This window comes from Mustelus asterias, chromosome 10 (assembly GCF_964213995.1).
Source record: "Mustelus asterias chromosome 10, sMusAst1.hap1.1, whole genome shotgun sequence".
Taxonomy (NCBI): domain Eukaryota; kingdom Metazoa; phylum Chordata; class Chondrichthyes; order Carcharhiniformes; family Triakidae; genus Mustelus; species Mustelus asterias.
Window position 1 is genome coordinate 45,817,354 of NC_135810.1, and position 72,089 is coordinate 45,889,442.

General features: G+C 42.7%; 1 protein-coding gene across 1 annotated transcript; it reads right to left on the reverse strand.

Moving 5' to 3' along the window:
• Nucleotides 1–3,089: 3,089 nt before the first annotated feature.
• On the reverse strand, nucleotides 3,090–58,690 carry cnmd (chondromodulin). Its single transcript, XM_078222759.1, has 7 exons — nucleotides 58,619–58,690; nucleotides 57,935–58,072; nucleotides 41,187–41,327; nucleotides 39,734–39,847; nucleotides 24,219–24,372; nucleotides 20,321–20,568; nucleotides 3,090–3,314 (listed from the first exon to the last, which is right to left on the reverse strand). The coding sequence occupies exons 1-7, from the start codon at nucleotides 58,688–58,690 to the stop codon at nucleotides 3,090–3,092; spliced, it is 1,092 nt and encodes a 363-aa protein (XP_078078885.1).
• Between the last annotated feature and the right edge of the window lie 13,399 nt (nucleotides 58,691–72,089).

The following is a 72,089-nucleotide window of genomic DNA, read 5'->3' on the forward strand; positions in this document are numbered from 1 at the left end:
GCTTTTAACGATATTCACAATTGTGACCTCTGCATTGCACAGAGTGTGGGAGATTTGTGACTGAACTCCCACTGAAAAAACAATCGTGATTTACACCAGTTTTCCTGCGAATTTAGCACTTCGAACATTTTTTGGAGAATCACCCCCATGGCCATAGTTAGTGTATTCCAGTTACCGTGATTAGATCATGGCTGGGAATCCTTCTCTCAGTCAATGTTCCATTGCCCAAGTGATTATGACTACTTGTTTTTCTCTACCTAGTTCAGCATCAAGGTGAAGCCAAAAAGATTGGTAATGATGTCAAAAAGATTGGTAATTATCTGGATGTTTTACTAATGGAATAGAAGATGGCCCCATTCATGCCTTGCAAGGCAATTGTTCCCCTTGTGGCTTTGGAGACAGATTGTCTGCATTTCAATAGCTTTGGAATGTGGAAGATATAAATATACAGCCATCTTAGACAACAATCCCACATCACCAGAATGTGGCTTTACCTTTAAAAAGAAAACCAGCCAGTTAATTTCAGAAAATAATTTGATTTAAAGCATGGTTTTATATCATACTACAGATATTAGTAGTTATTATTGATAATTATTACTCAAGCTTAATCAAGAAGATAATTAAGGCAATTGAACCAGCAATTGCTCTGTGCTTCTTCTAATTCATTACACTAGCAAGTTTATCTATTTTGTATCTGTATATGCTTGGTGGCTGGTAGATTGCATGGGGCATGGTCTGTGTCCAGTACTCCTAACCTCCACCAGTGGCCATCCTAGTACCACATCCTCAGCTCCACTCCACCTCCCCCATCCCCAGGCCTGCTGCTGGGTGGCTGCTACAATGACCCCGCTACCTTCATGGACCTTTAACCCAGCTGAAAATTCTTAGTTTGTCTTGTTAACAGGCTTGAATAAACCTTTAAGTGGGTCAGTTGGCTACCTGCCTACAGGAGTACTGTCCCTCCCACCTAATCTCTGGATAATAGTCCAAGGGTGATAAGAAGCTGAGGAACTGGCACACAAACCAATGGCACAAACATCTATTCCCACCCGTCTCCATTTCCATATCTGGTGGGGGCTAAAATTCCGCACTATGATTTTAAAAAACATATATAGAATTACTCATTTTATTCATTATTTGTTAATTGGTTTTTATCCCTGTTCCCTTACAGGTAAGTGATCTTTCTGCCTGTCCAACATAACTGGCTCATGCAGTGGAGGAGTTATTAGTTTATTTCTGATCTTTCACTGCACTCTTAATGTACCATAATCCATCATGTAACCTTTTTGGTTTTAGGTATTGTAAGGAATTTGGGAAGTTAATGAGGTTAACAGTTGGGTCGGGGATGAAAGCAAAATAACGAACAAGTAACAAGAATAGCAGGCATCTAAAGGAATAATGAGATGTGAATTGCCCAGTAACAAGCTTAGCAGGTGTCTGGAGAAATTTGTGGTGCGAATTGCCATATCAGGAAAACTGTTTACTCGAGAGCGGTGGGGTTATACAAATAATAACTTTTAAAGGCAAGGAATTTGAGAGATGTCAATAGCTAAATCCACAGAGTGGAATATCAAAAAACTGAATAATGCAACTGTTGGCACCCTCACTGGGGAAAGAGGCTAGTTTTCTATCCAACAGTCAGGCAGCGACCTGTTCGATTTAACACTTAGAGTCATGGCAGATTGCAGATACTCTTCTCCAAAGGATGCAGTATTTTGTCTTTGCTGAACCAGGAAAAACCTTGGTCATCTAAGCTGTGTTATGTGGTAACCAGCAGCTGGATTTGACTTAAAAGTTACTAAATTAGATGTTGTTTCGGAAAAGGGGTGTCTCAGTGAGTTCAGGGAATGTGGGTATATTTTGGAAAGAGGTAATTTCAGATAAAATCGCATGTTTAGTTAGTAATATACTTCAGTGTCAAGGTGTATATTTGTCTTTCTTGTGTGTTTTTATTTCTGTTACTTTAATAAATACTCTTTTCTTTATTAATCGTTTACACAGTGACTGGATTGGTTCTTCATAGGGTTATACACGGTTCCTCACATTATTCCAAACAAATATACACCAGTGTTTCAAGTATCCTTCAGGGTTTTGAGACACTCTCGCAGGTAACATCAGTGGGGTTCTTAACAATATACACTTCTGTTTTAGCTTTTGGAATATTAGGAGTATAAACTAAAAATACTTTACTCCATAACCATAGCTATGCATCCATGCAGCTGAGTAGGCAATAGCTAGATAGCCTGTTCTCCAAACTTCCGCCATTCCCTGCTGGGTGCTGAGAGGAGTTTGAAGGCAGTCCAGTATACCTCCACATTGCCCTCCCTCCTTTATGGACCATTGTTTTTTGTCGATCTACAGCAATACTGCTGACATCAAAAACTCAGCATGCCAGGGAAAATGAAACCAGCATCTTGCCATCATTGCAGATTAGGACAAAAACTTATTTCCTTATCGAAACTCAAGGAGGAAAATTCTTACATGTTGATTTGCTTTATTTACTAAAAACCACAAAATGGTGTTGGTGTCTTTGGATGTCTGTGCTGCACATAGCAGAGAAAGTTGAATTTAACAGGAAAATAACACATGACAATGCATGACATTCTTTAATAACTGGAAAATTAAGCTTAATAACAAAAAGCATTTAACAGTCCTAGTCATCTAGTTCTATTGTATTAATTGGCCTCTTTAATCTTAGAGTTACATATACACCACCAATTATCTGTACAAATAAGGATCTAAGCACACATACATGTTGCTGCATGCTTTATTGCACAATTACAAATGTCTGTACAATTTTCTAAATAAACAGGATCATCTTGTGTCATTCTACATTTGGCTAATATTGTTTAGCTTTTACACAATTTGGAGGGGTTTGGAGGATTTCAATTTTTAAACCAAACTCCAGTAACAGTACATCTGTAGAAAATATGTTGTCATGGACTGAGGTGCTTCAACGGATAGTGTTACAAAGGCACTTTATTTCTTTCTGAAAATTTTTTTCAACAATAACCATTTACTAAATTCGTCGCCAATAGTTATTTGTCATTGGGTGGGACTTCATTTAAAAAAGGGACTTCTTCAGTAAGTTACACCAAACCAAGTATGCGTCCTACCCACCAAGTGCATGGCATAATCAACCTGCAAGCAACACGGCAGCCTCGGTAATTGTAAGGCCAAGGGATGTAGCCACGTAGAGGTTCACATATACGCTGGCAATGTGAATAACTGCGCCTGCACTCAGCACAACAGATTCCATTGTGATCCAGCAAAGGGTCAAAGGTCATGGTGCCACTCTCACCTTCCAAGATTCGCTGGAAAAGTAAGAGAAAGATTTTAGTATTGCATGCTTTCAGATATATTTTCTTTTGCTTTGAAACTCATTCCTTTTCAATTACATTTATAGAAAAGCAACATATTATAGTAATGACCAAATACTTTGATTTCTGAATTGCTAAGGTGAGGAAAGTTGTTGCACCAAGGATAAAAAGCATTGATTTCCTGTAACAAATATACATCTTTCTCTGGCAGAGACAAATCAGCGTATGCAAATTTGCAACAAGTTACTGGCTTGGTAGCCCATGTGTCACGATTAACCGAGTTGACTGTACTTGTTAAATGACAAAATCTGTCAACTATTGTCAGAAAATTGACCACATTTGAAGTACAGTGTACAGTTTTGGTCTCCTTACTTGAAAAAGGATATAATAGCATCACAAGCACTTCAGAGAAGATTCACTTGACTAATCCTTGGCCCTATGCTGAAGGGCTTCTGTTCTATAAGGAAAGGTTGGACAGGTTGGGTCTGTCTCTACCTAATTAGAGGTGGTCTTATCAAATCAAAATTCTGAGGGTCTTGACAGGGTGGATGCTGAGAGAAAGTTTCCCCTTGTGAGAGAGACTAGAACTAGTGGTCACGGTTTAAAAATAAATGGTCTCCTATTTAAGATGGAGATGAGAATTTTGTTCTTTCAGAGGGTTGTTAGTCTGTTAAATTCTCTTCCCCAGAGATCAGAAGAAGATGGGCCATTGAATATTTTTAAGGTTGCATTAGGTAGATTCCTGATTAACAAGGTGATCAAATGGTATAGAGGTAGACAAGAAAGTAAAGTTCAAGCAACAATCAGATCCACCTTGATCCTATCAATTTCTGGAGAAGCTCGAGGGGCAGAGTGGCCTACTCCTGCTCCCAATTTGAATGTTTGAATGCAAAATTCCACAGGTGCTGTACATCACCAATACATCATAAGATTTTTATTGTGATATGGTTTTCTTCTAATGTTTATATTTCAGATATTCAGTCAGCTACAGCTATTTATTCTGCAGCTTTTTAAATCCTGATTCCACCCTCCTCATCCTCAACCTGAAATTGAAGGGATCCAATTGATTGACCTCCAAGTCTTCAACAATGCAAATCTGATCTGGTTAATGAGAGTAGCCCAAAGCTTACTTTAGTTTCTTCTCTTTCTAGCCACCATTAACCCACCCTGATCCATCCCCATCATGAGAACCTGCCTGGATTAGGAGGGACTTCATAGCAGGTGGAAAACCTCTGTGCATGTGACAACATTGACCTGTTCCCTTGAACTAAAGCTGTCTGATTGACAGGTTTGACTTGCAGTCTGCTGGGAAACGCTGCAGAACAGACTTCAGGACTGGGTAGGTCAGAGCCTTAAGCTGGAAGATCCGATATTGGGATCAATCCTATCGTGCTTGGGGGGAGGGGTCGAATGGGGGATGAAGAGGAAAGATTGGGTTCCGAGGCTGGAAGGATTGGAAGTTGGGCTGGAGATCTGGTTGGGGTAGGAGTGGTCTCTGGATCGAGGTCAGAGGTCAAGGCCTGGGGAAGTGTGTGTGCATGGTTGGGGGGAAACTGTTCCTCACTGGTTTGTAAATCTTTCCTCAAATTATACCAAATTGAAAATATACACCATTAAGAATGGGTGTTCCAAGTTACCCTTTTAGGTTTTGGGATATCCTCATATTTAACAACAGTGGGGTTCTTAACAGGAGTCAAAGAGTCAGATGTGGGAAGTTGAAGGCCTTAAGAGTGAGGGGGTGGGGAGATCAGAATGGTCAGAGGGGTGTTGGTTGCATGGAGCTGGATTCAGCAGGCACATAGAACAGCATTCATTTCCTCGACCTAGCAATCCATGACTTCCTGGAACCAGTGGGTTCCCAAAGCTAAGGAAACCCGGTTGACCAAAATTAACTTTAAAAATATGGATAAATATGAGCTTTCAAGCAGAATGCTCTTCCAGTCAGCCTTCAGAACTTTGGGATGGTTTTCTTAGTAACTCCTGCTTCCACCAGTTCTGATGGATGAATTGGAGACAGTTTGTGAAAATTCACCCCCACCGTGTAGCAATTTCTACTGGCGGTGTTCTATCAATTCGTTACGCATTTGTATTAAATTCTTTACTTGGCTATTTAAATGGACGTATTAAGCAATTTAACATCCTAACATCAATATTCCCACAAGTAAATCTGACCCTCATGTTGGAATATCATTTAAAAAGAGGAAAAACCTTTGGAAGCTGGTGATTATCATTTACTCAACTGCTTTTTATAACGTTACTTAAATTTCAAGGAGAAAAGATTTTATTGGAGAGACCGTCTGCTGCATTCTCTTCTGTGGCTAGCCTGCTGTCCTGCTATAGATAGTGTGCTCTTTGTGGCTTCCTCAGCATCGCATGACACTTGCAATTCCAATACTGTTAGCGTCAGAAGGTAAGAATTTACAGTTCTGCCTGCAGAAGCTGCTTTCATTGTGATGGTCCCAAAAGATTCGACTGAAAGGGTTATGAAAAACGTAATCTTTGGCAACTCTTTATAGCGTGTCTCCTGAGATCGAGATTACAGTTCATTCAGCTGAAAACTTGAATCAATCACTGCACCAGCATACTAACATGCACCCCATTAACTCTTCATAAAAGACACACAAATGTCAAGATCAACAAAGTTGAAGGGCATGTTCAGTTATGTTATAATATTCCGATATATAAACTTTCATTGAGACCTTAAATTTCTGCCTGTGCTAAATGGGGATAAAATGGTATCTTTTAAAATTATGAAGGGCTTTGACGAGAGTTGATAGGAGAAAATGCTTTGGCCGACAGGAGAGTCAGTAACCAGGAGGCACAGATTTCAGATAATGGACAAAAGATGCAGAGAGGAGATGCGGAGAAATGCACTGTCTTTTAAAAGAATGGTGGAAGCAGATTCAATAGTGACTTTCAAAAGGAAATTCGATATATAATTGAAAAGAAAGAAAATTGCAGGGCTATGAGGAAAGAGTGGAGAAATGGGACTAAATGGATAGTTCTTTCAAAGATCTGGTCTGGGCACAATGGGCTGAATAAACCCCCTTCTGTGCTGTCATATTCTAAGATCTTGAATCTGTGGCCAATGCACAGTGATTATAAAATTTCTGGGAAGTAACACATGACTACCCTGAAGAAAGCTCTTACTACTTCGATTTCATACCAGTGTAATATAATAATATTATGGTCTCCAATTTTTAAAGCAGAAAATTATAGGTACAGAAACATCTCCTAGGAGCTTAATTCTTATGACATAGTCAATCTGACAGGTGACCTTTTAGCAACATTAAAAATGTCCTTGGTATTTAGAGGGCACTGTGCAGAGTCTCTGACCCAAGCTGTAGTTGGCCTCAGTGGACAGCAGTGCAGTATATGATGCAGCATGCCCTATTTTAAAGCAACTGGTTAAGCTACTATATAGACAAAGGCAGTCTAAAAAGGTTTACTCATGCAGCATTTTCCAAGCAATGGAATATCCAATTTTCTAATGGGCTGGCATTGCTGAAGTTTCATTTTGAAATAGCTTGTAAAATTAATATCTGGTCTCACTGACGTTGACCTCATCTCACAGCCAGTTCCATGGCAGCAGGATGGGCAAGCAACGCAAAACACCATAGACATCAGCGGGATCGGAAGAGTGTGCTGGCAGCCAATGGCAAGCTGCCTCCACCGCCAGAAAGCATGCCGCAGGAGGGCCATAAAACCCCACCCAAAATCTTTCAAAATGATCAGATAATATCATTTATTGGTAAACTTGAGCTGATCCAAACTTCTGCTGTTTGTGTCTCAACTCACAGCATGTCCCATTCCCTTATCACCTCTGTGCTGACTGACTGATGTTGGCTCCTGTAGTAACGAGCTCCTTTTAAAAGGTGATATTTTGAAGGGTCATGTGACGTGTTTATCCAATCAGAAGCAGCGAATCCTGGGGCTGAGCTCAGGCTCTCCCAGGCAGTCTAGAGACTGGAGTTGAAGTAATTGACAGCAGCTTTCTCACTCTCTGTAAATAGTTATTCCCATTAATAAATTGTTCTTTTGTTATTCCACTTGGTGTCGCAACTCTTTCCAAGATGTTACGTTTGGCACCGAGGATCAACGGAGCAATTTCCATTTGCTACGGAGAATAGCAGAGCAGGCCTTGTGTAAAGGTCATTTGAAGCAAGTCTATTCAGCAGTCAGTGTGATCACAATGCCTCTATTTGGAAAGCTTAAGCCATTCTACCCTAATTTGAAGGATTGGGTCCATACATTGAAAATCAGAGATACTTCTTCAAAGCAAATGAAATGCAGGGAAGATGAAGCAGAGGATAATTCGGTTAATAGCCTGTGGTGCCCAGAAATATAAGTTGCTAAGGAGCTTGACTTCCCAGACAACCCTAACACTAAAATCTCACAGAAACTAGGGCCGCGATTCTCCCAAAAGCGCTGAATTAGCAGGAAAACTGTTCTGATCCTGACTGTTTTGTCAATTCAGCTTCTCACCTGAATCTCTGCACTGTGTTCACTGCAGAGGTCCCAGCTGTGAATATCATTAAAAACCCGGGGGGGCGGGGCCTATTTGCGCCAAAGTCTGACAGTTCCGGAACTCTGCGCATACGAGTGGCCCCGATCTGTCAGTCTCCCCTTTTGCTGGCCAGCTCGATCACTGGCCAGCCCGGGACCACCGCAGTGCTGCCCCTCCAATGCCCCCCGGCAGCCCCGGGCCAGCCCTAACCCCACCCCCATCCCGGAGCGCCCCGATTCCCAACTCCTCCCCCCCCCCCCCCCCCCGCAGTGGCAATCCCCCCACCCCCTCACCCTGGCAGCACCCTCCCCCACCACTAACAACCCCCCTGGGGTCAGACCCCCCCCCCCGGGGTCAGAACCTCCCCCTCCCCTCCAGCCCGCTCCATCCCAGACCGATACTGTCTGCAGAGTGGCAGTGGGATCCCCCACCGATTGCCCCTGGGCCCCACCCACAATAGGCCCTACCCCCTTGGCACTGCCCGATGCTCGATGGGGATCCTAGGCATGGGCACTTTGCCCTTTAGGCAGTGCCAGAGGGCACAGGCTGGCACTGCCCGGGTGCCCATGCCCAGGAAGCACCACCCCCTACTGCCCGTCCCCAGGGGGCCCCGATTGCCCCCTTCATTCTGGTGGGATCTCCCACTAGTTCCCCGAATGTGGGGAGCTAGTCTAAACCCCTCCAGAATGAAGTACTCCTTGACGGGTTGGGAGATACAATCGGGACCAGTAAGTTCCCGATAATTACATTGAAAACATATTTAAAATACATTTAAACAGATTCAAATCACTTACCTGCCTTCCCGCCGGTTTCCAGCGTGGTCTGACCTTTGACTGTTCGCCGGCTCTGGGGGATGCGCATGCATTCCCGGTGCATGCGCAAATCCCAGAACAAGGCCGGCGACACGCGTCTCCCACCGCGACCTGCCAGAAAGGTTGCAGGTCGCGATGGAGAATCGCGGCCTAGAACTCATAGAAATAGTAAAAGGGAATTATCACCCCAAGCCCTCGGAAACTATGCAGAGATTTAAATTCAACTCAATGGCAAGAGCCCCTGGGGAGTCGGTAGTAGCTTTCATGGTAAGGTTGAGGCTAAATGGCTGAACGTTGTGAATTTGGGTCTGTCCTTGACATGTTGAGAGAGCGGCTGATTGGAGTGAATCATGCAGCCATTTGGAAGAAGCTGTTAGCAGAAGTAGAAATAACCTTAAAGAAGGCGTTAGAAATTGCCCTTGCTATGGGAAGTGCAGAAAAAGGCACAATGGAACTTAAAAGCCTGCAAGATGGCAAAGTCCACCAAGTTTGGAGGGAAACTGCTAATGGCAGAAGCGCCAGGGATGTGGGCGCAGAGTTCAATAAAGAAGTACAGAACCAGAGTGCAGAGATGTAGGAAATTCGGTCTACAAACCAGGAACTGTGAAGAATCTTATTGGTGTGGGGGACCCCACCCCCTGGAGAAATATAGGCTTAGGAAAGCTATGTGTTATGCCTACAGGAGGAAGGAGCATATAAGAAGCAAGTATAAGGCTAAACAGGACCTGCCCGGTGCTAGAAAAAAACATTCCAGCTCTAATGCAGAACATAGAGAGTAATCCTGAAGAAGGATCAGCTGTATACAGGCTGAATAATATTAAAGTGGGCAAAGTGGCTCCCATCACAATTGTATTGATTGTCATCTGCTCAAGATGGAGGTAGACAAAGGAGTCTCTGCCTCAGTAGTGGGAGAGCAAACTTATCAATACCTACAGGGAGGGTTCCGACCCCTGAGATTCAGAAATACTGCAGGCAGGCTGACAGTGTATATGGGGAAGCTATATGGATCATGGGAACAACAACTGCACCTGTAAGTTACAGACAGCAATCTGTCCAACTGCCTTTAATTGTAATTGAGGGCCAAGGGCCAAGCTTGATGGAACGAGATTGGCTTCAGGAAATAAAATTGAATTGGCTCGAAATTTTCAAAACGATTAAAGGGGAGCTACATGAATTCCTCAGGAGGTATTTCAAGAAGAACGAGGCAAAATACAAGGTTTAAAGCCAAAATCTATATGCATCAAGAGGCTATACCAAAATTTTACAGGGCAAGACACGTGTCCTATTCACTACAAGAGAAGGTGGAAACTGAACTTAGATGGTTAGAAGATTTGGGTCTTAACAAGCTCGTGCAGTTTGCGGAGTAGGCAGCTCCCATTGTGCCAATATTTAAGCCAGATAAGACTGTACGAATATATGGGAACTATGAATTAATAATGAGTCAGACAAAATTGGACACTAAACAATAATATCTAAAATAGAGGGCCTGTGCACCAAACTAGCTGGTCTAACTTACACTAAGTGTATGACATGAGTCATGTGTACCAGCAGTTGGAGCTGGATGATGCACCCAAGGAGTTTATCACTATTAACACACATAAGGGCCTATAGCAGTACACCAGACTATCATAATCCTGATTGACAGGCTGCAGGATGATAGAAATCCCTTATTCTGACAGCTGAATGTTTTACGAGGCACTGCGTATTGAAGTCGTTACAGATCAAAGGCTTCAATTGCAATGGAGAGAACTTCAACAATTGCAATTTCCTGGAGAGCCACATCAACTTCAATTCAAAGCTGTGTGCAAACATTGGGGCTGAGTGCACCACTGGGCAGAATGGAACCCCCCTCCCCATCCCTACCCCCATCTCCAGGTAAAATTAACACCTCCTTTCTGTCAGAGGACTTCGAAGTGGTGTGAGCTCATGTGCAGCTTCTGACAGAGAGAAAGGAAATCTCTGCTGCAGAATGGATTGCTGTAATGATTTAAAATCTTGCCAGGTGACTGGGGGCATTGAGGTTAAAGTGACCACTTTAGAATTTGCACAGCTAGCAGTCAGAAATGCAGATATTGATCACAGGGCTGCCTGAAATCACCATGCTGGGGTGATCTTCAGGTCTGCCAGGGCTAAAAGGGGCAGTCCAGCCACAACACCTCCATCCTGGCGGAGAGTGATGAGGTCAACCCCATGGCCTCTGGCCGGACCCACCCAACCCCCATGATCCTTGAGGGGCCCTTTCTCTGCAGCCTGGCAGCAGTAGGGGAGCAAACAACTGGACCTACCTCCTCGAGCCCTTTCGGGGGCCAAGGCACCAGGCCAGGATTTCTGTGCCAGGATACGACGAGGCAGTGCACTTTTGGCACTGCCAAGATGCTTGGCCTGAAGGGAGGCTAAGTAGGGATTCTGAAATGGGATGGGAGCCTGATTGGGGGAGTCTGAGGAATAAGGGGGCCTGAGTGGGGGGTCTGAGGGAGGCTGAATGGAGCCATTTGGTCGGATAAATGTCATGCCTGTGTGCTGTAGGGGGGTGGATGCCTCTCATTGCTGAGGGATTGATGATGCTTCCTCAACCATCGGGGTTCAACATGTCAGGAGAGGACCTGTACCAAAGACTGCCTGGTGCAGATCCCGCTGGGGAGACGAGTGAATAGAAGCAGCTCTTTGACTCGAGCTGCAAGTCCGGTAATCGTATTTAAATGTGTGTATTTAAATATTAATAAGCTTCCCACCTGTTCTGGCTGGAACCAGATCGCTGCCGGTCGCTGGGAGGGTTGCAGTGGGTTTGGCGACCAGTACAAAATCTACTTTCCTCCAATCTCCAATTCTCCGGGCCATCGTGATTAACGATCAGGCCTTGCTGCCTCAGAGAATCCCCCCCAACCCCCTTAATCTCATAGATTCACCCCCACCTTCTCAGAGCAACTGGGAATGGGTAACACATTAGCCAGTCAGCAATTTCCACAACCTGAGAATAAATATTCAAAACAAAAATCCTTGGCACCAGTAGCTTTCTCTGTGAATGTTCTGTGTGCAAAACTTAAAGAAATATTTGTTTTGGGTGCAAAATATTAGGTTGTCCCTAATTTGCCTGAACTTGTGTCTTGCAAATGGGTCTGTGGTTTATCTTCATTGTTGATGCTTTTCTTCAACTAAATTCAATCGAAATTTCATTCTGCACAAATATTGCAACCAGCTTCTCATTTCCATACCCACCTATAATGTGATCAAAGTCAAAACGCTTGCATATATCTTAGCTTACCCATTATACAATCTTGAGTATTAGCAATGAATGAAATTGTATTACGGTTTAGAGATCATTCAAGCCTTTCTACTAACCCAGGCATGATTATTATACGCTGAAACACTTAGCGTTATGAATTTATTAACAGTCCAAAGTATTAAAAACATCCTCAGCTAAATTGAGTAGCAGGTAAGATATAGATGGAGGCGTTAAAGAGATAAGAATGTATGCAAACTCTATGTAAATGTTCAGCATTTTTGGATCTATATTTTCATTGCAAGTTAACAGTATACTAAGTGTGGATTATTTTACAAAAAGATAATTTTACTGTCATCAGTATTAGCTTTTAATGTTTTGGCCAAATTCTCTGGACCAGCACACTTGCTACTGCTGCCAGCAAGAACGGAAGATTTGGTGCTTAGCCAAATCTCCAGTCACAGCAGCGGGACTGGATAATCCTATCTTGGGGGAGGTCAGTGAATTCTGACCTTAATGTCTAACCCTAGAATTGTCAGATTAAATTATTTACGAGTGAATCAATCATAGTGCATGGCACATTTAACGTCTGTAAGATAGGCATTGGGTGTGGCATAATATGCTATTTTTAAATATGTTGATATTTTTGTCCCATTCTCTGTCACCTTCCTTCGGGTCCACCTTTTCTCAATTCGGAACAAAGAATGGGGTCATTGGTGACCAAACCATCATGGCCATCATTGCCATCGCTTGATTGATTTGACTGGAAATTTTCTGTGTTATGAATAATTATATATGAATCTTTATAAATAGATTTGCAATTTCATTAGATGTACCACTGAGAGAAAATCTTCCTCCACTAGGTGCATACAAACTACGCAAGAAAGCCCAATTTTCCTTTTATTCCTCAGACAACCAGGCAGACAGAAGTTCAAGTCATGCTCTATAAGCAATCTGATTTGGGATTTTAGTCACGGCGTACAAAGTAATATCCAGTTTCTATAAAGAACAATGGATAGGTCAGGATTAATCCCGGATACATAGACATGGTCCTGAGTTATTGTGGACATGCAACGTTACAGTATTTACACCAAATATTCACACTTATTGCTCCTCATTGCCATGCAATACTTTGGGCAGAGTTAGTTCTCCTATTTTGAGACTAAGTTCAGTGGCAGGCGGCTCTGTGATGTGGCACCTTTACCGTCAGCCAGCATGTGGGATCCCACACCAGATTCTGCATTTGGAACCTTATTAATTATGCACAGGCAAGTTCCCCTCTGACTTTACAGCAAGGAAAGGATGACTGTATGTGCCTGTGGCCATCAACTCTCAAGCAGTCTTCATCCTCTGTAGCTGAAGTGGTGCGTGACCTTGCCCTCCAGTCGGGTTGGCACCTGGACTATTACTTTCCCCCTTGCTCTGGCTGCAGGCCACTCATGCCTGGTGTCGCACCATGTGCTGATGCCACCTCTGAACTGTCCTCTAAATGACAGTGTTAGTATCTGAGTTGGTGGCTGCAGTGTGAGAGTGAGTGATACTGTTTCTTCAGCCTCACTGGCTTCCTGCTCTGCCACTTGTCCGGTCAGGTTGTGCCTCTCGCCTTCTGTTCACCTCCCGCACCAGGGCCTCTAGTGCTGTGTTGGAGAACATTGGAGCTTGCTCTAGGCCCTGTTATGCCATTATTCTGTGTTCTTCATGTTTGGACACTGCCACTTATAGCACGTGTTGCAGCCAGACTGCACTCTCTTTTGAGAAGATGCAAGCCTAGCTTTAAATGGTGCTAACCCTGCATGAACTGTGAGGAGTGCAACCACTCAACAGTGATTAGTGTTGGCTGTAAGTTACAATCATGGTGACCAGGATGAAGTGCTAAATTTTTGTCAAACTGCATCGGAAGAATAAGTGCAAGCTAATTATGCATTGTGACCCCGAGCCTGATTTTTTACGAGGGAGGAGGGCATCCAATATTGTCCCTTTAAAAAAATCCTAGCAAAAACCTTTTTGCATATGAATTTTAAAAGTTTTTTAGAAGTGTGTCAGATTCGGTACTGGCGAGCAGAAGCTTGATTATGCTAAGTTGACCTTGTAGGTTGTTCTCTAGGTCCCACACTTCCTGCCATCCCTATGGCTTTTCTCCAATAGTGTGCTGAATCCTGGCCCATTTGGCATTATAAACCAATGCCTGTTCAGAATGAATTGAGTGACCATTAGCTTATTTCATTTTGGGCCTTGTAAAAATTAAATAGAGGAGATTTTCAATCCATGGCCTTGATCAACGGTTAGAGGGTCCACAGCCAGGTCTCAAACGTAAAGAGCACTGTGTTTACCTGATCCACCCAGTGACGGCACGATGGCACAGTGGCTAGCACTGCTGCCTCACAGTGCCGGGATCCAGGTTCACTGGGTTACTGTCTGTGTGGAGTTTGCACATTCTCCCCATGTCTGCGTGGGTTTCCTCCAGGTGCTCCGGTTTCCTCCCACAGTCCAAAGATCATAGAAATCATAGAAACCCTACAGTGCAGAAAGAGGCCATTCGGCCCATCATGTCTGCACAGACCACAATCCCACCCAGGCCCTACCCCCATATCCCTACATATTTTACCTGCTAATCCCTCTAATCTATGCATCCCAGGACACTAAGGGGCAATTTTAGCATGGCCAATCAACCTAACCCGCACATCTTTGAATGTGCGGGTTAGGTGGATTGACCTTGGTCAATTGCCACTTAGTGGCAGGGGGACTAACTAGGGTAAAATGCATAGGGTTATGGGGATAAGGCGTGGGTGGGATTATAGTTGGTGCAGACGTGATGGGCCGAAAGGCCTCCTTCTGCACTGTAGATTCTCTGATATTCTATGATATATACACTTGCTAATGCAACATCACTGACACTAAAAAAATAAGAGTTTTGATAAAAGAAAGTACAATTATTTGTATTTCTTCGCACAGGATGAGAATAACACTTTCAGTGCTATTGTCTGAAGCATTGGAGTCATTACAAATGCTTTCTCTTATACATTGATTCAGAGGCTGGTAGACATAGTGGGATTTTGATGTTTATGAGTGTTGATATTGCCTCTGGAAATGTGACTAAGAATGATTTGCACCGTAGGCTTACTAGCATTGTGTGCATTTAGATTCTGGACAGATTTTTCATATGTTTCTCTAAGTATAATTCTGAACATTACAGATGTCTTTAGTTGTTGATCTTGGTACAGTGGGCGCAATTTTCCTAAAATTGCAGTGCTGAATCAGGCGAGAAAATCAGTGGGAAACACATCGGCTTCACAGATGCCTTGCTTGCCTGATTTCACAGCACTCTGTGCAATTTCAGATTGCCCTCGCTGGGCGTGAACTGATTACGTCATCAGTGGAGGGCAGGGAAGATCCAAAAATCAGATCTCGCTGGCACAAATCCCATTTTTACCCGCTTGCATGATTTACCGGCTATAACGTGATTTGCTTCCGCAACTAACGGGGCTGCTTGATCACGCCCAGTGATTTGTCAGAGTGATCTGTATCATTTGATTGAGGAATAATGTTAACATCAATCCTTTTTTTTGGCAGAATTCTCCCTAGTAGATTGATTAGGCTTCTATTAAACTTTGCAGGCTGGATTTTTGCACTGTTATTTCAATTGTTTCCTGTCTCATATAAATTCACTTGAATGCTACAGATCAGCTTTAGGCTACTGAGGTTATCCCCAAGAGGAAAGAAGTCTTGAATTTTCATCTACGTGCAACATGATATCAGCAGGTACATCACAAAACCTTGCATATAACAAAACTACCTCCTCTTCAAAAGCTTTGCTTTCCGGGAGTCGGAGAAGCCAGATTGTGAGAGAGAAGTGTATTAGCTTCAATTTGTATTTTCAATTTGACAGTTTCCAACTTTAGATCACATCTGCGTGCAACCTCTGAAAAATTCCTCATTAGGGAGTCGCAAGCACACAACGGCAGATTACAAACTGATCCTCATCAGTCATGTTCCATTGCAATTTTTGAAATATTTGTCAGTCAGCTTCTTTTGTTTCTTCTGATCTTTCAATTCTGCTTCAGTAGTCTCTGTCTTCTGCTGTTTCTAAGCTCTATTCATTTGAGGAACTCAGTGGCTCCATGGGAAGCAGGATAGTGCTTTAACAGCATAAAAGATCGGTCCATTTATTATCAGTTCACATTCTTCCCACTTTTTATGCCTCCAGGGAATGTTCTAATGATTTGCTTTAGTTCATCGGGGCAACTGATACTTCGTTTCTTCCTATAGGATGTTGGTCATTAAACCTTTCAATTGAGATGCAACATACTTTATTTTCCTGAGTGTTTGTTTCTGAAAGAAAAATGTCCATTCCCTCATTTGTAAACATTTGATGCTTATTTGTCTTGACAACTGGTTGACTTGATTGCAGCTCCATCATTAACTTTGTAGCCACTCTTTCAGAAAAGGCTTGGAACATTTGCTCTAATTATGTTTTGTGGATCACATTCAAGTAGCTCATTGTCAAGCGTACACATTGTAGTATCAGAATCCGGATCTAATATCTGATACTATGCTGTATGTACGAGAATACAGCTTAGCACTTATTTAGAGCAACATAGTGCCTTGTGAATATTTATAGTGATGGTAAGGTTGGCAGAGAACATGCAGAAGCTGGCTCGTGGGATATAAGCTTAACAAGCATATGAAATTTAGTATCAGAGAATGATGCTGCACAGACGGAGGATATCTAGCCCATCTTACCTTTGAATTAGTCCCACTCTTTCCCCATAGCCCTGCTTCCACCGCCTTTGCCTACAGTGCATTCTAAATAATCAATCTTTGTGTAATTCTTCTTCAGTTCTGGCCTTCAGGGAGAAAAAGCATTAATGAGGCTTTCTATTTTTCCCTGAAGACAAGCCATGATACTGTGAAGCGCCGAGGAATGGGTGGTGATGTTCCCAATCTTTATATCCACACCAAGCAGGAAAGCAATGAGCTGGAGCTGGAGTGCCACTGGCCAGCTCGTTTCTCCAGTCATGGTGAGCCAGGGATCGCGGATGAAGACTGCAGCTGCGAGTGTAGCCGATACTGGAAACATGATAGGGTCTTCTAATCAGAAAGTGAACTGTCACAGTCAGAGTGCCCCTTGAAGCTCTCAGGCAGTAGCTCTCCATTGTCTCCTCAGCCTGCCTAGCATGCATAGTGACCATGTTGATTGAATGTGCCGATATTTTGCCTTTCTTCCACAGATGTGCCATCAGTCGGAGCCACCATCAAACTTGAGGACCTCCCATTAATCTCTGAGGAAGACCTCCCATTAATCTCTGAGGAAAACACTGCACCTGTACTAGCATCACATTGTCTCAGAACCAGGCACTAGCACTGATACTCAAACATCGGTGGAGATAAGGTCGTTGGCTCTGTGGGTAATGCACAGTGCGTGAGGAGTGGGTAGAGTCTGGGCGTTTGCAGGGTGGGAACATTGGAAACACTGCTGGAAACCAAGACTAGGCTGAGTCCGAGGCAGATGATGAGCCTCTGGGGACGTCAATCAGGTGGCAGATGCTGGATGTCCAGCGGGATGCGCAGAAACATCTGGCAGAGATCTATAAGGGTCCGTGTGCCATGGTTTCCAACATGGAGGGGTTCATGCAGAGCATGGGTACTGTATTAACCCTTAACACTGAGAGCACAGCCTCCTCCACGGAGAGAGTGGCGACTCTCATGGAGAGGCATGAGGGGAACAGAATCAGCTTCCCCTCGGATCTGCAATCCAACATACTGACTGTGACCTCAGGAGGTCAATGCCAGTGTGAGAGATGGATGAGGCATCAACGATCTCTATTAGATGCCCATCTATCAATGGTGAACAGGGAAGTGCAAACGTGCCTCACACTGTCTGTCATCTCTGTGAGCTCCTCTCAGGGTGCTCAGGATGAGGGTAGCAGCTTCTTTGCCCAGTGGTTGCTGCATCTGATGATGCTGCAATGACTGAGGAGTGCCTAGCCACGAGTCTAGATGCACCGTCGCAAGTGGGGCATGCTCAGGCTATGCCATGATGTGGAGATGCCGGCGTTGGACTGGGGTAAACACAGTAAGAAGTCTCACAACACCAGGGGGGTTAAAGTCCAACAGATTTATTTGGTAGCAAAAGCCACTAGCTTTCGGAGCGCTGCTTCTTCGTCAGGTAAGTGGGAGTTCTGTTCACAAACAGGGCATATAAAGACACAAACTCAATTTATAAAATAATGGTTGGAATGCGGGTCTTCACAGATAATCAAGTCTTAAAGGTACAGACAATGTGAGTGGAGAGAGCGTTAAGCACAGGTTAAAGAGATGTGTATTGTCTCCAGACAGGACAATTAGTGAGATTTTGCAAGCCCAGGCAAGTCGTGGGGGTTACAGATAGTGTGGCATGTGTCACACTATCTCCACTTACATTGTCTGTAACTTTAAGACTTGATTACCTGTAAAGACTCGCATTCCAACCACTATTTTGTAAATTGAGTTTGTGTCTTTGCCCTGTTTGTGAACAGAACTCCCACTTACCTGACGAAGGAGCAACGCTCCGAAAGCTAGTGGCTTTTGCTACCAAATAAGCCTGTTGGACTTTAACCTGGTGTTGTAAGACTTCTTACAGGCTATGCCAGCCAGAGGATGGCCCCCATGGGCAGGGGGTGGGTGGCACCAAGACGCAGCACCCAGAAGCAAAAGTTTATGGAACCTTAAGCAGACAAGGCATGTTGTGGGTGACATTATTTGTGTTCATTTTTCAGAGTTTGTGTTGGGGATTGTAACTTTAAATGTTTTAGTCTTTTCATGGACAGTAACATAAACATTTATTTATCTTTAATGGGCTGAGTTGGTTGGATGCTTTGAATAGTTGCCAGATGCAGCACAGGTTTGTATCGGTATGGCATTGTGTGATGCTGCCATTTGGTCTTGGGCTCTTTAATGATTTCTTGCAAAAGAGCAGTGCCATTCGCTTGAGGATGCATCAATGCCATGGATGACTAGCTGAAGATTTGCAGGAGCAAAGCATCCCTGGTGTCCCTGCCACTCGAATGTTTCTGTTGTCTGCCTTAATACCCTCACCTGTGCATCACAGGCTGTGCATCAGCCTATGGAGCTGCCTCACTTTTCTCAGCTTCCACTAGGGACCCCCTTGCCAGAGCCAGATTGTGCAGTGTGCAGCATGTTACAACTATGGGAGAAACCCGCTCTGGAGGATACTGCAGTGCTCCTCTGGATCAGTCCAGGCATCTGAAGCAGTCCGATGGTTCTCTCCACCACTGCCCTTGTGGAGGTATGACTGATGCTGTATCTCTCCTCAGCCTTAGTTCTTGGGTGATGGATGGAGGTTATCAGCCACCTCTTCAAGGGACAATCCTTGTCACCCAGGTGCCACAAACAGCTTTGGTACCTGTGAGTGCCGCAAGATGTAAACACCATGTGAGCTCCCAGGGGTAAGGGCACAAACTTGAAGAATCTGTGTCTGCTGACAGTCATTGAGTGGAAGCTCTTTCCGTTAATGACTCACCTGAGTTCCTCTGGCTGGTCTGCCTGCCAGGAGCACGCCGTGGGAGATCAGTTCTAATTCATGTTGGCATGCCCTCATGCCAATGCGAATGGATAATGTAATGAGGAGGTTGGAGGGGGGATTATCAGGCCTGATAATACAGTTCCCAATATTGAATGTCGCGAGTTCTGTTATGTCACTGGCGGGGAGTGGGGACAATTGCATTATGCTATTATGTCGGCCTGAAATGCAATTTGTCCCTCTCACAGGATTTTCCGTTCCCATTGTCATTTGAGCCCAATGAGAATGGGAATGGAAATCCTTGGCCAAGGTTTCTGTGCAAGGTCATTTATAACATTTTATTTTTAGTCACCTGAAAATACAGGATGCCACATTAGGGTTGCATAGTCTGAAATACCTTACAATATTCATGATTTGTGATTGTTTTGTACGTTGTCGGTTCTTTAAGCAATCGAAGGCCACTTGGCACAGTACAGGACGCAAAGTTTAAAAAGAGCTGGAGATAGCACAAGATAAAATCACTTAACAGTGGTTAGGTGACACCATGCTCTGATGTTAAAAACCTGAAGGTTGTAGCAGGAAAAGAAGACTGAGGGTGATAAGCAATTCCAACCACATGGAACTGCATAATCAATTTTACTTAAGAGAACTACATGACTTGGAAATTGTGTCCTGAAAGATGAAACCTGCATGGGCCCAAGCTGGGGAATGTCCTGCATGATTGCAGTCAATGTGTTTGCTATACTGTTAGAAATAATTTGGTCTATAGACTATCATAACTGGTGATTAAAGTAGAATTACATTCATATAAACATGTTTGTTTATGTATTCTTTGACATGTTAACTTTGTTTCTGGCACAGATATCCAGGCTAGGTTCTATTACTAAATGCAAATTCTTTGTAAGCTTGTTTGGAATGCTTTCAAGGCAGTTCAATACTTACATGATAGGGGTTTTCTGCATTGAAAGTAGACGGGCCCCCTTCTTCTTCTGGAACTGTGTCATTTACTCTTTGTTCTGGTCTTGCATCCTGAGCTTGGACATCAGCCGTGTCAATGTCAACCTCAGCAGGTGCTCCCACAATCTGACCATATTCATCTACCACACCGGTGTCATACTCAAACTCATTATAGTAAGGATCAAGTATCCGAGGTCTCTCATTGGCCACTGATCGTTTCTTCCTTTGACCTTCTGTGAACACAGCAATAGTAACAGGGCAAATTGACTAGCCAAAAGGAAGTTTTCTTTTTAAACATTAACATCCATGTTATCCAATAGTGGGACCTGAATCCAGCCCACAGTTAATGGGGCAAACTGTATTTGGTTTCTATTGGCTGAAAATAGCATTAAAAATACCACTAAACTGAGAACAAATTTTACAGGGCTGAAAGGAACCATGCCAGATCTTAGGAAAAAAATATCCATTTAGTCACAACCTCCTTGCACTTTCCCTGTAACCCTGCACATTTTTCCTCCCAGGTATTTATCCAATTCCCTTTTGGAACTTGCAGTTAAGTTTGTTTCTGTCACCCTACTAGGCAGTGCGTTCCAGATCAAAATAACTCATTGATTAAAGAAATGCATCCTGTCTTTCCACTTGGTTCTTTCGTCAATTATCTTCAATCTGTATCCTCTGGCTGCTGATCCCTCTCCCTGTGGAAAGAGTTTCTCCTTATCAACTCACATCAAAGTCTTTCATAATTTTGGGGGGATTAGGGGAAATGAGGAGACTTTTTTAACAGTGAGTCATTTGGATCTGGAATGCACTGCCTGAAAGGATGGTGGCAGCAGATAGTAATTTCCAAAAGGGAATTGGATATATGCTTGAAAAGGAAACATTTGTAGGGTTATAAGGTAGGTGTGCGGGACAGCAGATAGCTAGTACAGGCATAATAAGCTGAGGAAATGAGAGAAAAACTGAACCGTCCAGAAAGATATAATATGCATCTATGAACACAAATCATGTTGTATATAGATAGTTAAGAGTCAGTTTTTGTGAGGGCTCACTCAATGGTGCAAGACCCTGCTTAACGGAAGCATGCATTTAAAAAAAATTCAATTACATAATGTGGGCATTGCTGGCTAGGCCAGCATTTGTTTCCCATCTCTGATTGCCCAAGAGATGGGCAATAAATGTCTAGCCAGCGACAGCCAAATCCTGTAATGATAGAAAAAGAATCAGTGAATTGTCAGTGAATCATTGCAGCTGTATAAGGTGCTGGTGAGGCCACACCTGGAGTACTGTGTACAGTTTTGGTCTCCTTAATTGAGAAAGGATATACTGGCACTGGAGGGGGTGCAGAGGAGATTCACTGGGTTGATTCCGGAGTTGAGAGGGTTGGCATATGAGGAGAGACTGAGTAGACTGGGTCTATACTCATTGGAATTCAGAAGAATGAGGGGAGATCTTATAGAAACATATAAGATTATGAAGGGAATAGACTAGATAGAAGCAGGGAAGTTGTTTCCACAGGCGGGTGAAACTAGAATGAGGGGGCATAGCCTCAAAATAAAGCGAAGCAGATTTAGGACTGAGTTGAGGAGGAACTTCTTCACACAAAGGATTGTCAATCTGTGGAATTCCCTGCCCAGTGAAGCAGTTGAGGCTACCGCATTGAATGTTTTTAAGACAAGGATAGATAAATTTTTGAACAGTAAAGGAATTAAGGATTATGGTGAGCGGACGGGTAAGTGGAGCTGAGTCCACAAAAAGATCAGCCATGATCTTATTGAATGGCGGAGCAGGCTCGAGGGGCCAGATGGCCTACTCCTGCTCCTAGTTCTTATACATTATGACAAAAGGAACCCACTGGAGATTGGAGTTTAGTGCACTTTATATATGTATCCACCATCATTTGCCTAACTTCATTGTTACTTACAATCAACAAAATGAAAGGGGCACATGAGTAATTACTCATTAAGTGTTGTTACAAAATCTCCAAATAACATGATGTACTTATACTGCCCATCTGCAAAGTGGCAGGACTGATGAAGTAGCAGAAATTGAACTCCATCTGAAACTAACTTAGAAATGCAGATAATCAAAATGCCAATGCATGATTCCCCAGCTTCCAGAAATGATAATTGGGGACAAAATATACATTCACTTTGGGAAATGCGGTATAATTAAGGAACCCCAGCATTAAAGGCAAATGTGTTTAATTGAATTGCTTGAGTTTTTTAAGGTAATTGATTGGGTGAATTAGGGTAATGTGGTTGATGTGCTGTACAAGGGCTTCCAAAAAGCATTTGATAATGTGTCACAAAACAGTTTTGTGAGTAGAGTTGTAGCTCACGGAATTAAAGGGACTGTAACTGCATGGATACAAAATTGGCTGAGTGATTGGAAGCAGAAAGTTGTGATTAAAGGATATTTTTCAGCCTGGAGGTTTGTAGTGGAGTTCCCCAGGGTCGGTGTTGGGACTGCTGCTCTTCCTGATATATATTAATGACCCAGACTTGGGTGTATAGGGTACAATTGCAAAATGTGTGGATGACACAAACCTTTGATTTATTGTGAAATGTGAGGAGCGGAGACTTCAGAAAGGCCAAGCAGACAAATTGCAAATTAAATTTAGTTTAAAGTTTGAAGTGATTCATTTCAGTAGGAAAAGTGAAGAGAGGCAATATAAAATAATGGGTACATTTCTAAAGTGGGGGCAGGAGCAGAGGGATCTGGGTGTATATGTGAGCAAGTCATTGAAGGTGCAGGGCAAATTGAGAATGTGGTTAATAAAGCAAACTAGATCCTGGGCTTTATAAATAGAGTAAGAAGTCTCACAACACCAGGTTAAAGTCCAACAGGTTTATTTGGAAGCAAAAGCCACTAGCTTTCGGAGCGCTGCTCCTTCATCAGGTGAGTGGAATTTCAGTTCACAAACAGGGCATATAAAGACACAAACTTAATTTACAAAATAATGGTTGGAATGCGAGTCTTTACAGGTAATCAAGTCTTAAAGGTATAGACAATGTGAGTGGAGGAAGGGTTAAGCACAGGTTAAAGAGATGTGTATTGTCTCCAGCCAGGACAGTTAGTGAGATTTTGCAAGCCCAGGCAAGTCGTGGGGGTTACAGATAGTGTGACATGAACCCAAGAGTTTTTACGAGGCTTAATTTCCTCTTATCTAAACGTAATGTTTACAAAACACTGGAGATGCATTCAAGCATGAAGGGAAAAAAAAACAAACAAGGCTCTTTGTTAGTAGGTATATAATCCACACCTGTCACGTGATGCCATGCTGGCACCTGCTCAATATCCGGTGAGGGAGAAGTCCTGGAGAGAGTGCTTGCTACTGACATGCTAATGTATTAAAATGAGCTCTCTGTGGTTCTGCAGCATGTTTCACGCCACTCCACCAATGAGGAATCAGTAAGGTCGGAACTTGGAAACTCGCCGCCATGAATCGCACTCTCCAGATTTTGAGCATGTTTTGCCATTCCCTCAGACAGAGAGTACGGGCTCAAAATCACCCCCCGATGGACCAAGTGGCCTCCTTCAATGATTCCATGGTTCTACCATTGATTTTATTGATCAATTGACTTATTAAAAGTATAAATTTTAATGGCGGGTATGTGTTTCCAATCAATGTTTTGGTTGAGCCAGACTGTTTTTTTGAGCATTTTGTCACAGCAGTCAGTGCAAGGGTGAGCAAATGAGGCTCAAAGTTAAATTTCAAGTCTGCAGATTGTTTGAAACACAAATTAATTTTTTTTTGTTCTGACGAGGCCTTCATACAGATTCCACAAAAGCATTTTGTCTCATCTGAAGCCATTGCTATGTAACGTTTACAACTGAAACTTCAGTAGTAAATAGTTGTTGCTTCATCATCAGCACAGGTTACCTTTTGTATATGTTGGACGAAGCCAGTATATAGGGAGGTCACTGCACAGCTCCAAAATCTTAGGGCTCAAGAAGGCATGGTCTTTGATTGGTTGTTCTGCAGCAACCCAGATGAGAGATTCTTCTTCAAACTTTGCAGGCATGATTTCATCTTCCTTAAATAAAAGAACAGTGGGTAAGGCATTGCAGATTAGTTATTAACTATTAAAAAAATAACAATGTAGTCACGAACCATCAGTTATATCATTGATACATGGAATTTTTAAAGGGACTCCCACTGTCACTGTTCCAAGCATTGTGTTGAAAGCAGAAGTTTATTTTTCTATTTTATGGATAGAAGGTTCTGTAGTCCCAGAAAGGTAACCTGTTGAACTAATTCAGTTTTATTCACTGCATATATTTAAGGAACCATTTAAAAATGTGGAGCCTTTTATATGGGTTTTATTGAGTATGTTCATTTCCAAAACCTGTTCTGATGATTTTCCAATCCTGGTTCTTTAAATGTAACCCAAAATCACTAAACAGGAATATTTCTTGAGCTTTTACAAGATCAGCTGGGGATGGAGTAGCATTGTGGTATTGTCACTGGACTACTAATCCAGTGACCCAGTGTAATGCTCTGGAGGATCCAAGTTTGAATGCCATCATGGTAAATGGTGAAATTTGAATTCAATAAAAAATCAGGAATTAAAAATCCTGAAATCCTGAATCCTGACCATGAAAATTGTCAATTGTCATAAAAAAACCATCTGGTTCACTAATGTTCTTTAGGGAAGGAAATCTGCCATCCTTGCCTGATCTGGCCTACATGTGACTCCAGACTCACAGCAATGTGGTTGACTCTTAACTGCCCTCTGAAATGATCTCGCAAGCCACTCAGTTCAAGGGGCTACGAGGGATGGGCAACAAATTCTGGCCCAGATTGCGACCCCTATCCCATGAAAGAGAAAGAAAAAATGCTGTGCTCTGCGATGTCTGGTATTTATAAGCATCACATAACTGGACAATTACAGCGATCAACTGGGGTCACCTCTTCAATCTGGGGTGAGCTGCAGGTCCAGTTGTCTATAATTATCAAAGCAAGACTGGTAATATTTCTCAAAGCAACTGCCCCACTCTCAGACAGTAGTATTCTCCTTCAATGCATCTTTTTCCCTCTTAAAATGGTTCTTCGAGAAGTGTCTGAATTTACACCCATATTACCACATGATGGCACTGTTGACACAATAGTGCTTTATGCATGGGTTCATTTGTGGATGTGAATAGAGTGGAATAATCGTCAAACTCCTACAAACCTCCTGCAGTACTTCAGAGACAGGCTCATACTGAAGTTATTGCAGATATCATTCCTTCATGGTTACACAAGTGTATATCCATTGTGCAGAAAGAGCAAACTTCCACCTCTTGTTAAGCTACTTCTTCAAGGCATATTCTCTGATCTAATTGATTGATGAGAGGTTTCTGAGTATTTCCCTTACGGCATCTTTGAAAAGGGAATTGGTAGAACATCTTGTGAAAAGGGCACCTTGTATTGCTCAGACAGGCATACAGACATGCCTTGCTATTGCTTAAAGGTCTTGTACTCGAATATCCAGAAGTACAATTGTCAGTTGTTGGTAAATTATTCGGCAATCTCGTGTAAACAAAATTTAAGTAAAGATAGCAACATCAGAATTTGTTTTTCCCAAGTTTTTCCAAATACATTTCACATACAATAAATGTTAAGATATATTAATATGGAACCTCTTCTATATATTTATGTACAAATGTAACTGCATCAAATATTAACGTTCAGCAGTAGGTTTGAAGATTTATTTATATACTCCTATGGTTAAAAACTAAGACTATCCAATTAAAATGACAAAAGAATCTAGAGAATTAACAACATATTGAAATTAATGTTTCTTGGAATAGGTGAAAAGGTTAGAGCTGCCACAAAGCATCAGCTTTTTGTTGTTCTCTTAGCTTATTAATGAAGGGCCATTAAGTATATTGTAAAACCTTGTACAGCCTACACTGAAAATCTACAGCAAGCATTTGAAGGATAAAGGAACAATTCATAAATTATCATAATTTCATATCAATGTGATTTAAAATTGTATACCTTGGAATATGGTCATGCCATCAGTCAAACCTTAGATATCTATGGTAACAGCAGTATTGTCTTTGGTTATTATTCCTCACTCTCCTCTCTCTCCTTCTAGATAGATGCTTGCATTTAGTTTGAACCTACAATTAATTAAAACTGGTGCTTGGTGGTAAGACTCGGCAGAATGTCAGGTTTGATCTATCAGATTTATTCAATAAACATTTGATTACGAAACGACCACTTGCATAGTCAATCACTGTGCCTCATCATGCTGATTCTCAGGAGATTCAGCTCATTCCTTACGTTGCAATTTTCCAGAATGGAGAATTCTACCTCCTTTCACCAAATCTACAATTGAACAAAAGCAAAATACTGAAGATACTGCAAATCTGTACTGAAAACAGAAAATGTTGCAAATGCTCAACAGCTGAGGCAGCATCTGCGGGGAGAGAGTTAACGTTTCTGGTCACTAATCTTTCATTGATTGGAAACTGTTTCTCTCCTGAGATATTGCCTGACCTGCTGAGTATCTCCAGCATCTTCTACTTTTACTATTTTTGGACAGGTTCATTCATGCTTCAGGAATCAAAGGGCCACTTCTATGCTTTTGTTCTTTTACTAGACGCTCTGAAATTTTCCAGCCCTGCCACTGCGAGGAATGTTAAGTGGTAACAAACATCTATTGACTTTTGGTTGGAATGGAAAATCCTGATGGAAAGCAGGACTGGACAATATCACCCTCTATTTCTCAATTTATTGAGTCTCTGGGATTATTCATTGGCCTCCTTCGGTTATTTTGGGATCGTTGCCATATTCATTTCCCTTCAAACATTGAGATACTTAATGGTTAGAGGAATCTTACTAAAATTACTCCATGTTTTTAACTGCTTTATTATGTGACTCACTTGTAGTTCATATTAAGCTGGACATTTTTTCAGCATCCTTCTCCTGATATGTACCTCAGTTCTAGTGGCCTTTCCTAAAAAAACAATTCCGTTGTCAGAAGCTGAAATTCCTACTGTTCTCATCCTGCTCTAGGGATCTGCAAGTAATGCTCACACCTATAAAACAAACGTGAAAATGGACAGCACTTGCTGGTTGACTTCAGTGGTCAGCATTCTTTACAGATTTTAACACAATGACCAAGACCCAAAATGTAGGAATAGGTTTCACAGGAGTTGCCCTCTTTGGAAATTCACTGCCTTTTATCAAAAAATTGTCGTTGTTACTTCTGATGTTTTAAATTTGGATCATCATTTAATTTGTTCTTTCATAGATGTGGGCATTGCTGGCAAGACCAGCATTCGTTGCCCATCCCCAATCGCCCTTGTCTGAGTGGTTTTCCACACCATTTCAGAGGGCAAGTAAGAGTCAGCCATATTGCTGTGGCTCTGCAGTGACATGTAGGCCAGGCTGGATAAGGGCGGCAGATTTCCTTCCCTAAAGGATATTTGTGAACGAGATGGTTTTTTACAACAATCAACAATGGTTTCATGATCACCTTGAGGCTAACTTTACAATTCCAAATTATTAATCAAATTCAAATTTAATTTGATTTTAAATGACATTGAACTGTAAGCTCAGAATTTTACACCTCAGCCCTGTGAGAGCAGAGATGGCAGGCAGCTTGGAAGTAAAATCAGGTGGCATAGCAGGGAAACCGTCCCTGTGGCCTACCTGTCTTTCATTTAATTTTACCAGCAGCAGGATAGATCTTGGGTGACCTGTCCATCCTTGGGCCAACTGAAGGCCTTAAGTGAACAATTAATAGCTACTTAGGGCCTCCTCCCTTGCCAACAATTTACTAGCAGTGAGGGATGCTTATGCCATGTGGTAAGGTTGTCAGGTGAAACCTGGTAGCCTAGTTGTGGAGTCAAAGGTTGGGGAAGAGGTCCTTCCTGTTGGAGCATCCTGTGTCCAATGGCGACCACCCGCCACTCCTCCCCCCACACCCCCAGCAACAACAGTGATCACCATCCCAAATTCCCTTTCTTCCTCCAACTCTAGGTACCTAATTGCTCCTCACTCCCCTCGTTGGTGCCTCTCAAACTGGCCCTGGTGAAACCAGCCCTTCACCCTGCTCCTCATTGGGGACTGACTGCAAGTCTCAGCAGTCAGTCACCTCCTTCTGGTGATCTCCTGGGTCAGGCCAGCCAGTCTCAGAGGTGGGACATCCTCCCGGATCCAAGAGGAAACCATTCGGGCGATTCAGTTCGTGAAGAGGTTTACAGCATGGAAACAGGCCCTTCAGCCCAACTTGTCCATGCCGAGCAAGGGGTGTCCACTGCCACTCTGCCTGTGATCAGTGAGGGGGATCTGCTGCCACTCTGCCTGAGATCGGTAGGGGGGAGGGGGCCGTGATCGGTCTGGGTGGCGGGGGATAAGGGGGTCAGTATTGTTGTGGGGGTCTGTGAGGGCCAGGGGGAGGAATTATCCAACCTGGGAGGGATGTGGCGGAGGAGCCGCATTCTATCTTTTCTGCGCATGCGCAGTTGGAGACACCGATCGGGGCTACAGGGTTTCAGGTGTGTTAAGCCCCGCCCACAGGCTTGTGCAGTGCGATTCGGAATCGCTGATATTTTTTGCAGGCAGTGTGTGTTGGGGGGCGCCTGAGAACGGGTCTAAAAGTCGGATTTGAAACACTCCCAGTTTCAAGTCTGCCCAGAACTTAGAATCAAAATGGTAAAATAGGGCCCACTGTCTCTTTTGAAAAATTCCAGCCACCATTCATTGTTGAAGTCTTTACTTTCTATTACAAGTTGTTATGATGCTCCATTATTCAACGGATTTCTGAATGGATTTTCAGAAGGAGCATCTTCAGGAGAAGTGAACATTCTTATCTTGCTGTTCTGGAAATTATTTCTGTTCAAGTAGTCAGAAGTCTCAATAATAATAAGAAACCTGTCTTTAGCATTGTGGCATTGGAGTCCCTACCCCATCCCTCCAGCTCTAACCTCTTCTCTCCCATTTTCTCTGAGCCTTTCTATTGAAGTATCTATAGTAATACATAACATTCCCTCAAAAAGTCATAACTCTGAACCGAGAGGTTAGAGCTGGAGGGGTGGATAGTGATTCTAATGCCACAATGCTGAACAGGTTTATTATTATTATTGAGACTTCTGACTAATTGAACAGAAATATTTTTAAGATGTAAGACACTGAGTTGACAACATATCGCGGATTAGTAATGACAGGCCAAATATATCGCAGAGTTTCACATTACTGAACTCCGCCTAAAATGGGTATCATATTCTATGCTCTTTTGGCATGGAACTTAAGTTGAGGAAGGCCAGCAAGAGTGGGAGAGAAAGGGCTTCTAAAGAGGTCAGCTTACATCATTTATACAGTTATACATTTATACTATCCTCTTGCTATTCTGCCCATCGGATATACTATTTCGGCACCATCATGTGGTGTTGATTGAAGGTCTGTGTTTCAGGACAATAAGATTCAGCAGAGAAGCAATTCTTGTACACCACTAGCAGAACAACATTACCAGTAGCTGTTAGAATTGGCATAGCCTCAAACTGTAAGCAACCAACTCTTTCCAAACTTATACTGATGTGAGCCAGTACTCGCTGCATAGGGATTGAAGTGGGTGGAATTCAGATTTAGTAGAGTTATCATCTCTTTCACTGAGTCGTAGCAGCAGGATGGCTTTCTGACTGGAGAGGGTCATTAATTGCACACATTTGAATTTGTGCACAATGGTGTGACATCCATGAACTGAAAGGGTTTTTTACTCTGTACAGTTGGTCTGAGACCCTCACTCTAGAATCATGCAGATCAATTACTGCTTTTCCGGCAACTCCCATCATACTACTAGTTTATGACAATTGCCTATTCCAGCCCTATATTAAAGCATTAGGCTGACAGCAAGGGTGGCATTTGATTCAGGTTTCTCAATATATCAGAGAACACATTGCAGTACAGACCCCTGGGTCCCAAAATCATTATGCTGCTGCATAACTCTGCTCTGTAAAACCCACCTTCAAACTCAAAACCCGTCAACTAAACAAAGCATAATCATTGAAGCCAAGCAGGAAGGTAAGAGCAGCCACCCATGAGGAAGGAGTTGGTGAAACATCTGCAGAACCTTTAAAGACTAGTTCATCAGACACTTAACATGTATCCAAGTTGCCCAATTTCTCAAACTGCCTGAGAACTACAAACTTTCCTAAAATTACCATTTTCAATTTCTATCGATCAATGTCTCCAAAATGATACAAAATAATTACATATAAATCCTCTGTGCAATATACCAATTAAGTGCAAGACATTTTTTCAAACCATTGTATGCTCTGAAAATGTTTCTCCTTTGTCTTGATGCATTGTCTGCAGGTACAACAGGTGATCAAGAAGGCAAATGGGATGTTAGCCTATATTGCGAAGGGGATAGAATATAAAAGCAGGGATGTCTTGATGCACCTGTACAGGGCATTGGTGAGGCCGCAGCTGGAATACTGTGTGCAGTATTGGTCCCCTTATATGAGGAAGGATATATTGGCATTGGAGGGAGTGCAGAGAAGGTTCACCAGGTTGATACCGGAGATGAGGGGTTTGGATTATGAGGCGAGGCTGAGGAGATTGGGTTTGTACTCGTTGGAGTTTAGAAGGATGAGGGGGGATCTTATGGAGACTTATAAGATAATGCGGGGGCTGGATAGGGTGGAGGCGGAGAGATTCTTTCCACTTAGTAAGGAAGATAAAACTAGAGGACACAGCCTCAAAATAAAGGGGGGTCGGTTTAAGACAGAGTTGAGGAGGAACTTCTTCTCCCAGAGGGTGGTGAATCTCTGGAATTCTCTGCCCACTGAGGTGGTGGAGGCTACCTCGCTGAATATGTTTAAAGCGCGGATGGATGGATTCCTGATCGGTAAGGGAATTAAGGGTTATGGGGATCAGGCGGGTAAGTGGTACTGATCCACGTCAGATCAGCCATGATCTTATTGAATGGCGGGGCAGGCTCGAGGGTCTAGATGGCCTACTCCTGCTCCTATTTCTTATGTTCTTATTGTGGGTGACGGGCAACATTCAACCTACTACTTTTTGTAAGTGTTTTTTTTGTGAAAAGATTGAAAGTTGCTGGCTAGCTGCAGTTTCATTGATGGCTTTCTGGGATGCTGGTCAACATTGACAACCTTAGAGGTTGGATTTTAAAGGAGCCTCAGTTAGTCCTGTGAAAGCTGAACCCTTAGCTGCTGTAACAGAGGCAGAAATCAAGGTGGACTTCCAGTGACTATCTTGCCATCGCAGAAGGTTTCAATATTTGCTCCACCTTGCCCTCATACTGTGACTCACTCTGTGCACTCTCCATAATCACTTGTGGTGTACTGGTTGCTTGATTCTGCTCACAGATTTCTGTTGTTGTATTAGCTATTTAGCCTCGCTCACTCTCTTGAATGGCAGTTGAACAGGGATGCTTGATGGGCTAGATGTGTTGTCTTGAGAGACAGGCATGATCCATTCCTACTGCATCCATTTCTTTGCTGGGCACATGTTTTTGGCATTGTTGTATATCAGAACTGAACTTTGGACAACTATGAGGTCTGTGAATTTCTGCCTATTATGTTTGAGATTTGATATTGAGACTAATAGTAAACCACAAGATCAATGGTAGAAAACTAACTGGAACAGTTTATTAACACATCTTTATCCTGGCACAATCAGCACAAGATAGACCAGGCAAGCTCTACTCAGGGTGGTCACCTGACCTGTTTTCTTAAATGGCCATGCACCAACATACATATCACTGCCTCAAGGATGTCTCTTGCCAATCTCCTGGCATGTTGGTGCTGGTTAAAGACCATATTTTAGATCTGCACCCCAGGTCCTTATAGCATCTGTGTGGTTGCTGACAAAAGACACTCTCATTGTGTTTATAACCTGTGTCACTGAGATCTCCATCACAAATGCCACAGGAATTATGTACTGTGGCAGACTGCAGTGAGACAACTGTTTATCCACAGATCTGCCACTGCACACTTCCATACTCATCTGGCTTTGCAGTGTATTTTGTGAGGAGATCAGTGATTCATACAGATAATTCTGTTTCAAAGTAGCACCATCAAAAACATGCTATATTGTCATTCACTCTCTTCCCATTAGTGGAACCTTTTGCACAAACTGGCTGCTGTGTTTGCTTATATAACACTGACTGCATTTCAAAGGTAATGCATCAATTCTAAGGTGCTCTGGGATGTCCGGAGGATGTGATAAGCATAATATAAATGCAAGTTCATTCTTTCCTTTCACAGAGGTGTGAAAGTGAAACAAAGTACTGAGAGATTCTAGCATGCTTAAGGAAACAGTGCATGAAAGGAGTCTGTTTTTCCATTCTGAATAAAACTTCTAAATTTGGTCTTAAATGAACATTTTCAAGCAATTCTTCAACTGATCTAATGCTCTCTGTGTAGTTACTAAAAGTAAGCAGTACAATATTGCATGGCATGAACATTATAGAAATGTACTTACCATGAGTTTCGAGAGAGGCTTCAACTTCACTTTTTGAAGTTTATTTATTAGTGTCACAAATAGGCTTACATTAACACTGCAATGAAGTTACTGTGAAAATCCCTAGTTGTCACACTCTGGTGCCTGTTCGGGTACACTGAAGGAGAACTTAGCATGGCCAATGCACCTAACCAGCACATCTTTTGGACTGTGGGAGGAAACTGGAGCATCCGGAGGAAACCCACACAGACACAAGGAGAACGTGCAGACTCCGCATAGACAGTGACCAAGCTGGGAATCAAACCCAGGTCCCTGGCGCTGTGAGGCAGCAGTGCTAACCACTATGCCACCCCATACTCCTTCAGCCGTCTCAAGTGTAGTTTTGCCAGAAGGCATGAGGAGCTTCAGACATTCAGCACTAATACATGTGAGATACTGATTTGACGATTTTACACCATTTTATCTTGCAAGCAGGTGTAACATTGTAAGAGATTGCAGACGCACACAACTGCAACAGCATCAAACAACTGCATAAACTCAGCAGTAAACCACACACTCGGACCTTATGATTAATATTTCTTGTGTGAAAGCCCTTTAAGAATTACTACTTGGTGCATTGCTTTGCAGGAGTACTTGGCAATTCTAAGCACAACATATATTATAAGTGTCTCAATTTATATAAAACCTTCCTTCAGTTAGTTCTACCATGAATCTGGGTGACTTATTATAGCTTAGTACCTCACAGCATGACCAAATGAAATATTTAGTAGGGATGACTTCCTGCAAGTTTACTTGCAGCAAATGCTTGTCACGCATAACAATATTATTGGTTTGCCTTGGCTTCTGGGTCCCTTGAAGGAAGAGTGAAGACTGTGCTGCAGAATGTTAAATTTGAGGGTTATGAATGTCAATGGTATGAAGCTCCATATAAATTAGATGAAGCTTCTGACCTCTCTCAATTTTTTTTACCTGCTGTTTCACATCTAGATTCTCTGCAGGTCAGGTTCAGCCTCTCTGGATTGGAAGGTAGACCTTGATTGACAACCTTTTCCCTCTTGCTGTCCAAATTGTTCAGTGAGTAAACTCGGATATTGCATTAATTTTTACCTACCTATTAAACAACTAGAATTCACTGATTTAAGGAAAGACACATTTGAAAGGAGCATCTCTGCTTACATCTGTCTGACAATTTGCAAAGGAATTTTAACCATGGATCTATTTGCACTCAAGTCGTGACTACATTTCATGCATATGTATTGGAGTGCGTGTTACTTTGGTCCAATTTGCATTTTGCCTGTATTATTGCCACTTCCAAACTTGGGGTCAGACATAAGTCTCTCAGTGGTATATTTTGATTACTCATCCTATCCTCGCTCCGCAGTAGGTTTTGCATGGCTTGTATATCTTAAATATTCACCTCTTTAAGATTTCTAATCTTTTTTTTTATATCATAGAATCCCAACAGTGCAGAAGAAGGCATTCGGCCCTGCGAGCCTGCACTGACAACAACAATCCCATCCAGGCCCTATCCCCAAAACCCCAAGTATTTATCTTGCTAATCCCCGTGACATCACAGGGCCATTTACCATGGCCAATCCACCCAACCTGCACATCTTTAGACTGTGGGAGGATTCCGGAGCACTTGGGAGTAAATTCCGCAGACACAGATAGAGCATGCAAACACCACACAGACTGTTACCCAAGGCCAGAATTGAACCTGGGACCCTGGCACGGTGAGGCAGCAGTGCTAACCACTATGCCACCCATTCACATGATAGGCAAGGACTTGTTCTTCTTAAATACGTCACTACCTTTGAGTTGAGCTGCATGCCCCATTTTTACAGGTCAGGTGACATTCACTATGAAGGTGCACACATGGATCAACAGCTCTTTGGTGAAATATTTGAGGGAAAATGATCTGAAATTATGGGCGGAATCGTCTGCTCTTCCTAGTGGCAAGCCTGGAGGTAGAAAGGGTATTTATTTAGGTGGTGTAGTGGCAAACCTGAATCTCACGGCTATTCTGCCTCCACAAGAATTAAGTTCTGGGTATGGTCCACGGTAGACAATTGAGGCCTCTCAGTAGACAATTAATGACCACTTACGCCTCAGTCCACTGCTGCTGGGATTAACCTGGGCTGGCCTGTCGCCTTGCAGTGTGCACAACACATTAACCTGTCTCTTTATTGCTTGCCACCTCAAGGGGTGTGGGGGACTCCCAATAAAACATAATTAATGGCTGAGCAGGGGGCTGAACATCGGGAAATGGCGGGGGGGGGGAGGAGCTGAGAACCACCACCTGCCCTTGCTGATGACTACCGTTCCTCTTTCTTCACATGACCCCTCAGCCTGCAAAAAAAAAGGCCCACATTACTTACCTGTTTCCTGGGTTCCCCACAATCCCGGAACTCCAGGGTGTGTCCACACAGCAGCAGCCATGGCCTCCTCAGAGTGCTGCTAAGTGCCATAGCTGCTGGCCTCTGACTAGCCAGTAGCTCGTACCAGGCAGAACATCTGCTCCCTGGGCCTTGTTTCCAGGGGAAAGCCCAGTAGACCTTGCCACTGCCTAATTAGCATGTAGTTTCCTGGAAAGAGGCATCACAAGCCTCCCACCAACTCTTCAACTGATAGATGAGACCCCAGATGTCGCAACAAGATTGCAACCTGAATTTCAGTAAGCAGACAATATGAGTAAGAAAACTGTCAAGAAAATAGACTTTTGCAAGTCCGATAATCCTTTCTGAATTTGTGGGATCAGCTCCCAGCTGGGGAATATTCTAATCATCTTTCCCATGTAGGTGTCAAGATACATTTGCTTGGTATTTATGATGGTTTGCATATTTCTTTCCTGGATTAAATCATCTATCCTAATGGGATAAAAACAATTCAGTCAATTATTGACAACTTTGGGCCAATTGACTTGTCACGCTTAAATTCTGCCTAGTTAATCAGTGTACTCTACTGGGGGTGTATATCACATGTAAACCATTCTGTGATGGATTAAAAATAGTAAGCAAGGCTTTTGAGAAAGCTACAGCAATCATGATCATGCCTTAGCTTCAGTACAGAGAGGGGTATTAAGTTCAATATCGGTGAAGAATGTCCAGAGGAAGGGCTACAATAAAATGCCACTAGAGGTTGGAACAGCATAGCAATGGAAGATTTGTGGAAGTCTCCTCACCTTCCACTTCAATGCAGGAAATCTCCTACACTGATGTACCTTTAACCATATGCTTGTCTTGTCCCTGTAGTCACTCATCAATCACAAAAATGTACATATTGACACATATAGATGAATGTACTTTCTTGTCCATCATTGAAGTCGTTTTTGTTTTTGAGTTTTATTAGCTAACATTCCCAACTATATCTAAGTATCCATTTTACAAATTTAGAGTTTGCCGTGCTGGCTAGCCTACCTCCAACCTAAGAGGTCTACGTGTCATAAAGTTTGGGATGTGCCAAAAGTGCCTAATATCTAACCTTACAATATCATAAAGAATTTAATAATATGAATTCCTTGTGACTTGAATTGGATATTGTGGGTGGGAGTTCTGGTCCCGCTCCAAAACTAAAAATTCCTGTCCAAAGTCAACAAACCTTTCAATGGTCCGTCAAATGTTCCGTACCGCCTGCGATGATTCCTGCAGTAGGTGGGTGTGACGTTAGTGTACCTTTAAGAGATTTTTTTTCTAAATCATGTTTTCTGCAGTTGTAAGCAGGCCTTTTTGGTTTCAGTTGTTTTTTTAAATTATGGCACCAGTTTGACTGGAGATGTCCTTTTATTGCTGCCTACATGTGGTTTTTACTGGGATGTTTATGATTCTGCATTGTTGGGAGAAAAAAACTGGTTGGCAGGTCAGGTGACAGTAGTTCTTTCGTTTCAGTTTGAGCTGCTGTTTACTTTTGAGTTTTAGTTTTGGAAGTGGTGAAAAGAAGTCTCTCTCTCCCTGGGTATTGGAAATTCTGCTGGTAATCTGAAAACAAGGTCTTGCCTTTCTGAATGGGGGGAATCTGCTGTTGTGGCTTGCCAAGAGTCCCTGGTGTTTTGGGAAGCTGTTCTGACTTCAAAATGTTCTGAGTCTATCCAGAGAACTGCACAGTTCATCCAAAAGACAATTCCAGTATCACGTGAGCATTAGTCTCTGCTGTATTAAACCTGTTTGAAGGATCATGTTTATGGGATCGGTTTGATTGGGCAGCTCCTACATTTGTTAAGGATTATACATTATCGTGGTTGCTTTGGTGTTGTTTGTAATTGATAGAAGTTATTGCTAATATTCCTACTGTACATGCTAACTATTATTCTGAAATAAACTTTGTTTGATAAAAGCTCCCTAGTGGGTCATTAGAATCATTCCTGAAATGAAACCTATCATGCCTATCCTAGCCAAATTCAAGATGCAAAATTTATGATCCAGGCGGGCTCCATAAAACACTTTGGAGTTTCTGACTCGAACCATAACAGTGGGAGTGAAGAATTTACCCCATCTCTGTTTTGTAAATGCCCTCAAACATTTCTACAGCCTTTTTCAGAGGTGGACTGAGAAACACTTGCCAAAATGAGGCCAGCGACGAATCGTTAAGCTGTTTTATTTCACAGTCCCAGGTTTCAAATGCTGCACAACTGCTCGAGGCTACTGGTGTTTTGGCCAAGTGTGGCCAGCTTGACATCTTATAATTCAGATAAACCCATCAATTTTATTAAAATGCATTTTTTCTCTAATATTTTCCATGCCATTTGTTTGGAATTTCTTTTCAAGATCTCCAATCCAGACCATGGAACATTGAGTTGACACCATGTCAAACATGGTGATCAGAGAACTTTGCAAGAATACAACCAATGTATCCACAATCTTTAATAGATTTTCCAAACTAGATATCTTTTCCTCTGTGAATGGAGTGCATTGGGATATCACAGAGTGCATGTTGGGCACAAAGATTTGTCCTCTCAACCTCTTATTATTTATATTTAAAAAGTTGATTCGGGATAGGGGCCTGGATTTTCACCATTAAGGTGGGTAGCAACGGTCAGGAAGATTCCCAGTTTTAGTGCACCCACAAAGTTGGGATTTTCATTGGGTGGATGTGGATTGCATCAGGCCAACCGAATCAGGAAAGAGGCAGCCACAAGGGCTGCCGAGGTTTGAGGTGGACTGTTTAAATGGCCCTGTTCAGAGCTGCGGGACTTTTTTCCAATTATAAAGAAAAGGTTCCCTAAGCCTCACCCCTCAAACCCACCTCACCCCCAAACACCCTTCATGGCCCTTCATGCCCACAGTGTCAAACATGGCACTTCCATGCTCACTGACCCACTATACACTATATGGAAAACAATTAACCCGAAAGTGACATAGCATTTAAAAAAAAATCTTTTAAAGTACCTAATTCAGTCATCATCTTCCATGTTAAAAATATCTTTTACTACATGGCCATGAAACTGTCAATCATCCAAACCTTTTAAAGTATCAATAAGAGAAACTAAACGCACTTAAAATCTCTTACCCTTACATAAGTAAACATTGTGTAATTGGTAGCAGAGATAACACAGATCAGAGAGCCAGATGTTTTCCCTGGGGCTCTGGTGTTTCAACAGAGTAATGGATTTCTGGGCTCTCAGCCAAGAATGCATAATGAGGCTTGTTGCTTTTCTTAGTTTAAATTAACTGTTTTGTCCTTTATCCCCTTTGTTGTGAAAGTAACCTTTACACTTTCTGTCATGTTTCTCCTACTTCTGGTAGTTTAAAACGATGTCCTTCACACTGCCCCATACTGAGCAGGGACTTCCTTTTGAGCACTGACACCATCACAATGAGAGCTTTGTTCTTTTGACAATGTTAACACAGTTTGAAGAAATTTCTACCTGGTTATTTGAAGGACTTAGGCATCCATTTTCATGCTTATAAAGGTACTAAAATTGGTTATTCTAGTTGTAGGTTGATATAGCAATTCAATATACTACCATAATAAGTTATGATGCTGCATGTCAGAGATATAGCAGCAATCCTGGATAACTGTCCAAAGTGCTTTGAAGCCCCACAGGCCAGGAACTCACATCTGCAGTTCTTTAAAACTTGTCATTTATTTTAAGAAAGCACGTTAAAATTTCAATTAAAATTTTAATTGAACATAGTCCCTCAAATTCCATTTTTGTCCAAAGTCCTTAGCTGTCAGATTACAACGTGCATGGTCAAAAATTAAAGTCTAATTTGACATCACATTCTTGAGATTAAAGCATGTCTGGAGTTCTCATTATTTCAATTTTTTGACCCACTGCAGACATTATTTAAAGGGCCACCTCTTTCCCTGTCTCACCTGAATCTAATTTGCATATCAGTAATTCTGCTAATTAGCCCAGGTGGGCTGGGGCTTCTAATAATAGATAGGAAGGAAGGTGTAATGTATCATAGCTGCTCACTTAAAATAGACTAATTGCTAGGCTGACATATGCAAATTGTTCTGTTTTTAATAAGGCCGTGACAAATATTAAAGACTTCTGCATTGAATTTGTCCTATATGCTCTTAGTAATTACTTTGTCTACTTTAGCAGGCGGATTAACCTATTTGTTTTAGCTCTGCAATGCGACTTCAACCCTTTTATTTGTGCATGCAGCTCTTTCCTTTTTCTTGCCTTCCCACTGGGACAGTAGGTGCATAGACTTCAGATGCTTTTTCTCAGCTGTCCAATCGTATGAATTTCACAGTATCTGGGCAACTAGGCCAGATTCCCTTGTGAATCTGAATGTCATACTCAAGGGGAAAATCTTGCCCTGCAGCAAACTGCATCTCCTGTTGATTGACATAGCAGAGGTCTGGAGAAATTAAGGGCCTGCAAATTATGTATCCACTCGACCGAAAGACACTACAAGCCCCAGTTCCAGATAGCATTAATACATATATTTTCTCCATTTGAAGTTTATGTTACCTGGTTTGTACTGTTCTGAAACCATTAGAAATTAAAAAGATGTAACACCTACAAGCTCAAATGAAATCGCTTCAGTTTTCAGGGTCTCGATATCCGGCAGGTGTGCTTTAGCTTGAGCTTTGATGTAGCACTTCTCTCCTCCAGCAAAGTGAATTCCTGTAATTCCCTGTAACATAGAAATGAGCTAATCTTAGACAATCCATAAGTACGTCTGTACTTCCTCTCTGGTTGCTACAAATCAACAAAAATTCTACATTTACAAATAGTTAATTTTGTTCTGCTGCCATCAACTAAGTAGACATGGCTCAGTGGTAGTGCTCCAAGTCAGAAGGTTGGAGGTTCAAACCCCACTCCAGACACTGGAATGCATATGAGTGCAGTCCTGAGGATGGGATCTTAAACCCAGGTCCTATCTGCCTTTCAGGTGGATGCAAAGAAACATGCCAAGGTACTATTGGAAGAAGAGAAGGGGACTTCTCCCTGGCAACATAGCCAACATTCTCCCTTTAGTTAAAGTCACTGAAAGTGATTATCTAATTATGACTACAATACAGTTTGTGCACAGAATTTGGCTCCCAAGCTTCCTATATTACAACAGCATTCCAAAAGCATTTCATTGAATGTAAAGGCACCTAGGAGCATCCTGAATTCATGTAAAAATGCAAGTTTTTTCTTGTGCATTTTTTTAGTTAGGATCTATTTGGCTCTTTCCAATACACCTTACAATGTATGGAAGACCCGCATTCATCCGGGCTGATCAGGTAGAAGAGTTCTAACCAAAGTAATAAGGAAACAGGTCCAAAACTTTTAAAAACAGAATTACAAAACGCTAATTTTCATTCAGGTTATTCACAGTGAAAAACATGCAGTAAACAGGTGAACTTGTCGTTAATGTCAAAGGCACACCAGATTTGGACTGAAAATGGGAAACAAGAATTCCTGCCCATAGCAAGCAGGAAGCTTAATTAGAATATTACAATTGTGGTCTTATCCCTATTGTAGGATCACCATGCAGGTAACATTAAGCAGAACGTGTGCCATGCAGGGGTCTGCTCACTGAATGAAAAAAAATGGCCAAACCATGCAGTTCCTAAAGGAAATGCTGCAGGGAGCTCCATAATTGCCATAGAAACCATTGCGTAACTAGTTCGTGTGGGACCAGCAAGAGTGTGAATGTTCCTGCCAGCCATACAAAATTTTTGTCAACAGCTGCCATCGCTTTGTGGCTTTCCCCACACACTTTCCTCCCAAGGATCACTTATCCCTCCGTTAAAATCTTGTTTTCTGGCTCAGCTTCCTAATCAATGAGCACTGAGACTCCACCAAACAAATTCAAATGCGGCCTGATTATCAAAATTATTTTATTCAAAAGCAAATAAATGTAATTCCCAATGCACAATTACTATATTACTATTATTGACAATGCCCTTGTTAATAAGCCAGGAACCGGAAGGTATTTAATAACAGGCTGTTCTTCTCAAGATTTAAAACACAGTTTGACTTACTGTCTTAAAATCATGAACTTCCACTGCCTCTTCACTGCCACTTCCAGTTCTGAATGTTTCAAGGTTGTTTTCAGTATCGATTTCCAGAGATCCATCTTTTACTTTTCCATTGATACTCATGCTGTAATGCATGTTGTATATCTATAATCAAATGGACATTGTTATTGCTATCAGCAAATGGTTAAATACTAAATGCAGATCATTTAGGTTCAGTATTCAGGACAAGGTGGGAAGCGAAAGAGGCTAATTTCCTCTTTAGCAGTTGAGCAAGCATAAAGGAAAATGAGGAGTGGCGAGATGTACTGGTTGTCTCCAGAAGGTTTGGGATTCTTTGGCACTCTCATGGATAGAGAAGATAATGAAGCACTCTGTGACCAACCGGGGCATTCGGGAAATCTCTTGATTTCCTGTGTAGCTAATTTGGCTTTGGTCACTGCAGCAGAGCTCTTTCTTGATTTTGCTCTACTGACTGAGATTTTCTCTAAGAGCTCTCTGAAATGGCTCTGAAACCAGCTGCTATTTAGTGTACAAGAGCTACTTAGATTGAGAGTCTCCTTTAGTCTCCTTCGCTAAGTGTGTAAGGAAGCCCTCCATGCACTCCACAACTCCCATTATGCTAGATCAAAGCCTATCTAGGTGGTCAAATGACAAGCAAAAACCCAGATCCTACCAGTTAGACTTCTTTGGTAAGTTAATAAGTAAAAGTTGGACGTGCCAAACAAATTAAGAAGGCCCAACATTGTAAAGTATCTTTTAATGCAACGTGGGATAAAGGCTAACCACTTAATTGTCACATTGACAGAGAGAAAGGCATGTATTATGGGCAATGCATTACATAAAGGTACCATTCATCATTCATCGGATTGCTAGATTAGGTACGCTTGAATATTTTTTACTACTTGTTAAGCTGCCAACTGAATGGCCTCGGGTTTAATACATCAGCAATTCTGATGGAGCAAACATTAATGTAATTAATTCCTTTCTCTGCGTGTTACCATTATCCACCTGTTTTAATTCATTGCAGTTCATCTGTAGCCATCATTTGTGCAAATGGTGACAGAACTGTACAGTTTCTCAGATGAAGTAGTAGATGCTGGCAAGGCTGCCCGCTGCCATTTATCTAAACACAGCATGTCAGAAAATGGCTATTCGCACTGAAGAATAAGTGGGTGGGTGCCAGAGGTGGCGCAATGCCCTTGGAAAATCATCCAATTTTACTTAAGAGCACTGACATGCTGCCTTTGTAAAGAAAAGTGGCACATAAACTAGACCGGATGGCAGTACATTCTGAAATTGAAGGAAAATGTATTAGCTAACAAAATCATTCAATCATTCCTCGCATCAAAAGGTTAGTGCTGTACAAGGATTCAAATTCACTATTGTTCTGAAAACCATTATCCAGATTAATAATCAGGGCAGAATTCTTATTTTTATTTTTGAACATTCATTTAATGTAAAGATGTTCCTTACTATTGTAATCCCTTTCAAAGCATTTTTACAGTTAGAACATTTAGTGTGACATTCATCCAGTTCGTTGTGTTCTTCCAGGGTGTCGCAAGGTAATTACAGGCGAGCAAAGCCATTCACCCTCATTTTGTTTCACCCATTCAGACAGATCCCAATGACAGCTTACTGTATTATCCAATTATTTCTCAAAGGATTCCAGGGTTAACTATTCCACATGTTAACTATTCTTTGAGGTGGATTTTGATTTTGCTCAATGTGTAAAAACGTAAGTGAATCAAATCCACTTACCTCTCTCCCAATTTTTATTTCTATTAATTTAAATGTAAAACAGACTGCTGATTCACCATAACCCATTTTAAGATATCATACAAAGTCAACCTCTATCTCTTTGTATGATGAAAGTCTTCCTAATGTCTTTCTTAAAACTACCTATACTAATGTAAACCTGCGCCTCATTGTTCTATCCTTAAAGTAATATTTTAGGTTAACATTTTCTGGGTACAGTTAAAACCTTCTATCCTATTAATTTCACCTCTTAGGCACCTTTCTGGAGTGATAAGTCCACGTACTTCAATCATTCCTCGCAATCCAGCCGCCTACTCTTTGAATCAGCCTTATTTCAATATTGCCTCCAGCCCCAGAATATTTTCCCTTTAGAATGCAATATTCAATATGCAGCCTGACAAGATCATTATAACATTTGACCATTACTTTTTCTAAACGATATTCTACCATTTTGCTAGAAAGTTCAATATCTTATTAGTTTTTTTGAATACAGTGTTTTGATGTTTTGATCTCTTTCAACTTCATGTTTTGTTATTTTATCACTGTTTGTGTAAGCATGTTAATTTATATTTTTGTGCTCATATGCATCAAATTTTATCTCCAATTGATCTGCCCACTGACAATATCTTGTCCACTCATTAGTCCTAGCACCAACTCAGAGTGCCCCCACCCACCCAAGCCCCATTCATTTCAACTTAACTAATGAATGCTCATTGTCACCTACTCTTCAGCTAGTTCCATATCCATACCTTGAATCCACACAATTAAGTCTAGTTAAAAGCACCATTTGAAAGCCATCATGCCACTGGGTTTACATAATTCACTTGAATAGATGTTTTCTCAAACAATTCCTTAAAGAAATTGAGGCGGTTAATCAGGCAGAACCTCAATTTCTGAATACTGCTGTTACATGGCCTATTAGTGCACAGATGATGCCCAAATATACTTCTGATAATCAGTTCCATTATTTAATATGAAATGAAAGATGGGTGTGTCAGATTTGAGCACCATTTTGAACATAGGAAGCAATTTAACTTATTTTCAACCTTCTGATACATTCAAAGTATCTAATAATGCCCACGTAATGATTATTAGTGCTCTCAAATCTCTCCTGTAGTTTCTTTCTATATTCTCTGGCAAATGCCATCGATCCCAGGAAATCTATTTGCTTTGAGCCTAATTAGCCTCTTTAGGTTTTTTATCTTATTTTTAATAAAGTGTATAATTTTACTCACGGTATATTTGTTTAGAGAGGGCATGCGTTGCTATGTGAATATTTAGAGAAAGCAACCAATCAGAATAGTTAATATTTTATTTCAGTCTGAGTTTGAAACCCATTTCATTGTTTGCAGTTTTTACCTCGAGCTGTTATGGTCCAGAAATATACATTTGAAAATTGTTATGCTTAGCTTCCGTTGCTATGACACCCATCACCATTCTCCACCCGCAAACCCGTATTTTCTCTGATCAACTTCTCTGTAATTTCATGCATCCATTACAGAAAGAGACTTCTTTGTCCTTGTGACAATTGTATTTATTGCTTCCCCCTTTTCTGAATGTTAATTTGTTTGCTGATCCAGTTAGTGTCATGTGTGGTTGCTGATTGGTTTTGGGAATGTATTTATCCTGTATGTTGATGAGTTAACAAATTTCCTCCACCTATTTGCTTTCTTTGTTCCTTCATTTCATTGAATTCATGGTTTTTCAAAATTCTTGGGTTAGAATCATAGAAGCCTACAGTGCAGAAAGAGGCCATTCAGCCCATCGAGTCTGCACCGACCACAATCCCACCCAGGCCCTATCCCGATATATTTACCCACCAATCCCTCTAACCTATGCATCCCGGGACACTAAGGGGCAATTTAGAATGGCCAATCAACCTAGCCCGCACATCTTTGGACTGTGGGAGGAAACCGGAGCACCCAGAGAAAACTCACGCAGACACGAGGAGAATGTGCAAACTCCACACAGACAGTGACCCGAGCCGGGATTTGAACCCAGGTCCCTGGAGCTGTGAAGCAGCAGTGCTAACCACTGTGCTACCGTGCCGCCCACACGGCTACAATAGGAGGCTTAGTGATCAACTAGTGGAGCTCAGGGATAAACAACTGTAACTGGTATGTCTAAGGATGGCAGATCTACAAATAGGATTGATCTCCTATTTTTTGTGTTAATTTCGAGGGAGATGAGGTTAATTTTTAACATTGTATGGAAATCTGAAAGGTCCATTTATCATAATAGTTTTAAACACTAACAGCTGAATATGGAATTTTGGTGGTTAAAGTCAGTTGATAGATGGAAGCATTTTGTTTCAGCCATATTTCAATGCTATTTACTTTAAAATCCCATTTACAATCATTACCTATTATTTAACTGCTTCATAACAGTTCAAAACAGAGATAAATCTGAGGCTAGAAATGTTGTGAGAATATTAGTAATCAGAAAATTCCCAACTGTTCTCAAATATTGGGCCTAATTTTACCAGTGCGTCACGCCCGCTTTCGGGCGTGAAAACTTGGTAAAGTCGGGCGTGAGACGATTAGCGCGATCCACGCTTGTGTCCGCGCAGATGCCTACTTTACCAAGGCCCAGAAAATGGCCGCGATCCGAACCATGCCCGAAATGGGTGTGACGTCAATTTAAATGCATTTGCATGCATTTAAATTGACTTAATGAGCTGGACGCCCAATCTTACCGGCATTTCCCCCTTTACCGTCGTGTTCGCCCGTCCAGATTCGGCGCAAAACAGACATGCTCAGCAAAGGTCTGTTTAGGGTGCTCCAGCTTCTGAAGAGGTAAGTTCAGAGCTTCCGGCGGCTCTCTGACTCAGATCGGTGGTGGGGGGAGGGGGGTGGGTTGGGTGGGGAGGAAGGTGGGCCAGATCATTCTCTGATTGGGGGGGGAGGGAGGAGAAGGGAAGCCAGATTGTTCTCTGGTGGGGGAGGAGGGAGGCCAGATGGTTCTCTGGTGGTGGTGGGAGGGGGAAGGCCTGATCATTCTCTGGTGGGGGGGAGGGAAGCCAGATGGTTCTCTGGTGCGGGGGGGGGGGGGGGGAGGAGGGGGGAGGCCCGATCATTCTCTGGTGGGGGGGGGGAGGGAGGCTAGAAGGTTCTCTGGTGGGGAAAGGAGGAGGGAGGCGGGCCAGATCATTTTCTGGTGGGGGGGGCGGGGGCGGGGGAGGAGGAGGAGGTGGTCAGATGTATCTCTGGTGGGGGGGAGGGGGGAGGCCTGATCATTCTCTGGTAGGGGGGAGGAGGGAGGCCAGATGGTTCTCTGGTGGGGGGAAGAGGAGGAGGCCAGATGGATCTCTTGTGGTGGGGGGGGGGGGGGGGGGGGGGGCTGGAGGGAGAGGGTGGGAAAGGGAAAGGGAGGTGGGCCAGATCGTTCTCTGGCAGGGAGGCAGTGACAGGGGGGTCCGCTGCCACTCTGCGGGTGATCGGTGTGGGGGGAGGGGGGCCCACTGCCGCTCTGCAGGCAATCGGTGGAGGGGAAAAGGGGGCAGGGGGTCACGATCGGTCTGGGTAGCGGGGGGGTGGGTGGATAAGGGGGACACTTATGTTGTGCGGGTGGGGCAATGTCTGTGGGGGCCATCGTTCCCACCTTTTGCTCCCGGGCCGCTTTATCCACTTTTTGCAGCCTGGGAGCGATGTGACGGGCACGTTTTTCAAATTTCTTTCTCACTGCACATGCGCAGTTCAAAGCTCTGATCAGAGCTGCAGCGTTTCGGGCGCGATAAGCCCCATCCACAGCGCGATTCAGACTCGCAATTTTATTTCAGGCTAAGTGCGTATGGGGGCGCCTGAGAACAATTTTCCAGGTCGGATCTGAATTGCGCCCAGATTCAGCACTTAGAATCAAAATGGTAATATTTGGCCCATTGAATTGTTGTTTGTAAAAGATAATCTGCATTAGAATGCAAACATAATCTAAATACATCAATAACTGAGATCAAGTTATAAAAGTCAAATAGAAATAATAGTAATTAGATATAATTCAAAAATGTGTTCATCACAAATTCTTACCAGAAGTGTCTTTACTGAAATAGAAAGCTAATTCAGCTTAAGAACAACAACAAAGAACAATAACCCCTTTTAATTTAGTCAACAATCTCAGGCTGCTTTGTCAGAGCCTGAAGATTTGATATTTAGCCACATGTGAGATAATAGGACAGATGAGCAAAGGTTTGGTCAAAGAGATTGGTTTTAAGACTTGTCCTAAAGGAAGGAAGCAAGGTGGAGAGATGTACACTGAAAACTTCCAACCTCATCCGCGGCTGGGATTCTCCAGTGCCGCTGCAGTGAATGGAGTTTTGGCTGAGTGCCAAATTCTCCATTCTCGCTGGCAGCAGGGCAGTCATGGACAACATTGGAGAATCCTGTTCATGGGGAATGAATTCCAAATACTAAGAGAGTCCTCAAGTAAGTTACTAAAGAAAGTAATTGAAGCAAATATAAAGAAGTTTCAAGAGACAATTTGATATGTTGGTGTAGTCAGTAGGACTGAAGAATCTGGAGAAAATAGCGAGAAGTTGAGACAAATCTCTGGAAATGGAACGAGCGCGTTAGTTCAAATAGGCTGTTCCTATAACTTCTAATGTTCCAAATGCGATTACTATAATCATCATTAAGAAGAATCAGACTTTGCATTTAAAACAAATTAGGCTTGGGAATTAATAGATGTCACTGATGAACCCTGCAATTGTTGCCCATCCCTTGTTTCCACAAAGAAGGTATTGTTGGCCTTTTATTTTGGGCCATGCGTAATATCTAAATACAAGTGATTGGTTTAATCAATCATGTTGGTATGTTTCGGGAGTCACATATAGATCAGAAGAAGTAAAGATGGCAGTTTCCTTTTCTAAAAGACATTAGTGAAGCAGTTGTTTTTAGCATCCAATAGCAAGCATCATGTTCACTTTTATTGATATCAGCCTCCCCAGGGGGCCTCAATGACCTCCGGTTCTACCGGCAAGGCCATCGCAACTGTAACCCGTTCGTGGGGGCCAGGTGTTCTCCTCATTGGTAAGAACCTCTCCCGGCGATGCCACAAAGATAATTGAGCCCAGACGATTGCTTCCTGGGCTCATTAAATCCAATGGAAATTCTGTTTTAGCGGAAATAAATTATTCAGCCTCTTGCTGGAAATGGGGCAAGACATCGGGGACAAACCTGATTTCACTGCTCTCGCGCAATTTCACCGGCTTGCCCCCGCTCATCAGCTGGTAAAATCGTGGCCTGTGTGTCATCCTCACCACTTGCTTTCCAACCTATTTTTGTGTCATCCGCAAACTTGGTAATAATACATTCACTTCCCTTGTCTAAGTCATTAATATATATTGCAAATAATTGTGGCCCCAGCAATGATCTCTGTGACACTCCAATAGTTGCAGGTTGCCATCCTGAAAATTCCCCTCTTATCCCAGCTCTCTGTCTTCTATTAGTTAGCCAATCCTCTATCCATGCTAATATACTGCCCCCAACACCATGAGCTTTTTATCTTATCCGGATATTTTTAATTCAAGGGCAGTACCTTGTTGAATGCTTTTTGGAAACAGACGAGCCAAATTTCATATAAAAGAGCCAATTGGAAGCTAAGAAAAGCTGGTGGCTGGAACAAATTTTAAAACATAAGTAACTTACCTCAGCAGATCCTTTTCCTCTAACACAAAGAAAATGGCAACTTCATGCTTGTTTGTTTATTCAAAAATGCTGAATCTTTAGCATCCCTTAGTACAGAACAATTGAAAACTGGAGCTGGACAGGTCGAGTTAAAATTGCCCAGTAGAGTGAAGATCGAGCAGTTGGTCGAACATTTGGATCCCATGTTTCCAGTAGAACAGTTACATTTCAAACTCAACCACAACTCCAAATCCCCTCCCCTAACCAATTTTAAGCTGGAATTTCAGAAGAACTGAGAGAGCAAAGGATCAAGAAAGGGAAGAGAATTCCAGTTCTGAAAATTGGAAATGGAGCAGTTCAAAGGCAGAGAGAGAACAGACACTTGGAAGCGGTTAAGGAAAAATCTCTGTCTACCTAGCAGCACCCCTTATCACTCTAAAATGGAACCCTGTCTGAGGCCCTCAAGTATGCCAAGATTCATTCCCAGATTTAAAGAGAGTGATATGGAGTCATTTTCTGACACTTCAGAAAGCTGCAGGACAGCTAAAATACCTCTCAGATATCTGGATATTTTAAATTTGAGGGCAGTTGTCAGGGAAAGCCCAAAAGGGCTACTTCATACTGCCTCTTGATGAGTGCCTGAATTATGAGCAGCCCAAGGTTGGCATCCTAAGTGCCTCCAAGTCAGTCTGGAAGGCATACCACCAGCAATTCCAGAACACCCATAAGAAGCCAACCCAAACCTAAATCAAGATTGAATGGCTGAAACAAAGTGTGTTCGACCGATGGATAAGATTCTCAAATATCACACACACCTGTGAGGGGCTGCGTGAGCTATTTCTGTTGGAGGAATTCAAACATTGCCGATGCACCAACCTGCAAATACACCTAAAGGAGCAGAGAATCCTCATAGCCAGGGATGCAGCAGACAGCTATCATCTCACCCATAGGCCTATAAACTCAGGCAGGCCCTTTCTACAGCATAGCCATGAGCATTGAAAAATAAGCAGGGAGATCTTGATCAGAAAACCCCCTCACCCAGAAAATAAAGCACGAAAGAGGATGTGAGATGACCCCAGGCAGCCCAGAAGGATGAGTTGCAGAGGCCGGTGTGTTCTCACTGCAACAAGTAGGATGTTCCAGATATGAATGCTGGAAATTGAAAGGTGAGCCAGTTGGCCCAATAGGGGTCCATATGAGTAGTATACCAAAGGACGCCCCATTGGGTAGTGCAGCAGAACATGCAGACTCGAGCAATAGAAACTTACGCTTTGGAGAGCACAGCCTAATGTATAGCTGGACTGGACAAAATTCCTGGAACCTTTCGGAGTTTTGTCCTGCCAGGAACAATGTCTCCGTACTGCTCTGGGACACAGTTCGACATGATTTTTGGGTCCAGTGACAATGGGAATTGTCACCAAAACTGCCGGTGACCAGAATTGATTTCCTATTCGGGAATGATTTGGAACAAGGTGGTCACCACCCCTATAGTTTACACCAGCTGAATGAAGAAAGAGGAACTGTGCAGGACATCCGGAGATATTTGCCAGCTGTGTGGTGAGCCAATCCCAGGCTTGGCGGGCAGTCAGCAAAGGGCCAGAAACCCCGCATCCAGAAGTCAGGCTGGCAGAAACTTTCTTTCGAAACCTGACTGAAGGGGAGGAAGTGCTCAGCCAAACCTTCCTGACTGCAACCCAGCAGGTGGATCCTGAAGTCCTGCTCGGAAATACAAAGCCACCCTGGCCCCAAAGTATGGCTACCTATGAGGTGTAGTAGTAATGCGGAAGTGAAGACCCCTCAGGGGGCTGGTGGAAGAAGAGTGGGCAGTGCCCCACCAGATTGTCCTACCCCCAGCATACCATCAGGGAATTCTAAGAACTGCCCATCGTCATCCCGATGGTTGGACATGTGGGCACCCATAAAACTTCAGCCTGGTTCAGTAGGCACGTTCACTGGCCACGCCTGCAGTCCAATGTTGCAGAATAATGCAAAACCTACTACGCCAACCAGGTTGCAGGGAAACCCCAAGTTGCTATGAGACCAGCCTCCTTCCAGCCCATCCCAGCATACGGTGAACGCTTTGAATACTGGTAGATTGTGTGGGCCCTTTACCCAGAAACAAGACAAGTTATCAAATACCGCCTGACCATAACAGGTCTAGCCATCAGGTTCCCAAAAGCTTTTCCACTCCGGAAGATCACAGCCAAAGCCGTGAGTGAAGGACTAATTCAGTTGTTCACCTGGTATGACCTGCCGAGATCGCTTCAATCTTCCAGTCCCAAGTGTTCCAGGGAGTTACGTACATCTTAGGTATAATCCCGTTGAAGTCCTCAGCATATGACCCTCAGTCCGAGGGAGTGGTAGATTAACATCAGCAAACTCTGAAAACCATGATTAGGGCCTACTGCAGTAAATATTCCCATGATCGGAATAAAAGCTTGGACTTCCTGTTGTCCGTCACTCAGGACTCCTCGAATAAATCCACTGGCTTCACTCCCTTCAAACTAATTTACAGGCATGAGGTGCAAAGTGCCTAAGGCTGCTAAAGGAGAAATGCCTGGAATCCAAGGAGGATGCTTCCATGTTGGAATGTGTCTCCAACTTCCAGGAAAGACTTTTCACTGCCTGTGCAATGGCTAAGGAGTATCTGAAAGCTTGCCTGCAGGCAATGAAAAGGCATGCAGACAGACCAGGCCCAAATTCTCCAACCTGGAGACCAAGGCCCAGTGCTATTGCCCTTACTCACTGACATTTCCCAAGCCACGTTCAGTAGTCCTTTTCGGGTAGCAAAAAAGATTAGCCAAGTAAACTACCTGATCCACATCTCAGATAGGGGAAAGCAACACTGGCTATGCCACCATAGCCTTTTAAGAAGGTATTATAGCTGGAAGCCCAGGCAACCCATGGGAATTTGCCAGGGGGTGGAAGAATTTGAGGACAGCCCGGGGGAATTCATCTCCAGGCTGGCAAATACAGGGATGTTGGAGGACCTAAATGCTCAATTAGCCCACTTGATCCAGGAAGGGAGGATGTGACAGCCCGCTACAACAGGAACTAGCCCAGGTGTACTACCCTAGCAGTCCACGACATGGATGTGGGAGACACCCCATCAATTAAACATCACCCCGACTGGCTGAGCCCCAACAAGCTGGCTCAGGTCTAACAGGAAATCCAGTGCGCTGGACAGCAACATCAGTGAACCTAGCCTGGGTAACTGGAGCTCTCCCATTGTGCTCGTCCTGAAGCCAGATGGGTCAAAATGGCATTGCATTGATTACTGGAAAGTCAAAGTGGTAACCAAGGTCCAACTCTACCCAATTCCCTGTCTTGAGGATTGCATAGACAGGATGGGTCAGTTGGCCTATCTGATCAAGATTCACTTTTTAAAGAAGTATTGGCAAATCCTATGACCCCCAGGAGCAAGAGAAATATCTGCATTTGTCACCTCAAATGCTCTGTACTGTAGCCGACTAGCTATAGTTTAATACAAAATGACCAAGCAAAGAAAAGGACACCACTCTGGTCTGATGGGAAATATGGCTAATTTCAGAACTAAGAGTTTTAACTCCAGGCTGTGAGTTTGTGACCTACAACAACATGGTGACCTCAACAAATGTCTTTGATTTAGAATCATAGAGGTTTACAGCATGGAAACAGGCCCTTCTGCCCAACTTGTCCATGCCGCCCTTATTTGTTTTTAAACCCCTAAGCTAATCACAATTGCCCGCATTTGGCCCATGTCCCTTTATACCCATCGTACCCATGTAACTATCTAATTGCTTTTTAAAAGATAAAATTGTACCCGCCTCTACTACTACCTCTTGCAGCTTGTTCCAGACACTCACCACCCTCTGTGTGAAGAAATTGCCCCTCTGGACACTTTTGTATCTCTCCCCTCTCACCTTAAACCTATGCCCTCTAGTTTTAGACTCCCCTACCTTTGGGAAAAGATATTGACTATCTACCTTGTCTATGCCCCTCATTATTTTATAGACCTCTATAAGGTCACCCCTCAGCCTCCTACGCTCCAGAGAAAAAAGTCCCAGTCTATTCAGCCTCTCCTTATAACTCAATCCAACAAGTCCCGGTAGCATCCTAGTAAATCTTTTCTGCACTCTTTCTAGTTTAATAATATCTTTTCTATAATGGGGTGACCAGAATTGCACACAGTATTCCAAGTATGGCCTTACCAATGTCTTGTACAACTTCAACAAGATGTCCTAACTCCTTGTATTCAATGTTTGACCGATGAAACCAAGCATGCTGAATGCCTTCTTCACCACTCTGTCCACCTGTGACTCCACTTTCAAGGAGCTATGAACAAGTACCCCTAGATTGATAAAGTCAGCATGATACTGGACAGGATGGAAAGCAATACATATCACCGCGAATAAACTCATTCTAATCAATCAAATGGACATGAGCCAGATACAAAACTGAGATAGAAAGACTGAGGACACTTTTCTCTAAGGTCAGGCAGCCTGCAATAAACTAACTTAAACAATATACACATGGTCAGTACCTACATGTGGAAATGCATGTTTTTAAGTCAGGCTCAGAGGACAGGACTGAAGTTTCTGAAGCAGAATTGGAAGAAGAACCACAGATGCAAGAAGGAGGAAACCTAAGGTTTTAAGCTTCGTGAAGTCTGATCCCTCTCCGTGGCTGTCCAGCACGGGTGGTAGAGACGCCCCTACAGGTTCATTAGATAAATATTAATAGTTTAAAATTCATGCTTATATACTTAGAAGGGAAAGAAGCATTTACTTGTGATACAGTGTAAGACAATCAGTCTTGTAGCAGTCATAAGTTGTTAATGTTCTTTTATATTTTCCCAATAAAGATTTGATTAAAGATAAAGATTGGTGAAGACAAATGTAGGTCCCTTACAGTCAGAAACAGGGGAATTTATAATGGGAACAAAGAAATGGTTGACCAACTAAATACGTACTTTGGTTCTGTATTCACAAAGAAGGACACAAATGACATACCAGAAATGTTGGGGAACACAGGGTTTAGTGCGAGGCAGGAAGTGAAGGAAACCAGTATTAGTAGAGAAATGGTGTCAGGGAAATTGATGGAATTGAAGGCTGATAAATCCACACAGCCTAATAATCTACATCCCAGCATACTCAAAGAAGTGGCCTGAGAAACAGTGGGTGCATTGGTGGTCAACTTCCAAGACTCTGGAACAGTGCCTACAGATTGAAGGGTAGTTAATGTAACCCCACTATTTAAAAGGGGAGGTAGAGAGATAACAGGGGATTATAGACTAGTCAGCCTGACGTCGGTAGTGGGGAAAATTCTAGAGTCTATTATCAAGAATTTTATAGCAGAGCATTGGAAAACAGATGCAGAATCAGACAGAGTCAGCAGGGATTTGACATGCTTGTCAAATCTACAGGAATTCTTTGAGAATGTAACTAATAAAGATGATGAAGTGGAGCCAGTGCATGTGGTTTATTTGGACTTTCAGAACGCTTACAACAAAGTCCCACATAAGAGATCAGTGTGTAAAATAAAAGCACATGGGTTTTGGGTCATGTACTGAGATGGATACAAAACTGGTTGGCAGACAGGAAACGAAGAGTAGGAATAAACAGATCATTTCCAAATGACAGGCAGTGATCAGTGCTGGGACCCCAGCTATTCACTATATATATTAATTATTTAGATGAGGGACGTAAATACGATATCTCCAAATTTGCAGATGACACACAGTTGGGTGGGCGGTTGAGCTGTGAGGAGGATGCAGAGATGCTTCAGTGTGATTTGGATAAGCTGAGTGCAGATACAGTATAATGTGGATAAATGTGAGGTTATCCACTTTGGTAGCAAAAATAGGAAGACAAATTATTATCTGAATAGCTATAAACTGAGAGAAGAGAATGTGCAATGAGACGTGGGTGCCCTTGTAAACCACTGAAGGTAAGTATGCAGGTGCAGCAGGTAGTAAGAGTGTAAATGGTATGTTGACCTTCATAGCAAGAGGATTCAAGTACAGGAGCAGGCATGGCTTGCTGCAATTGTACAGGGCCTTGGTAAGGCCACTCCCAAATATTGGGCAGAATTTTATCGCCGCTTTACGCTCGTTTTGTGGCAGGAAAATGCCCTAAAATCAGGCATTAAGCGGCAAGCGCGAATGGCGCCGGTTTTCCGACCAGTGCGATTTTACGACACCTGGATTTCCGGCACGGTCAGTCTCTTGGCGGAAACGGGCGAGAGGCTGGTTAATTTATTAAAAGAGGGTTTTCAATGTGTTTAGTGAGCCTGGCGCTGAATCATCCGGGCTCGCTTGCCTTTATGGCCTTGCCGGGAGAGGTTCTCTCCAGCGAGGAAAACACCTGTTCCCCATGAACCAGGTATTTTTGTGTTGGCCTCAATGATAGAACTGGAGGCCATTGGGGTCCCCCGAGGAGGCTGAGGGCAAGGTGGGAGTGAGGCAATGCCCACTGGGCAGCGCCAGGGGGTGAGGACGATGGGGGGGGGTTGGGCCTGAGGCAGCAGTGCCAGGAGGTAGGGCCTGTTGGTGGGCAGGCCTGTGGGAGCAGTGCTGGAGCAGGGCCTGTGGGTGGGGGGAACAGTGGAGGGCAGTGCGGGGGCAGGGGCCTGTGGGTGGGGCCAATGGGGCGGGGCCTGTGGGGTGGAGGGGGGCCCGCTGCCACTCTGCATGCGATCGGTGTGGGAGGGAGGGGGTCCGTGATGGTGTGGTCTGGGTGGTGGGGGTGACAGAGGCTGCATCTCGGGCTGCAGGCCCCCGTGATTGTGGTGGGGGGAGGGTGCTACTTGAGGCTGCCTTCAGTAGCAGGGGCATGACAGCTCTCTGTCTGTCAGACTCCTGCTACTGTTAATGCACTTGTGCAGCATCAGAAGTCTGCACATGCGCAATGCCTCCCTCTATAGGCTGTCTGGTGACTTAAGCCCTGTCCACAGCCTTCTGAAGTGGGAAACGGACTCTCCCAAATTTTTAAAGACAGAGTGCATAAGATTGGGCCTGAAAACGCACCCAAAAAACTGATCTGGAACTCCCCCAATTTCACGCCACCCGACACTTAAAAAAAATCTCGTAAAATTCCACCCATGGTGTGAAGTCTTGGTCTCCTTATCTTGCTATAGAGAGGACACGGTGAAGGTTTACCGGATTGATTCCTGGGCTGGTGGCATTGATGTATGAGGAGAGATTGAGTAGGTTAGGATAACATTCGCTGAAATTCAGAAGAATGAAGTGGGGGAAATCTCAGAGAAACCTATAAAATTCTAACAGGAGTAGAAAGGGTAGATGCAGGAAGCATGTATCTGATGGTGGCGGGGGGGGTGGTTCAGAACCAGGGGTCATAGTTTAAGGGTAAGGGGTAAACTTTTAGGACTTAGATGAAGAGAAATTTCTTCACCCAGAGAGTGGTAAGCCTGTGGAATTCACTACCACAGGAAGCATTTGAGGCCAAAACATTGTATGTTTTCAAGAAAGAGCTAGACATAGCTCTTTGTGGTGGACGGTGTCAAAGGATATGTGGGAGAAGGTGGGGTCAGGCTATTGATTTGGATGATCAACTGTAATCATACTGAATTGCAGAGCAGACTCGAAGGGCCTCCTCCTGCTCCTATTTTGTATGTTTCTATGTAATAAGAATGAACTAAAGGAACAAATAAACTAGAAAAAAATCAGAAAGCTTAAACCACATGAGAGGGAAAAGGTCTCATGGACAACTTTTAATCGGGGTAAGCACTGAGTGGTCAGTGGATGAGATAGATGCCTTGCCTGTCTGATAGTTTTCAGTGAGAGGCCCAAACCTGGCCCGAGCTTCCTTCAAGAGCCATTGGTGAGGCCACTCAGTCCTTGGTACCAACTGACAGAGACCGACTGACTCAGGCTCACACACTAGACATGGAAATGGCACCAGAATTGATCATAGAGCTATTGACTCAAGAGTTATTATGGCCCACAAGTCCACACTGGCTCCCTGTCTAGAAATCCACTCAATCCCATTCCCTGTTCTATTCCGCAATCCTGAAAATCATTTCCCTCCACAGCTCATCACATTTCCTACTGTAATCTTATTCTTCTCCAACTGTTCTGGATAGGACTCTCATTTAAAAATTTAATAAGGTTACTATCTATTTCCAGTGGGTGGGTGGGCTAGTCTTGTGTGGCCAACAGGCAGATTTTTTGTTCAATTTTCTAGTACCAGCTGCCTTGCTTTTCAACACAAACAGAATAGACAACAATTGAAAATCATCCTCCTGATTGAGGTACGAACCAATAACCCTTCATTTCCATTGGTTTTCAGACTGTGTGACCCATAAGAGGGAATATAGTCAGTTATTTAGATGAATTAATATGTATTTTCCCCCAACAGTACAAAATGGCTGTCCTTAAGCACTCATGACTGCTCATCTCTCACCCAGTGGAAAATTTGAACTGATAGATTGCCTCTGCAGCGCCAACAGAGCAGCCTCTCTTCCTCTCATCAGTGGAATGCCATACTATAAAGACAGCCTTGTCCTGAACTGCATTTCCAGATTCCTGACTAGGAGGAACAGCGGCTTTGGCTCAAAAGAGTCTTTTCACAGACTGTTGAAAATCCACGTTTACCTCGAATGACCAAGAATAAACATCACGGAGAGTATTCCTATCCTAGTATTAGTCTATTACAAAATAGCCATCGTCTGTGACCGGGGTGGGCAGTGTTGGGGCTGTTAGCTTGAGCAAGAATATGCTCCAATATATACATTTTTACAGAACTCTTGCTAACAAATGAGAGCAGATGCAGGGGCAGAAAACACTTGTCTCTCTTCAATTCTTTAAAGAAAACCTTGACCATCAATTTGCTCCAATGTGTTGGTATTTCGTGTTAATTTTCCACATTTCAACGCTTCTCACTTCTATTCACACGACTCTGGTCAAAAGTCAGCTGTCATTGTGCAGAGGGGTTAGGGTGGGTGCGGGGAAGGCAGGGGGATGGAAGCAGGGGAATGGCACTAAGCCATGCTGGGGAACCTGGACAGACACGATGGGTCAAATGGCCTGCGATTCTTTCCTATCTGCGCATCACGATGAAGACCTCCCGGGATCTTGCAAAGAACTAGCGGCCATCCCAATTCCTACTTTGCAAATTTAGCGGGGCAGTTGGGATTTTGGCAGCACGTTGCAATTTTCCGGAGTAGACAGTGGCAGCAGACAGTGAAGTTGCACAGGGAGGCGATTCTGTGCAATGAATGAAAAGGTGCCACACCAGCCGGCCCTAGTGAAGCCAGGAGACCATCAAACTTCCCCCAGACGCACTGAGCGCTGTCACGACAGGCGTTCACCCAGCTAACATGCTTTTGAAGAGGGGTGGGGGATAATTTAATAAAATATTGGGGGGATGCGCTGCTTACATTTTTGTCGTTGATCTTCCAGAAGTAAAAAGCTCCAATGGCTCCGAGGATGAGCAGAGCAGCCCCCGTGATGAGAACTATGGCGCCGATCTTCAGCAGGCGGCTGCTGCCGGAGGGTTTGACAGCCAGGGCGTAAGCCTTAAAAACATACAGAGCAACTCTTAAACAGCAGACATCTCAAAACAAAGATCCCATCCCGTAACACATCCAACACAGCGAAACTAAACTCCGCACCGTTACACCGCTCCTGTCTATTGGGGCCATGAACTTTGGAAAGAAGCAGATTTCATTAGAAACTGACCAGGAGAAAGAAATCAAAAGTTTCTGGAGAGAACTTATATTGGACCGAACCCCATTCAGTTCAATGGCACCTGCTGGGTAAAAAAGTATGTTCTTCTGACTGTTATCCTTTCATTACCACTTGTACGGATCCCCAGCGCTACCCGCTTTGGCTGCTGTAAGGTCAATTATTTTGGAAAACTTCGAAAATGGACATCTGCCAATATAAAACAATACTCAAAAGAAATGGTCCACGATTACTAGTCAATCCATTTCTCATGCTGGAAGAAACGCACAAGGTTGGTGTGTTTACAAATTTCTAAACTCCAAGCTTTGAAATTTTGCATTGGTTAAAATATTATTCTACAAAGTTCCCAGCACTTCATTTCTCTCCACGGTACTTACAGGCGGCAGGCATTGCTCCAGATCAGCTGGTCCTGCCAGGGCTATGGGCACTTTTTCTGAAGTTTCTGCCATGGTGTCAGCGCTCCACTGGCGCTCCAGATCTGTGTAAAATCTCAGTCTCTACAACACCAGGTAGCAACGTGCTCTGAATGTCTAATAATTCCTTCCCCACCACTACCACCGCCCCTCCTCCCTCCACCACCACCCGTCCTCCCCTCCTCCCCTTCCCACCCCCCCTCGTCCCCTCCCCCTGCTCACCTCTCATTTTCCACCTTGTGTCATTTCCTCCAGGAACAGTTCATTTATTGAGGAATTTGAGGAGTAGCACAATTTTATATTTTGACTTTAAAAGCCTGGAGAAATATCTTTTATAAAATCTGTAAGTACATTCCACACTGAACTGTTTAAAGTTATTTTTGTACCAACAGGAGTTAAAATATCCCATAACCTTAATTAGGAAAAGTAAACAATCCAGTAAAATGGGAATTCAGCTCAAAAGAAAATTTGAATGAAACAACTTTGACTAAAAGTACACATTCCAGTTGCTGCTCTAGTGGAGATGGCAATTTAGTTCAACTTTTCATTTATCTGGGAGAACACTATTTAATTTTATTTATAATTTGGGTTTCCTCCAGGTGCTCCGGTTTCCTCCCTCATCCAAAGATGCATGGGTTAGGTGAATTGGCCATGCTAAATTGCCCCTTCGTGTCAGGGGGATTAATGGGGTAAATACAGGGATAGAGCCCGGGTGGGACTATTATCGGTGCAGGCTCAATGGGCCTCCTTCTGTACTGTAGGGAATATATGATTCTAATTTGCCTCTTAAATCTCTTCAACTCCTCAATTCTGCAAGGATTATGGTTCCGTCCATGGGTGAGTGCCTTTCAGATCTTCACATAATTGGTCACTTTACTTGTGACAGTCTGCCCTTTGGAAGCAGGTTATTTAAGCAGAAGATCCTCCACAGCAAATCTGGTCCTGTTCTCAAGCAAAACTTATGCACATGTACTCTCCAGCAGGGGTCAATGGACAATGAATTGGGAACATGAACCGAAGTGAAAGCTTCTGACCTTAGTGTGAGGGCTCTTGGGTCAATCATATTTTTTTAAACCATGGCAGATGAAATCAGTGAAATATTGTAAAGCAGGGATAACATTCTTTTTCAGTGATCACTTGCTAACCAGTAGGATTCTCCACCTAAGAATCTCTGTGTTACTGGTTACTGGGTTCTGTGGGTCCTTGTGTGGCTGATGAGCCCAATCCTTGAGCCAAATCTTCATCTGCACACCTGGCAGGTGTTTCCAGGGAGTGGGTTTGGTCCTTGGACACTCGATCGCTGGATGCAGTTTTCCAGCCAGGTTGCTGATGGAACAGACTATTTTCAGGACACCTTTTCAAGCTCAGTTCCCCATGCAGGATGAGCAGATTCGATCCTGAAGAGCGCTGCTCATTGTGAAGAAAGCTGCCGATATGCTCTGCTGTTCCTATGCCAAGAGCAAACCATCTGAATCAAACTCCACTGCCTACATGTGGTCTGAAGCTAGGGACTTCTAGGTCTCACAGTCTTGTCCCCATCACCTCTCACCTTTCACCGCAGGACATGTCTGTGTGGGCGATAAGTTAGTTTCCTCTAGGTAGATGTCTGGTGCAGGACATCTTTTAATGTGGGTATGTCGTTGCACTTCAGCAGACACACAATCCTTGACAGATGGTAGGTCAGGTTCCAGTAGCAAGGGACCCGCGACAACTGGGGATCTCCCTATTGCTGCACTCTTCAGCCACCATTGCAGCTGTTGATATCATTCTATCTTCTGTCTGATCCACAATTGAGGACTTGCTTTGGATTGCACTTTGTCTGGTTTTTCCCATCTGACCTTACCATCATTGGTGATCCTGCCAGGAGTTTAAGACTCCCAATGGCATCGCTCTTGGAATCAATGGAATGTTCAAACCTCTCCATCATGGCAATGTGGCAATCCAAGACAAAGGGTTATAATACAAATGGATTGGTCATTGCTACTTACCCACTGAAGAAGCTCACTAAAATGGGTGGGATAGTAAGTTTCAATGAGGAAGTAAGAAATTTACGAATGGATATAGTGTGATGATAGTGTGATATTACTATATATTTATGTTTGAAGGGACTGTTTTAAAATTCAGTTTTTTCTACAGGATGTTGGTATCTCTGGAAGGAATACAGCTTAGCTGCTGGAAAACAACAGGATAATTACTCATTTTAGCCATGCTGTGTTTACTCAGGAGAGAGTTGATGGGTTTTTGTTTACAAAAAGAAAAGGTCCCCCAGGGTTTTTGATTAAAGAAATGGAAGGTGGGTTTAGATTGATAGAGTCATGTGATAATGTGGTTAATGGGAGCAGCTAAGTATGTAGCAGAGAGAAAACAACTTTTGCGTTCTGGTTGGGGTTTGTTTAAACACAAAGGTCTGCAAGTTGCTCTCTCCACAAAATCTCCCTGAAGGTTTCAAGGCTACCCTCATTATAGCAAGTATATTTATGGTTGCTAACTGTATTTAAAGTGTTTTTTGAGACTGTAAGAAGAATTTTACTTTGTTGAAACTGCAACAGTGATAAATTAGAAATTAGAGTGCTTTTCATGTTTAAATATTGTTAAATGGGTAATAGTTAAGCTGCTTAATTTGTTAGAGTTATAGTTAAACTGTGATATTAAATAAAATTTGTTTTAGTATAAAAGATACCTAACTTTTCAGCGGAATTACTCCTGGATGAAGAATCCTATCCTCACTTTTTTGCCTAAATAGAAAAATTGTTGGGATCTAGTCTGGCTTCCTAATATAATTTGGGATTCTGGTCCACGGCCGTAACAATGAATAGGTTAGGTGAGTGGGCCAAAATGTGGCAGATGGAGTTTAATGCAGGTAAGTGTGAGATTATCTATTTTAGTCAGAAAAATGGAAAGGCAATTATGATCTAAATGGAAAGCGACCTCAGGATGCTTTAGTGGAGAGGGATCTGGGTGTCCTCATGCATGAGTCGCAGAAAACTAGTATGCAGGTACAGCAGGTAATAAGGAAAGTAAATGAAATTTTGGCATTGATAGCTAAAAGAATAAAATATAAAGTAGGGAAGTGTTGCTGCAACTATACAAGGCATTGGTGAGACTGCACCTGGAGTACTGTGTACAGTTTTGGTCCTCTTATTTGAGGAATTTGAGTAATGGCATAAGAGGCAGTTCAGAGGAGGTTACTCGATTGATTCCAGAGATGACGGGTTTGTCTTATAAAGAGAGTTTGATCAGTTTAGGCCAATACTTTCTAGAGTTTAGAAGAATGAGAGGAGATCTAATGGGATGATAAAAATATTGACAAAGTAGACGTAGAGCAGATGCTTTCTCTTGTGGGGCAATCTAGAACAAGAGGTCAAAGTTTTAGGATAAGGGGTAGCAGATTCACTACTCCAGAGTGCAGTGAATGCCAGGACGTTGAGTAAATTTAAGGAGGAGATAGACAAATTTTTAATTAGCAATGGGTTGAAGGGTGTAGAGAATGGACAGGAAAGTGTAGTTAAGTCCGAATTGAGATCAACCATAATCATATTGAATGGCGGAGCTGGCTCGAGGGACTGAATTGCTAACTCCTGCTCCCACTTTTGAAATGTCACTGTTTTAAAGTTGAAAACACAGTTTCCAATTTGTGCTCAAAACTGCAGTGAGATAAATGGCCATATAATCAGCTTTAGGGAACGGTGCTCTCTTGCTCTTCTTCAGCTAGTGTCATGGGATTCTTTAAAACTGAATCCCATGACACTAGCTGAAGAAGTGTCATTCTGAACACATCAGTAAACACTGCTTTCAAATTATTTATTATTTCCAAATGCTTTCAAATTAGACTGAGATTAATAAACAAAGGTACAGCTATCAATGAAAATTGATCATTGACCCGGTTAACAATTGTTTACTAATTATCAGATACAGAAGACTCAGCCATGAGCATGATTTCATTTCTATTGCTTCCTTAACTAGTGTATTTGATAAGATGTATCATTATAAGCATATATTACAAGTGAAATCCATTTAGTGCTCACCTCTGAGGCAGGAGGTTGCAAATCCAAAATCTACTTTAGACCTTTGAGCTCATCATCTAAGAAGATGGTTCACTGGAATACTGAGGTAATGAATGATGGAATGTTAGCGGCATTGGCTTTCAGATGAGACATTAAACTGAGGCTTTATCTGTCACTCAGTTTTAAAGAATCCCATGACACTAGCTGAAGAAGAGCAAGAGAGCACCGTTCCCTAAAGCTGATTATATGGCCATTTATCTCACTGCAGTTTTGAGCACAAATTGGAAACTGTGTTTTCAACTTTAAAACAGTGACATTTCAAAAGTACTTCATTGGCTGTGATGTGTTTTGTGATGTCCTGAGAGCATCAAAGGTGCTGTATAAATGCAAGCCTTTGTTTCTTTGTAGTGCATGCAGTTTAGACAGTGTTTGTCTTCTGATACACCCTGATACATGGATCCCACTATTAACAATTGCAAAGCGCACCTTACCTCTCCAAAAAGGCACTTAACGTTTTTGAAAGATGTCCTGGGACCATATTGGAGGGTGCCTTTCCTCTCCAAATGGTACTCTATCTTTCCAATGACCTTTGGCAGCTTTGCACTTTCTCTTACTTGATCCAAAGTGCACACGTCACCTTTTGGACATCCCATTAGCCAAAATCAGGTCTGACTGAGGCATCTGCACTTTAACATGTGCAATTGCTGCTGTAAACAACAGAAATACACATTAGGACCATCCCCCATTCCCCCACCTCTTCACCCGTCCGCATGGAAATGTGGCAGTGGCTAGGTTCAGGGCTGGGACTTCTGGACCTGGGTCTCTGTCGCCATTTTCAAAAAAATGGAGAGCCTCTCCGTTGTGCGAAAGTGTTGCTCCATGACTGACTATAACTAACTGTTGATGTCATTTCATCTGCAGTTCTGCTGAAAATACAGCAGGAGAAAAGGAGAGCTTCATGGAAACTTTCCCACCTGACCTGAGCCCATTAAAGACGTTTTTATAGTTGCAACCTCTTTCTTTTTTGTTTAAAATCTATTTTTTATAATCATTACTAACAGTTACTATAATCTTTACTAACACAAACCTTCATCTCAATCACTTTACATCATTCAAGGGGATAGTCTGCAATTAAAGTGCAGTAAAGGCTAAAATAAAATATTTTGACTTGGAATCGCTTCTTGGCCTTTTAGCTGGGATCAAGCATCAGATCGATGCACTCAGGATGGAGTGCAGTGCCTTGGCTTGACAGCTTGACTTTTGCTTGTGTCTCTTGTGGGGGCAGTGAATTGGATTCAGTTGGAGTTTAGGTTTGGTCTATGGAGTGGGTGGGAGTGAATTCGGATCTGCCCATCTGGGTATAGGCTTTATGGAGAATGGAGTAAAAAAAATAGTAAAAATCAATAAAACAACAGCATGTAGAGACACACATTATTAACCTAGTGCGGAAAATATTCGCTCTGAATTGTAATCCCCACATATTGCTGCACAATTAGTCTTGCTCCATCATTAGCTTTGTGAAAATAACATCACGTATTTAACTCTCCTGTGATTTTCGTGAATTGCTGTATTTACATGTTAATTGCCCATTAAACCCACCACAATAAGTTAATTCCAGTAGTTAATGGCCCAAAACTGTTATGTGACAGGCTAACATATAGCACCTACTGTGAGCTAGACTTACTCTTGCTTGTGTAATGTAGCCTAACCTCTGTTCTGCAAGTTGCTGGGAATGCAAGATGGAAACAAGAGGCAGCTTCTACAGGGCATCTTGGACCAGTGTGGACATGACATATGACCGTGGAACTCTTTCACCAAGCAAATTGCATCAGTCGATGTATTTACATGGATTTCAGCAAAGCCTTTGACAAGGTCCCACATGGGAGACTTGTAAAGAAGGTAATTTCACATGGGATACAAGGTAATTTGATAAAGTGGATTCAAAATTGGCTCAGTTGTAGGAGACAGAGGGCGATGACAGAAGGCTGTTATAATGACTGGAAGGCAATGTCTAGTGGCATACCGCAGGGATCTGTGTTGGGCCCCCTATTATTAGTCATTTATATAAACAACATACATGACTATGTGCGGTGTAGGATTAGTAAATTTGCAGATGACACAAAGATTGGATAGGTGGTTAACAGTGAGGCAGAATGTCTTGGGTGGAGTGTTTTTCTCTTTAACTTCAGTAGTCTAATTTAAAGGTCAATAAGCAATTGACCCAGTCAGCTAAATGGCAGTTGTCTGTCAATCAACCAAAGCCCGATTAGGGCCTCAATAGGTGTGAACATTTAGGAATTTCAAACTGGTGAGTGAGTTACCTCAGCTCACCTCTGCTGTATATAAGGCAGTGGTTTTAGCAAGTTTATGACAAGTGAGCCGGAATGAGATTCAGCTAGAGTGAGGGTATCGGAAATTTGGAGCTGAGTGGGAATTTGGTGCTGAGAGCAAAGAGCTGCTCACCTTCAGGAGGAGCAGAGAGGCGCACCTGCGAGGGAGACTCAGTGAGAGGTAGAAAGAAATCTAACCGTGATGTCACAGTCAGCAGGTAAGTGATTGGCTGGTGACTGGTAAGTAGTTTTTCTTTTCTTTTTTCTCTTTTTTTCTCTTGGCATTGCACTTGTTGTGAGTTAACTCGAGAGTTAAGTCATGGCAGGAGATCCCAGACCGTGTCATGCTCTTGTTGTGAGATGTGGGAATTCGGGGATTCTTCGATTGTCCCTGGCTCCTTCACGTGCAAAAAATGTGTCCAACTGCAGCTCCTGTTAGATTGCTTGACAGCTCTGGAGCTGTAGATGGATTCACTTGGAGCATTCACAGTGCTGAGGAAGTTGTCGATAGCACATTCAGTGAGTTGGTTACACCACAGATAAAAATTATTGAGGGAGACAGAGAATGGGTAACCACCGGAGAGAGGAAGAGTAGGAAGACAGTGCAGGTGTCCACTGTGATCATCTACCACCAAAAACAAATATACCATTTTAGATACTGTTGGGGGAGATGGCTCACCAGGGGAAGATGGCAGCAGCCAGGTTCTGGCTGGCCCTGCTGCACAGGAAGGCAGGAAAAAGTGTGGCAGAGCTATAGTGATATGGGATTCAATTGTAAGGGGAATAGGCAGACGTTTCTGTGGATGCAAACAAGACTCCAGGATGGCATGTTGCCTCCCTGGTGCAAGGGTCAAGAATGTCTCGGAGCAGCTGCAGGGCATTCTGGAGGGGGAGGGTGAACAGCCATCTGTTGTGGTGCATATAGGCATCAACAATATAGGTAAAAAACGGGATGAGGTCCTACAAGCTGTATTTAGGGAGTTTGGAGTTAAATTAAAAAGTTGGACCTCAAAGGTAGTAATCTCAGAATTGCTACCAGTGCTACGAGCTAGTCAGAGTAGGAATGTCAGGATAGCTAAGATGAATACGTGGCTTGAGGGATGCTGCAAGAAGGAGGGATTCAAATTCCTGAGACATTGAAACCCGTTCTGGGGGGAGGTGGGACCAGTATAAATTGATGGTTTGCACCTGGGCAGGACTGGAACCAATGTCCTGGGGGAATGTTTGCTTGCTGCTGGGGAGGGTTTAAACTAATGTGGCAGGAGGATGGGAAGTCAGAGAGAAGTAAAATGGGGACAGAAGCAAAGGGCAGTAAGGGGAAAAGTGGAAAGCAGAAAAACCAATGACACAAATCAAAAAGGGCCACATTACATCATAACTCTAAGAGGACAATAAATGCCAAAAAAACAAGCTTGAAGGCTCTGTGTCTCAATGCGAGGAGCATTTGTAATAAGGTGGATGAATTAACTGTGCAGATAGTCATTAACTGATATGATGTAATTGGGATCACAGAGACCTGGCCCCAAGGATGGGAACTCAACGTCCAGGGGTATTCAATATGCAGGAAAGGCAGCAGAAAGAAAGAGGAAGTGGAGCAGCTTTGCTGGTTAAAGAGGAGATAAATGCAATAGTAAGGACGGACATTAGCTTGGACGATGTGGAATCTGTATGGGTGGAGCTGCGGAACATCAAAGGACAAAAAAATGCTAGTGGGAATTGTATACAGACCACCAAACAGTAGTAGTGAGGTTGGAGATGGCATCAAGCAGGAAACCTGAGATGTGTGCAGTAAGAGTACAGCAGTTATTATGTATACAAATCAATTTTTATATTGATTGGCCTCACCAAATTGGTAGCAATGTGATGAAGTAGGATTTCTTGGAATATATAGGGGTGGTTTTCCCAATATGTTGAGGAACCAACTAGAGAGCAGGCCATCCTAAATTAGATATCGTGTAATGAGAGAGAATTAACTAGCAACCTTGTGGTGCAAGATCCTTTGGGGAAGAGTGACCATAGTATGGTGGAATTCTTCATTAATTTGGAGAGTGACACAGTTAAGTCTGAGATTAGGGTTCTGAACTTGAGGAAGGCTAACTTTGATGGTATGAGATGTGCATTGGCTAGGATAAGCTGGCAAAGGATACTTGGGGGGTTGACAGTGGATAGGCAATGGCAGACATTTAATGAACACATGGATGAACTTAGTGTAATAGAGTCATAGATGTTTACAGCATGGAAACAGGCCCTTTGGCCCAACTTGTCAATGCCGCCCAGTTTTTGCCACTAAGCTAGTCCCAATTTCCCACATTTGGCCCATATCCCTCTATACCCATCTTACCCATGTAACTGTCGAAAATTGTACCCGCCTCTACTACTACCTCTGGCAGCTCGTTCCAGACACTCACCAACGTCTGTGTGAAAGAATTGCCCCTCTGGACTCTTCTGTATCTCTCCCCTCTCACTTTAAACCTATGCCCTCTAGTTTTAGACTCCCCTATCTTTGGGAAAAGATGTTGACTATCTACTTTATCTTTGCCCCTCATTATTTTATAGGCCACTATAAGATCACCCCTAAGCCTCCAATGCTCCAGGGAAAAAAGTCCCAGTCTATCCAGGCTCTCCTTATAACTCAAACGATCAAGTCCCGGCAGCATCCTAGTAAATCTTTTCTGCACTCTTTCTATAATAAGGCGACCAGAACTGTACACAGTATTCCAAGTGAAGCCTTACCAATGTCATGTACAACCTCAACAAGATGTCCTAACTCCTGTATTCAATGTTCTGACCAGTGAAACCAAACATGTCGAATGCCTTCTTTACCATCCTGTTCACCTGTGACTCCACTTTCAAGGAGTTATGAACCTGTACCCTAGATCTCCTTGTTCTATAACTCTCTCCAATGCCCTACCATTAACTGAGTGAGTCCTACCCTGGTTCGATCTACCAAAATGCATCACCTTGCATTTATCTAAATTAAACTCCATCTGCCATTCATCAGCCCACTGGCCCAATTGATCAAGATCCCATTGCAATCCTGGATAACGTTCTTCACTGTCCATTATGCCATCAATCTTGGTGTCATCTGCAAACTTACTAACCATGCTCCCTAAATTCTCATCCAAATCATTGATATAAATCACAAATAACAGTGGACCCAGCACCGTTCCCTGAAGCACACCACTCGCTGGTCACAGGCCTCCAGTTTGAAAAATGACCCTCTACAACCGGCCTCTGTCTTCTGTCATCAAGCCAATTTTGTATCCATTTGGCTACCTCATTTTGGATCCAATGAGATTTAACCTTATGCAACAACCTACCATGCGGTACCTTGTCAAAGGCCTTGCTAAAGTCCATGTAGACAACGTCAACTGCACTGCCCTCATCTATCTTCTTGGTTACCCCTTCAAAAACTCAATCAAATTCGTGAGAGATGATTTTCCACTCACAAAGCAACGCTGACTATCCCTAATCAGTCCTTGCATCTCTAAATGCCTGTAGATCCTGTCTCTCAGAATACCTTCTAACAATTTACCCTCTACAGATGTTAGGCTCACCGACTTCGAGCTCCCAGGCTTTTCCTGCAGCCCTTCTTCAACAAAGGCACAACATTTGCCACCCTCCAATCTTCAGGCAGCTCACCTGTCACTGTCGATGACCCACCTTCCCAATTTTACTTTTACACCAGACAGGGCTGTACAGATCAACAACTGTACATTCCTGTCCGTTGCGGCCACTTCATTAAATATGTTGACTAGGGAGCTGGGTGTGGCCTTGTAGCTAAAGTGACCAAGGGGTATTGAGGGAAAGCGAGAGTGGGATACTGAAAGTGCATGATCAGCCATGATCATATTGAATGGTAGTGCAGGCTTGAAGGGCCGAATGGCCTACTCCTGTACCTATTTTCTATCTTCTATGTTTCTATGCTTCTAAGATATAGACGAATGGTCAAATGGGCAGATAAGTGGTAGATGGAATTTAACCCTGCAAAGTGTAAGTTGATACACTTTGGAATGAGTAATTTGATAAGTAAGTACTCAGTGAATTGTAGAACACTGGGAAGTTCTGTGGAACAAAGGATCCTTGGTGTGTTTGTCCACAGATCTCTGAAAGCGGAAGAGCATGTTAGTAGGGTAGTGAAAATGGCATTTGGGAGACTTGTCTTTATCAATCGAGGAATAGATTACAAAAGCAGGGAAGTCATGTTGGAGTTGTACAGAACTTTGGTGAGGTCACAGCTAGAATACTGTGTGCAGTTCTGGTTGCCACATTATTGGAAGGCTGTAATTGCACTGCAGGGGCTGCAGAGGAGATTTGCCAGGATGCTGCCTAGAATGGAACATTTAAGTTATGAAGAGAGGTTGCATAAGCTTGGGTTGTTTTCATTAAAGCAGTGCAGACTGAGGGGCGACCTGATCGAGGTGTACAAGGAACATGGACAAAGTGGATAACGAGCAGCTGTTCCCCTTAGTTGAAGGGTGACGGGCAGGAGGTTTAGGGAGGATGTGAGGGTGGTGATGGTCTGGGATGCGCTGCCTAGGATTAGATGGGAGTTCAGATGTTTCTAATGTGTCGACACGGACTCGATGGGACAGAGAGCCTCTTCTGCGCAAAATGAATCTATGATTCTATGAAATTGAAGGATTGTGAAAATAATGGTCCAAGTTCTAAAAAAGAAAATGTAAGTTAGAATGATGAATTTGTTGTACTCGGAGCAGAAAGTAAAATAAAGAGAAAGAAAGAATGAATTAAGGGAGAGCAAGAAAAAGACATATAGTAAAAAAAAAAGCTATTTTATGTCTTTGAAATCTCAAATAACAATTTAAATCTGAAGGAATGAGACTCCATGCTTGTATTAGTTACTTTCCTTTGTCTGGAAGGTTGACTGGTAGTAATTAACTGTTTTGCTGTTAAAAAGGTATTGAGGCTTGAAATAACTTGACTTAAATGTCTGTGGCAAGTTTATTTCATATCTACAGTGGAAGTGCAGAAACTTCATGACAATCAATGTATTTGAATGGTGAATCAGGCAAGATTCTATTTGACTGAAGCTAACAGCAGTGAAGCATCTCTGACAACAACTCTAGATTTCCACACTTAATCAGGCTCCACCCTTGCCTGAAATTGCTGTGGTATTTGCACATAAATAACAATGGGAGCCAATAGCCTCACTGCTATTTTGACATGTAGTTTATTAACGTAAGTACTCTTTTAATGACATGTTTATTGTTAATGACTGCCAATCAACTTCTCTGGCCCATAAACTGAACAAATAAAATGTTTGGTTTCATTCCTTCAGGTAGTGAATTGTTGGAGATGTAAAAACTGTTAATTGTTCAATTTTACTCTTATTCTCTTTTATTTCTCTCTTGTAATCCAACTCATCTTTCCCTCCTTATGTCTCTTCCTGTATCTGATTTGATCTTGGGCCTGATTTTGCTGCAGTGGATCGGACTATGGTGTGCTCATTAGAAAGATTACTTCGTGCATATCAAAGTTGTTGGAATTGTGAGCAACCCATGTAGGAAGAGAAGCACAACATCTGCGATCATGTTGAAAGACAGGAGAAAATGTATCTTCTCAATCGATGAGACAAAGAACTGAACAGTAATGACTGAGAAATGGGGCAAATTAAAGTGGGGGGGGGGGATTTAATGTTAAATCTGATTCAGAAAGAGAAATAAAGAGGAGCAAATTTTACAAATGCTTAATGCAGGTTTGCTTTAGGTGCTGATTCTGATCATGAGCAACGTGACCTTTATACAACTGTGTTGATTTGTTGAAGTGAAATACATCACATTTCCAAACAAGATGATTAACATCACATCTAACAAATGACATTGAGAAGTCTGGTGTGTATTGTTATGTTCCTGATAACATATGATGAATTTGTTTTATGAGGTGTGCAGGTAGTTAATATCCTCAGCACTAATAGCATTATAATATGTACATTTGGCCCAGTCAGCAATACTGTTGTCTCTGAATAAGATAGTTGTGAATTCAAACACAGTTCCTGGATTCAAGCACAAGATATAGGCTGATGTTTCAGGCCATCACTGAGGGAATGCTCCATTGTTAGAAACATTCTGAGGAAATGTGAAGCTTAGATTCTCTGCCTATTCTGGTAGCTTTGGAGGATGTTAAATTGTTGATGGAAGAGCAGGAGGTACCCTTGGAATATTGGCCAACATCATTCCAAAACCAGCCCTGTAATATTGGGGTAGAGTTGCCACTTTGTGCTAAATCGACGATTCCGCTGTAAATTGCGTTCTAAATTGATCCAATTTTGAAAAGTATCTTTTCCCATGCTCAAATTCACACACAAAACTCTTTTGCAAACACAATTTTTCCCTGAACCAGTGCAATTGGGCATTGTTTAAAACTGTATTAAAAAATAATTCTTTAAAATATTTTCCTTCCTATGTTTAAAAGCGGTAACTTGGTGAAATTTAAATAAAACTGCTGAAAATGGACTTGCCACAAAATTAATCCCAGTTTCATTCCATCACCTCTGACCAATGCGAGTTTCAAATTTGAAAGTCATATTTTAAAAAAATGCAAAACAATTTTATAGTCATGTTGATGTACGCTAATTAATTTCTTAGAAATTAAAATAAACTTTTTAACTTATCTTTTACCATGTGTGCTGTTACAGGGCTCCTTTGATGTTTTATTTGTTGTTGTAGCAGATAAAACTACCATTCCCTTCAAATGGCCAGACAATTTCACGGAGTGGTTTAAGATGATTTATTAAAGACCATAGCCATAGAACTCTGACTTAAGGAGTCTAACAACACCAGGTTAAAGTCTAACAGGTTTATTTGGTGGCAAACGCCATTAGCTTTCGGAGTGCTGCTCCTTCGTCAGGTAAGTGGGAGATCTGCTCATAAACCATAAGTTATCAAGGCCAGTCAGAGTACAGAATTCAAAAATACATAAGCAGTTATAGTTTTAATTTGATTACAAGTAATTAGCATATACCAATCGAGGCATAGGAATTATCTCTATCCACTCATGGTTATTGATTAAGGTTACATCATGCATACATAAGGGTATAGTGTCCAATTATCACTTCTGCATGTTATATCATTAAGCAATGAT

Coding starts and splice junctions, on each gene's coding strand:
- cnmd (XM_078222759.1), bottom strand. CDS start 58,690: ATGGCAGAAACTTCAGAAAAAGTGCCCATAGCCCTGGCAGGACCAGCT. Junction 24,373..39,733: donor AAGCGATTTCATTTGAGCTT/GTAGGTGTTACA, acceptor CTTTTATTTAAG/GAAGATGAAATCATGCCTGC. Junction 20,569..24,218: donor TCGTCCAACATATACAAAAG/GTAACCTGTGCT, acceptor CTGTGTTCACAG/AAGGTCAAAGGAAGAAACGA.